The 60,948-nt window shown below is 40.9% G+C and overlaps 4 protein-coding genes across 8 annotated transcripts in view; all 4 read right to left on the bottom strand.

Annotated features, from left to right (window-relative positions):
- Positions 1 to 361: 361 nt before the first annotated feature.
- On the bottom strand, positions 362 to 19,780 carry LOC308082617 (metabotropic glutamate receptor 6-like). The gene is made up of 11 exons (XM_080424489.1): positions 19,343 to 19,780; positions 13,121 to 13,337; positions 12,866 to 13,001; positions 12,236 to 12,390; positions 9,128 to 9,259; positions 8,371 to 8,571; positions 5,546 to 5,685; positions 4,024 to 4,647; positions 3,420 to 3,731; positions 750 to 1,073; positions 362 to 594 (listed from the first exon to the last, which is right to left on the bottom strand). The coding sequence occupies exons 1-10, from the start codon at positions 19,625 to 19,627 to the stop codon at positions 801 to 803; spliced, it is 2,475 nt and encodes an 824-aa protein (XP_080280615.1). The 5' UTR covers positions 19,628 to 19,780; the 3' UTR covers positions 362 to 594; positions 750 to 800.
- A 3,149-nt stretch (positions 19,781 to 22,929) lies between these two features.
- On the bottom strand, positions 22,930 to 29,215 carry LOC308082631 (catechol O-methyltransferase B-like). 2 transcript variants are annotated; one of them, XM_080424511.1, is made up of 6 exons: positions 27,817 to 29,215; positions 27,591 to 27,762; positions 24,304 to 24,421; positions 24,002 to 24,195; positions 23,438 to 23,569; positions 22,930 to 23,354 (listed from the first exon to the last, which is right to left on the bottom strand). In XM_080424511.1, the coding sequence occupies exons 1-6, from the start codon at positions 27,921 to 27,923 to the stop codon at positions 23,175 to 23,177; spliced, it is 903 nt and encodes a 300-aa protein (XP_080280637.1). In that variant the 5' UTR covers positions 27,924 to 29,215; the 3' UTR covers positions 22,930 to 23,174. The 2 variants fall into 2 exon arrangements, with proteins under 2 accessions (XP_080280637.1, XP_080280636.1); XM_080424510.1 differs by having other exon boundaries at positions 27,591 to 29,213.
- Positions 29,216 to 32,604: 3,389 nt separating this feature from the next.
- Positions 32,605 to 43,911, bottom strand: LOC308082621 (SRSF protein kinase 3-like). The gene is made up of 14 exons (XM_080424498.1): positions 43,267 to 43,911; positions 42,710 to 42,818; positions 42,488 to 42,575; positions 41,318 to 41,405; positions 40,231 to 40,337; positions 39,846 to 40,011; positions 39,561 to 39,586; positions 39,344 to 39,400; positions 38,535 to 38,883; positions 36,970 to 37,067; positions 34,386 to 34,493; positions 33,793 to 33,862; positions 33,597 to 33,689; positions 32,605 to 33,435 (listed from the first exon to the last, which is right to left on the bottom strand). Exons 1-14 carry the CDS (start codon positions 43,499 to 43,501, stop codon positions 33,251 to 33,253), a joined length of 1,779 nt encoding a protein of 592 aa, XP_080280624.1. The 5' UTR covers positions 43,502 to 43,911; the 3' UTR covers positions 32,605 to 33,250.
- Positions 43,912 to 46,692: 2,781 nt separating this feature from the next.
- Positions 46,693 to 60,948, bottom strand: part of ccdc120b (coiled-coil domain containing 120b) — a 17,267-nt gene continuing 3,011 nt past the window's right edge. Inside the window, exons 1-11 of one of the 4 annotated variants that reach the window (XM_080424496.1) lie at positions 59,083 to 59,185; positions 57,382 to 57,531; positions 57,191 to 57,292; positions 56,506 to 56,636; positions 55,758 to 55,859; positions 55,232 to 55,352; positions 52,902 to 52,961; positions 52,263 to 52,419; positions 51,931 to 52,032; positions 49,632 to 50,669; positions 46,693 to 49,446 (exon numbers count right to left, since the gene is read on the bottom strand). In XM_080424496.1, the coding sequence (XP_080280622.1) occupies positions 49,350 to 49,446; positions 49,632 to 50,669; positions 51,931 to 52,032; positions 52,263 to 52,419; positions 52,902 to 52,961; positions 55,232 to 55,352; positions 55,758 to 55,859; positions 56,506 to 56,636; positions 57,191 to 57,239 (1,857 nt within the window). In that variant the 5' untranslated portion in view covers positions 57,240 to 57,292; positions 57,382 to 57,531; positions 59,083 to 59,185 and the 3' untranslated portion in view covers positions 46,693 to 49,349. Of the gene's footprint in view, positions 49,447 to 49,631; positions 50,670 to 51,930; positions 52,033 to 52,262; positions 52,420 to 52,901; positions 52,962 to 55,231; positions 55,353 to 55,757; positions 55,860 to 56,505; positions 56,637 to 57,190; positions 57,293 to 57,381; positions 57,532 to 59,082; positions 59,186 to 60,948 lie in introns of those variants that run through there. The other 3 variants (XM_080424494.1, XM_080424497.1, XM_080424495.1) reach the window with 3 other exon arrangements.

The raw sequence follows: 60,948 nt of genomic DNA, 5'->3' as shown, positions 1-60,948 counted from the left end.
AGTCAGTTCCTTCCACAGTAATCAGCAGAAATAGGTCTCAATCACAACAACCCATACAAACAATACAGTAGAAACATTCATGTACACAAACAACACAATCCATGCAGTGCCGTTGAACCCATTAAACAACAAAGCTTCACTGATCCCAATTAGAGGTTCCACTATACAGTACATGAAGTTCCTGGAGGGGAAAGGCTACCATTTCAACTTGTTTTTAAATCAAGTACTGTAGGAAATGAAGCAGACTGTTTCCGTGTTCATTTGAGATATTTAATGACTTGACATTATCTAAAAACAGTCAAATATGTCCCTTCTAGTCCCCTCAGGAGAACTTGGCATCCTTCAGGTTCCCTGTGCGACGGAGAAGTTGTCAGTTTACAAATTGCCCAACTCTTGTCTGTTATGGACACATAATGAGTTCAGTTGACAGGCAGGTGGGCAGTACAGTCTGTGTTCCATTCCATATTTGACAGCCCAGCTGGGATGAGAGTTGATCTTGTGAGCATTCTCCCTGTGCTTACAAAGAACGATCCTCCCAGAAGAATCACAATTCTCTGAACTTATGTGGTTTCATGATCCATGTTTCTTGTTTATCTGCAATTGTGGAGAAGAAAAGCAGTCAGTGCCTTAAAAGTCTCTGTTTACTTACACTGGGCCATTGTTTCGACCATTGGACAAAAACAACAAAAATAAAACATGTAATGAACGTTTCTCCCATGAAAATAAACAGAAACCGTGATCTTACTCACTGTGATCTGTCCGGCATTATTGAACTCGGTTTGGACTCTCCATTCGGTTTGTCATTGGCATTTACGGACACAGTGGCTGCTGTGGCTGCTGTGGCTGGCGGAGCCTTGCCTCCACGTTTCTGGACATTCTGCTCTGGGTGTAATATAATGATATATACCTTGGGAATGTAGAGCATTCCAAGAGAAACCGTGGCACTCAGACTCATGGACACGGTCAGCGTCATGGTTTGAATGAACATCTGCAACAAAGAACAGGATGGCGGTGTTCTCAGTTACCTGTGTGTCAGTGGATATTGATTTATTGATATGTCTTCTTCCCCAAGCCTACATTGGAATACGGGTCTTGATTAATATCCGTCATTGTACAAGTACATTACATCTGTGCAGTGGCGCCGGCGCCTGTTTAATTAAAAGACGCTGTGTCCCCCCACAATTCAGCCCAGTCGGGAAAGAATGTTTTGAAAAAAAGATTAAAAATAATAATAAATCAGTCCCCCGCACCTCTGTGCCGAATTGTACCGAATTAACCGAAATAAAGTAACAAAAAATAATAATAATAATAACAAACCCACCCGAAAAAAACGTCCCCCGATGTACCCCCCCATGTAATTTTCCATTCCAGCGCCCCTGCATCTGTGGTATTCGTCTATTTCTTCATGCTTTCATTATGCACAGGTTAAAGAAAATCCTCACAGGTACTCAGAATGCATTTTTTACATGTTCATTTGAAAGCACAGAAGGTAGTGTTTGTTGCCTAGAGTGAATGATTTATGACATGGTATGTGCACTCAGGAGTGGGGTCTATTTTTGGACTTTGACAATCTCCACCATTCACTGCTCTTCCTGTCCTTTAAGCCCTGCAATAATAATAATAATAATAATAATGATAATAATCATGAATGACTTATCCACTGACTTATCTGATGAATTATAAACGTATTAGCTAAGCAAACTTGTGTATTACATGAATAAATAAAGGCACAAGCCTCATGAATAAGTCAAGACATGCTTGCCATGAATAAACTATTGAATGTACACAAGCATAGATCCTCTGCACCAGAGTCAATGAGTAGCCTACCCATCTCACCAACTACTCATCTACATATTTGTCTTCATCATGTTTGTCAGTGTTTCTACTGGACATCCTGATTGACCTCTCCATTTATAAAAGGAGATACAGTGATGCATGTGCAAATGGTCCATATTCATGTCTGGCCCCATGCTAGTGATGATGTAGTCTAGATCTTTGGTTCTCAAACATTTTCATATCAAGGACATCGTTTTTTATTCAAAACATTTCACTTCAGCCATTTTTGAATAGCTGAAGTTTAAATTGAGTTAAAGTGGTTAAACTGACTTTGATGCTATGTAAACAAATTTTGCCTCTGACCCCCTGGAGCCCCCCTCAAGAACCCCTGGGGGTCCCCTGACCCCACTTTGAGAATAATCGCTCCTCGCCCCCAAGAGAACTAACCCTAACCATGATACTGACCATGAAACTGACATGATACTGACCATGATACTGCCCATGATACTGACCATGATACTGACATGATACTGACCATGATACTGACCATGATACTGACATGATACTGACCATGATACTGACCATGATACTCACCATGATACTGACATGATACTGACCATGATACTGACATGATACTGACATGATACTGACATGATACTGACATGATACTGACATGATACTGACCATGATACAGACCATGATACAGACCATGATACTGACCATGATACTGACATGATACTGACCATGATACAGACCATGATACTGACTTGATACTGACATGATACTGACATGATACTGACCATGATACTGACCATGATACTGACCATGATACTGACTATGATACTGACATGATACTGACCATGATACTGACCATGATACTGACCATGATACTGACATGATACTGACCATGATACTGACCATGATACTGACATGATACTGACCATGATACTGACCATGATACTGTCATGATCAGGGCAGGAATTTTAGCATTCACTTCTCCCTTCAATGGCACAAGAGATTATCATGTGAACCCTTTTCATTGTTTTCTTTTTTTCACACAAAAAAAACATTTTCAGTTCCGCCTGGTAGTATGTTCCAAAACCTTCACTGGTTTCATTAGACCCATAGAAGTTACTGTTACTATATTTAAGTCTTTTCTAAGTTGTGTTTGATTTAACAGAATGAGGACTCTGAGAGGCCTTGCTCATCTGACCTTAATTCTCTTCATTTCCATTAGGAGGGAAGTGAAAAGAAGTTAAAGCACTTCAGGGTTTGATCATTTCAGCATGACTGATTCTTAATACAGCTCTCTATTAGTCCTAACACACATCTATTTTTCAACTCCTTCCCATTGTCCTAGCGCTTTGTGACTGCCCAGAGAGCCTGTAAGCCAATTTGCCCTCTGTCAGAGGGGACAACAGATATCAGATGTACTAGTGTGTACCGGCTGAACATAAAGGCAACATACATTACTCTAGATCCAAGATTCATCATCAGCTCTATGAACTCTCGTCTCTCTTATGTGTCACATTGTTAGCTTGAAAATCATTTATGTTTGCATTTGCATTACATAATCATCATGTGGCAGTTACGTTATTCAAGAGAATACACATTTAATTTATAGCTTGAAAAAACGTTCTCACCTTCTCTGTAGACTGGGCTGTGCCGAAGAAAATGGGAACAAATGCCAACCAGACGATGCAAGTAGTGTACATGGCGAAACCAATGGGTTTGGCCTCATTGAAGTTCTCCGGCACTCCCCTGCTCTTGATGGCAAACGTCGTGCATGTGATCATCAGTATCAGAGCGTAACTCAGACACGCGATGAGGGACAGGTCTGACATGTCACATTTGAGGACGCCGCGGGCGAACTCTGGGTTGGGCGGTTTCTGCTCCTCATAGTCTATGAGGGCATGGGGGGGCATCACGCCGCACCAGATGAACACGCCAAGAAGCTGCAGCGCAGGAAGAAACACAGAGTTACTTTAATTGTAAATGTACTAACCAGTAATCAACAACACACGCACACGCACACACATTTTAATTAGTTATTTGAATCCACAAATTACAATTAACTTACACGCACGCATGCACGCGCACACACACACACACACACACACACACACACACACACACACACACACACACACACACACACACACACACACACACACACACACACACACACACACACACACACACACACACACACACACACACACACACACACACACACACAGTATGTACCTGGACTGAAATGAGTATGAAGGTGATGATCAACTGAGACGTGGGGCTGATGAACTTGGGGGGTGTGACAGCCTTCTTGCCCTGTTCAAAAATGCGATAAATGCGATTGGTCTTGGTGAGCATGGCGGAGTAGCTGATGGCCATGCCCAGCCCCAGCAGCAGCCTGCGCATGGCACACACGCCGATGCTGGGCTCTGCGATCATGAGGAAGGTGATGAAGTAGATGAGGAAGAGGCCCGTCAGCAGCACGTAGCTGAGCTCCCGGCCGGAGGCGCGCACGATGGGCGTGTCGTTGAAGCGGATGAAGGTGATGATGCATCCGGTGGTGGCCAGGATGCCCAGGATGGCGAGGAAGAGGGGGATGATGGCCCAGGGAGAGCTCCACTCCAGCTTGACGATGGGCGTCAGCCGGCAGCCTGTGCGGTTCGTGAAGGGTCTCATGTCAAAGGGGCAGGTGTCACAATTGTGCTCGTCCAGCTGGTACTGGTAGCCGTCACACAGCTCGCAGTGCCAGCAGCAGGGCACGCCCTTCACCATCTTCTTCCTCTCTCCCGGATCGCAGGGGAAGCTACACACCGAGTCAGGGACCCTATGTTCACCACCTGACCACTGCATGTCCTCAGGCTGGATGGACAAAGGTACACACACACACACACACACACACACACACACACACACACACACACACACACACACACACACACACACACACACACACACACACACACACACACACACACACACACACACACACACACACACACACACACACACACACACACACACACACAGATGAATATGAGCTCACTGGAGACTCTTCAAAGCCACAATATGGAAATTAAACATCGTTAGGATATATTGATATATCAGGTGGCCCGGGCCATTAGCTTAGTGGTATTCATAAGGTTAATGGTTCGCCCACCCCAGCCCGCCCAGTACAATATGTACCCCCCGAGCCCTCATCCTGACCAATTCTGAGCAGCCATCTGCTGGGTGAAGCTGAAACAGAATTTGCCCAGTGGGATTAATAAAGGTCTACCGTACCACTACACAGCTTACCTTAAAGATTTCATGATGTTCAGTTTTACCACACATTAAAAGTCTTTGTCATGGTCCTTCAAACGTGTATAAAAAGTTTTAACAAAACATTCCACTCCATTGATCTATGGCAGGTGTTTTTCTCTCACATTTCTAAAGCCTTTTCAACTGCAATGAAAAAAGAAATCTTTGCCTGCGGGTGTCGCTGTTGAGGCATTTTGCCTGTCAATCATCGCCCCGAAGGGCCAAGCTCAGATTACTTTTCAGCCTAATTATTCAGAAAACCCCAGACCACAGAAATTCCACTGAATGTTCAAAGTTCAGATTTTGTGGGTGTAATTGAGGTCATAAAACCCTCCAAAAAACATAAAAAAATAAAAAAAAAAGTGAAAATGAATGTCATAGAACCTTTAAATGCAAAGGCTGAAAAAAGGCAATTTAAAGTGCAAGTTATGCATCAAATAAACAAAGGAAAGATAATTACATTTAGTCGTAGGTGGTTTGTCCACTGGCCAATGACTTTGTAGCCAGGGTTGCTCACATTAGACAGTTGGTACTGGAAGATGTCATATCGACCGGGAGCATCTCCATTCTCGTTGAACATCACACCAGTTCCAGCACTGCCTGTTTGATGAAGACACAACAGGGATTTAACGACAAGAACTCAATCAAATATTTGTACAATATAGTTAAAAGGAATAAAAGTATTGTACTCTAATTCATACTTTATCACACAAAGGTGTTGCTTTGCCGAATGTCAGTTATTTTTGGTGAGGGACACCATTAAGCCAGAAGTTTGTGTCCTACTCCCCATCTTATGGAGAAAACACCCACACACCATCAAACCCATCCTGTATTTACTTCACAGTCTTACACAACCATGTCGAAGCTGAGTGCAAGATGTTTTCCCGTGAAGGCGTACAGTCTTTTCAGTGCTCTCTGGTCTGTTGCCCTAACGTGATTGAATGTTCCTCCCAGCTCCCTTCAGGCATTCAATTACAAAAGCTTCCCATACAAGCCAAGGTCAGCCAGCAAAAAGGGAGATGTGAATAGGAATACTTTCATAGAAATCCTCTTCCATTCCAAACAGAGACTTAAAAAAAAAAGAAGGCCAAGGACGAAAAGAGGAGCACTGTGTATGGTAGAGAGCAGAGACGAAGCCCTAGGGAGAATGCGTCGGTACATTAGCAGCAGAGAGTGCCATCATAAAAACTGACCTCTCTTCCACCGTTTACTCTTTAAACACAGAAATGTGATGGAGAACGGCAGTGCAAAACCAACGGGGTTTCGATAAATCTATATCGTAAACTTCAACTGTCAACTGCAGCTACAGTACTGTTATTTTCAGCTAGTCTGATTGCTGCATTATACTGTATACTGTACTGTACTGTGCGGTACATTCTATATAGTATAGTATAGTGTGTGTGTGTGTGTGTGTGTGTGTGTGTGTGTGTGTGTGTGTGTGTGTGTGTGTGTGTGTGTGTGTGTGTGTGTGTGTGTGTGTGTGTGTATTTACAAACCATTGATTATACTATATACACTGTATATATATATATATATATATATATATATATATATATATATATATATATATATATATATATATATATATATATATATATATTATTATTTTTTACATCTTTTTTTTTATATGGCCAAAAATGTTTTCAATAGTTTTTTGGCCAAGTCTACACCTGCAACCACACGTAACTTCCACTTTATTCTTCTTATTCCTCGTCTTTGTATTGGTATTGTTTGTGTTGGAGCGCCTCAGTGCGGCTGCAGAGTTAATGTGCAACCTCTTCCAGAGAGAGATAGAGACACTAGAAACTCTGTTGGAGACACAAAACAAACTGTGTAGACTTGGCCCTTTGAAATAAAATGTATTTTGGCCCTTAAAAAATATATATATATATATATATATTAGTCGACTGCCAGTCGACTATTGGCAATTAGTCGCCAATTAGATTCGACTAAACAAATCCTTAGTCGGGGACAGGCCTACAGGCTACATTGAGCCTAAGTGCCCAGACCGCTAAGCCAGCGGTCCAGGCCCAAAATAATTTAAAGGGATATTTCACTTTCAAAAAAACTTTGGGTCATTTTATCGTCTACTCAGGCTTTTGTGAGCCCCCCAGACAGTTTTTAAGTTGCTTGATTTAGTATTTAGATATTTGATAATCATTTTATCAGACACGCCTCCTTCCTATACAAACCCATTATAACTTCAAACTCCATTTTTAACCCGTTAGATTCATCAAAAACACCCGTCCTTGGTTCTGCTGACTCACCCTGCCCTCCTAATACGTGAGGGGGCTGTGTTTTTTCGATTACTTTTTTCATTTATTTTATTTCCATTTTTTATTGTATTTAATTGTTTTCATTTTCCAAAAAAATATTAAAAATAAATGAAAAACATTATCGAAAAAACACTGCCCCTCGCGTATTAGGAGGGCAGGGTGAGTCACCAGAATCAAGGACGGGTGTTTTTGATGAATCTAACATGTTAAAAATGGAGTTTGAAGTTATAATGGGTTTGTATAGGAAGGGGGCGTGTCTGATAAAATGAATATCAAATAACTAATTGCTGAATCAAGCAACTTAAAAACGGTCTGGGGGGCTCACAAAAGCCTGAGTAGACGATAAAATTATCAAAAGTTTTTTTGAAAGTGAAATATCCCTTTAACTACTATAACCTTATATACATCATCTATTTGAAAATAGGCGATTGTGAGCTTGTAGATCTGCTATATTCACCAAACCACCCCCTCAGGTCTTCTAGTGCTGACCTGCTCGAGGTGCCTACAATGACATGGAATAAACTCCCATTACACCTAAGACAGGCAGCCTCTGTGGATAGCTTTAAAGCACAGCTCAAGACCTATTTCTTCACTCTTGCTTTTAGTTGATTTTTAATTCTCTGTGTTGTTATTCATGTCCTCACGGTTTTGCCTGATTCACTGCCTTTTTGCTATTATTTTAACGTTGTTTTATGCGTTCGCTTTATTGTACTTTTTCTGTAATTGTATTCTTGCTCTGTAAAGCGCTTTTAGCTGCATTTCATGTCATGAAAGGTGCTATACAAATAAAGTTTATTATTATTATTATTATTATTATTAAGAAATCTTGAAGAAAATGTGAAAGTAAAAGTACAAAATAAATCTTGCATGGGGTCCCAGGAACAAAGTATTTTCAGATGGGGGTCTGCAGCCAAATACATATTAATGTAGGGGTCCTTGACATGAAGTTGTTTGAGAACCACTGGCATAATGGAACCAGGAGCGTTGTTACTCCACCTTGTCAGCTCACCATTGAAATTGACAGAGTGAATGTAGTGGAGTAAATTCTTTCCTTCCACAGGATTCATCTTGTCACAGACACCCATGTAGCCAGGACACAGGTCTATGTGCATGCTGTGCAAAGCATGGGCCATGGCATACACTGCATCGATTACAAACTGCACTTTCCCCTCTTGTTCGTACTGGGATTCTTGACTGATTCGTTCCTCACCTGAAGGACAAATGGATTGATTGGTAAATATGAAAGATTAAAAACTATGAACATTGTACATTATCCCATTAAGACCGGCGACGCATCTGTGTATTTTTTATTTTATTTCTTTGGCTATTAAAAAATAGCAGATATACCAGCTCATAGCGCGGCACTGAGTGCCGCGCTATGAGCTGGTAGATCTGCTATTTTTGGAAAACAAAACATGAAAATGTGTGCAAATCTTTGAATAAATAGTTTTTAAAGCGAACTTTTTGCCAAATATTTTGTTCCAGGGACCTCCAGAAGTAAAGATTTTAGTTATAAATGTTGTTTAAAAAAATATATGTATTCAAAGATTTGCACAAATGTTCAAGATTTTTCAAAAATAGCAGATCTACAAGCTCGTATGAGCTTGTAGATCTGCTATTTTTAAATAGCCAAAGTATAAAACAATATAGCTCAAATCTAAAATGACACAGACACGTTCCCGTATTGAATGGGTTATATACTGAAGGATAATGTCTAGTGTATTTAGTAGATTTTTCTGAGGTACAGGTTAATAACCAGCACTGACCTGTACATTTTCTTCTACCAGCGTCATCAGGCCGAGTTAATTTACACTTGAAGTCGTCCTCCCAGAACTCCCCAAACCAGATATTTCTTCTGTTGTTTTCCAGAGACCTTGAAGTGAAATACTGGTCGAAGCCTGAATCAATGCATCGAACAAAACATGTCACAAAGGCAAGGCAAGGCAGGTGTATCTGTATAGCACATTTCATACACAAAGGCAGTGCTTTACATAAGGTATAAAAAGGCATCTCTTTATGAACGTGAAGAGAAATAAAGAATAGAAGTAAGTCACAAAATAGAAATAAAAGAGGCACAAAGAATAATGGTCAAAGCACATTTATAGTTGTAGATTTTGTACTCTACAACTTTTTTTGTGAATAAAACATTATTTTGACCAATCAGTATGGTAGAGTATGTTAATACAATATATCTAACAACTGCGGTGGTTGTAGTTAGTACGTGCTCTTCTACTGACAAGTGGTGGCGTTTTGACCTTCCATGAAGCTCAAAACGCAATCTATTTCTCTCCCCAAATAGGCTTTCCATTAAAGCTAAAGAGTAGATCTAGGGTTTGACTCCTGGGTAGCACATACAAGTTACGCGTTATTGCAGCTTATACATTTTTGCATCCCATGATCACAAATGATCTATTTCTAATTCAGCTACCCTATAGTAACCCTTTTAGAGGATAATAATGTAGCGTCCCTCGTGTGCATTGGATGAGAGAGGGACTTCCCAGCATGCCTTCAGGTAGCGCATAAATGTTTAGTGTTTTATTGTTATTGTCTTATTATTTGCTATGGGGAATGCATTGGGAGATCTATATGTTGTTTGTGATTGACTTTGCCATTGGCTTGACTTTATTTAATCATTTATGTTGTGTATTCATTTGAGGAAAATACGTAAGTGAAGGGTTAATTGCAGGGAGCATCCCCGCACCGCCATGATCAATAACTGAGTTGGTTTGGTGTTTATGTGTGTGATGCGAGGGTGCGGACTAGCCAACACCAACTCGGGAGTCCTGGATCGCCCGCCCTCCATTCCCCCTATCCAGCATCAGGGTCCAGAGCTCGGCAGTGTTGCTGGCTCCGCTGTCACCCCTCCAGACTGTCCAGTCTGTGACCCGCGGGAGGCCTGCGTAGAGGCCCACATTTCTGATGCGGTCCTCCCATGTGACATCAAGTGCCATTCGTAGCATTCTTGTGCAGACACCCTTTCCTGCTGTACTGTGAGCATACTGTGAGCATCCCAGTACAGCAGTACTAATTCTAACCATCTCTTGAGCTTATCTCCCATCTCAGATTTCCATACTCTCCTCATCCCATACAAGGCATTCCAGGCACGTGCCCTCCCGACCTTCAGGTCCTGTCCAGGCACCAAGATTTGTCAAGTCCTCAAATACCTCAAGTTGGCAGTAGCAATGGTTCTGTCCTCCGTGTTGAATGCCATTCCTTTTGTTTTCTTGGCATTGAGCTTGAGGCCGATCTTAGTTCTCTTCCTTTCTCTGCTGTGTTCGAGACATTAGGCAATGTCATCTGCATAGTCGAGGTCAGTAATTGTGACAGGAACCAGTATCTCCTCCCTGCCATTGATTGCAAGTCTCAGGGCATGGTCTGTCACCACAATACACAGGAAGGGGACCACCCTGTAGGAATGCCGTGAATATCTTAAAGTCTTAAGTCTCCATCATGGGTCAGAACCTTAGCTCGAGTCTGACTATAGCTTGCCACAATCATCTACCATCTTCTCGGGAACACCAGAATATCCCAAACAAAAGCTTTTTTGAAGTCTATGAAGGTGATCACCGCTGACAGGTTCCGCTCCCCGATGCCAGAGATAATGGTGAATGGTCTATCAGGTACTCCCCGGATCTTGGCAGACTGAGAAAGGTTTCTGCCGGAGATGTCATCGATGAGCTTCCAGCTCTGGCCATGCCTGGGATGCATTACGCCACGCCGACCTCGTGTAGAGGTCGTATACCTCATGCTGCCAGCTGTGTAGTGTTATTTCTTGTTATTTCTTGTTATTTCTACACATGCCTGTGCTTCTGTAGACCAGTGGTTCTCAACCTTTTCAGGCCGTGACCCCCCAAAATAATCATAATTTGAACTGGGGACCCTCCATTTTGTTTGACTCTGTTCCACAGATAAATATTGTGAAAATAGCAGATCTACAAGCTCACAACGCCTCAAGTTGCGAGGCGTTGTGAGCTGGTAGATCGGCTATTTTCAAAAATTGTGCCTCTTTCTTATATTATTTGACAACTTGGCCAATGTTTTATAGTATAGTTTGTTGATTACTTTTGATGCAGTAATGGTCTTTTTTTTAAGGTATTAAAAAGGTCTTAAAAGTCCTTAAATTGTCACTTCACTATCATCTGGGGACCCCCCCCCCCCCCCCCAAATCATGTGGGGACCCCCCCGGGGGACCCGACCCACAGGTTGAGAACCACTGCTGTAGACCACCATGTTTCCCCCTTGCCAGCACAGAAGAGGACCAGGTGGAGGTAGAGTGCCCCATCACACCATACGTCCCTCCTCTGGGGACCCCAGAGCCTCAGAGCGCTGGGAAGAGAAGGAGGCGTCTGCATTTACACCTTTGTGCTGTGCTTAAGGATGGTTACTGGGACAGTAAAACCCATTAGGTGGAGGCTGTGTCGCACCCCCTGCCCCTGGGGTGCATAGGATGAGAGAGGAACTTCCAAGCATGCCTTGGGGCACACACACACACACACACACATATGATGTTGTATTGTTCTGTTATTGTATTCTTATTTGCTACAGTATGGGGAACGCATTGCAGGGATTTACGTGTTGTTTGCGATATGGTGTCGTTGGTTTTATTTAATTGTTTGTGATGTGTTGAGTTGAGATGGTTTGTTGTTGTTTTTTTTCGTGTGTATGACTGCCACAAAATAAAAGTGTATTCCTGTGAAGGAAAGCATGCTTGATCATTACAACAATGATCAGAAATTATGCTACTAGTGTAATAAAGGGTAATTATATGAGTACCAGAAATACACCCCAAAATAAATAATTTGTGAGCTTTTTTTGTTGCCTCCTAAATATGAATTAGATTTTATATTGTCCTACAAACATATAGTTAGTCTTACCATCGATGGAGGCTCTTTTAGGTAGAATTGTGACGGCACCCTCTGCCACGTCTTCCTGGTCTAGAATGGGAGAACTTTTGGCCCCCCAGCTGTCAGAGCCCACAAATAGGAAGTGGCCTGTTAGGTTGGCCTTCTTCGCTGCCTCCAACACCCGTCTGGAAGAAGACAGGATACGGCTTATACAGTAAACAAGGTCCGGTTTGTTCTTCAGCATAACAATAACAGCTGAATGTACAGATGAGAAATCCAGGTGGTTCAGTACTTAATTAAGTTGAGGAAATAATGCTTAATTTATACTCCGCCGTACGATGACGATTCTGTTCTGGAAATAGCAGATCTACGACACCATCATAAGACAAAGTATTATGTAATTCAGGCTTCTGGAAATGCTATATTCACTGGCTGTATATCATAGAAGCTTACAATAAAACAAATTTTGTATATTGTAAAAGAGGCACATTTCAATATATGTGACCTGCTCTGCTAAAAGCATATTTATACGTTTTTAACTCCCACTTAATTATTTAGATATATTACAGCATATCGTCTGTCTTTGCTTTTTAAGATTTTTTTAAAAAATCTGGGTGATGTCTGTTCTCTGGCGCTAAAGTGAAACAGAGTGTGACTCACTTGATGTCATCCTCGTTGGCAAATATTATAACCCCACGAGCATTGGAAGTCTCCATCAGTCTCTTAATGATCTTATCAAATTCTCCAAATTTGGGCTCTCTGGGAATCTTTATGGACTGTGCTATACACAGCCCTCCTGTGGAGCACACATAGGAAACCAGTCATCACTCAAATTCTTACATCTGCATCATAACTGAGGGAATGTCATATTCACAAATATTCAGAAGTAAACTTGTTTCATAGTGAGAGACCTACCTGCTTCTCTGGATATCTGCTGGAAGGCATCAACACCACTCTCTCCATAGTTACCCTCAGAAGCTATGGTGGAAACATAGTTCCAGTCCATGGCCTTGACGATGTCATACATGGCTTGGGCCTGGTAGGAGTCAGGAGGCACTACCCTGGTGAAGAACTCATAGCGGCTTTTGTCACTCAGCTCTGGAGCCGTGGAAGCATAGCTGATTTGGGGGATCTACAGAGGCAGACAGAGGTGGGCCACTGGTGACAAGAGGCTCAAGTCAAGTGGAAAATCTGTCAATGGGTGATTATGAGGTCAATAATGGAATACAACATAAGAGAACATCAACAACAAGGACACGCATTGAAGCATGTGGGTGGGTTCCGGGTGCCAGTGTAGCAGACAGTGTTGATTTTGTCGACTAAAACTCTGACAAAAAATATTCGTTCACTACCTTTTTTCACTGATGAAAATGAAATAAAAGCTAAGCTATGATGACTGAAACTAAGACTAAATATATTGACAATTTTGTAAAATAAACAAATAAAAACTAGACTAAAATGTCAGGGAGGGACTAGTGTAGAAGATATCCAGTAGAACTAAGACAAGTCATTTTATGTTTGGTTGCGCTAGGGTGTTGCGCTCTGAAAATAGCAGATCTACAAGCTCACAACGTGTCGCTTGTACTGTAGATCGGCTATTTTCAGCATGCAACCAAGTGTAAACTCAGGCATTACGACGCCATCAAGGCCCGCCAAAATACATTTTAGTTGACAAAATCAACTGTAGATTTAGTCGACTAAAACTAGACAAAAACTAAAACTTTTCAGATGTCTAAAACATGACTAAAATTAAATGGAATTTTATTCAAAAGACTGTGACTGAAAATAAATCAAAATTTGCTGTCAAAATCAACACTGGTAGCAGAGTAGGGGAGATTGGTCTTTGGATGAGTGGGAGCTAGGAGATGGGTTTGAATCCAGGTGGTTACATTAAACATGCAGCACCAGGCTTCATTTATTCATTGCATTGTCTAGACAAAGAAACAAGTGTGTGAACATAATGCTCCCACATAATACCTTTTAATACCTTTCAAGTTGCCAGACATTAATATATTTTAAAAAAACTGCACTATCATGAGGGAATGCTCATCTCTTGCATGACCACTGTTCTGTATAATCCACACAGGATTGAGGCAACTTTGCAGCGTGATCTCACCCGAGCTGGTTTGTACTGAGGATGCAACATCATAGTGAAATACAGATGGTACAGGCCACTGCCGTAAAAGCATTTGTTTAAAAAAATGGATGAGAAGATTAATTTAGTGGTGCGTTACTTCCTTAATGACACAGTTTATGTCGACAGGCTCAACCCTGACCCTGTTAATGCCAGGACTCGTGGCTTAACGGTGGGTCCTCTGGTGAGACGAGGAGAGAAAGGTAGACACAAGGGGTTGTGGGAGAAGGGGAGAAGGAGAGAGGAGCGAGAGAACCATTTCGCAGATTATCTGGAAGGATTATGGGGTTTTTAGTCAAATTACGTTAAGCACAGTGGGAGAGAAACAGAGATCAGGAGACTAGAGAAAGGTTAGCATTTCTCAGCTGTAAGCCATACAATATATTTAATTCTGATGGCCACGTGCAGCTTAATTTTGCCTCTCTGCGTCAACCCTGTCCTGTCGAGCTCAAATATCCAGGCCGGCCTACACATTATGAACCATTACGATGTTCTAGTAGCGAGGAAAGTCCATGTCAGATGGCCCTCCCTCTTTGTGAAACCCACATACATTTAAAGTGTAATGACGTCATCTACAGTATGTCAAGCGGCGTCATCACACCATTCAAATGTATGCAGACGAAATAGTGACAAGACAACTCATCCTCCCAAAATTAATCCTACAGAAAGCAGCTTTTCTCATTTATGTTCAGAAATCAACGAGCCAAAATTATATCGGCGACACAAGCCTCCTTTGCCTATACAATCTTACCAATTAAGAATAAATTAATAATTTAAGCCCTATTTAAAATAATTATAAAAATATCATATCTACAAGCACTGCATTGCACTGTGAGTTTGTAGATCTGCTATTTTCACTATTTCATATAGGTTTTTTTTAAGGGACATTTCTTTATTAAAAAGGAAAAAAATAATTTTATTAAAAGATAATATTCTTTAATTATTTTGAATATGTTTTATTTTGGAAAAAAAATAATCTTTTGAAATAATTATTTATTTTATATAGGAATAAATATATATATTTACTCGCAACCCACAAAAATTGTTCCGGGAAACACTGCCCTACTGTCAAATATGGTGGCGCAAGCATTATGTCATGCAGTTTTCTTTTTTAATTCTTCAGTTATCTCCTTATATCAAACAATGCCAAACAAAGGGCATAAACTAAAAAAAACACTTTCAGGGGAGTGTTGATGGTTGATGGTTCACTTTTAAGGGAGGGAGTTTGAATCCATGGGTTTGGTGTTGCAAGTGACACTAAATAGTTTTGAATATTTGATAGTAAACTTATCACGACATAGTTCAAGCTGCACTTACTATGTAACTTTCCTCTTCTACCCCGGATTTGAACACGGTTCTGACATTTTTACCATTGAGCCTGCCTGCTTGCTCAGGGGATAAATTGAATCTTTACCATCAGGTCAAAATTCGTGTCAGATCCTGTGTCTAGGTGAGACATGACCTTTGACACAATCTAAATGTCTCTCAATAGACACAGGGAGACAAAATACAACCACCCGAATTGTTTAAGTTATATTGTATTAACATACTCTACCATACAGATTGGACAAAATAACATTTTATTCATTAAAAAAAAGTTACATAGTGTCGCTTTAATCCGTCATGCCAGAATCATATAATTAAAGACCCCAGTGTTTTGGGGTTCCAATCCATTAAATATGGACTAAAGAAAGTGAATGAATATAGATGAATATAGCAGCAGGGGCCATGCACAGTTTCCTGGCACAAGATGAACAAAGCCATCAAAGCATGTGATGCTTGCTCTTTTTTTTACTGCATACAGTAATAAATAAATATCTGAGTATTGCATTGGGAGAGAATAAAATGTCTAATTCTTTATGAAAGCTTGTAGAAAATATATACTGTGCCTATGCACGCTGTGCAGTTGAATACAATCGAAGCTGCACATTTTTCAAAAGATTATGTTTCCAAATTCTCCAAGTTATAATCCAATAATGTCGTATCAGTAGACTGATCATTTTGAAGGTGTGGCTGCAGTAAATTGAGCTTGTGCTCTCTAGTAGCAGTGATCCACCTTAAAGACAACATTGCACTAAATTACAAACTGGTTCTTAGAGTAATTCAATCCAATCTTAAGTTGTTCAAATCCATCTATCTCCACACAAGTCATTGTGTAAAACTTAAATATTTAAATCTCATAAATGAGTCAATTGGGAAAACATTACTAATTACATAAGCATTAATAAAATAAGCATTACAGTGGTGTGGATTCCCTTAAGTGCATTATCTGACACAAATAAACTGTCGGAAATGCTCTTCACAGAGGTAAACACGCTGTGTAACAGTACATGGGTCAACATTTTGTGTTCAGCGAAGGCTGATTAAAAAAGCTACAGTTGAGTATGGTACTGTGTAGATATTGCTGTTTGCTCTACAATGACAAACAGCAGTGTGAATGGTGATATTTAGAACATTTATTTCAAATCTCCTGTCACACCAAAAGTACGGTTGCTGACAGTTTTATGCTAGTCATGTTTGTTGATATGAACTCTAAGTCAGTCATAACTAGTTCAAGTTGGAGTCAGATGCAAATGCTCTGCACACAGTCAATATGAGGCTGAGGAATCGCCATTCTAGAATCATCCACAGTCCAGAGTAGCACATATGGACCCAGGGACCCTACCATTTAGTATAAATCTGCTCCACACCAGCTAGCCTACAAGTTACTGATATCCTCTAACTGATGTCATTCCTCTGCTCTGATGCTCTATTTTCAGCCCTGTGTCCTGAGCTGCTGAGAGGGGCTTAATGGAGGATGGTAACTCTAATTCTGTAGTTAACATCTGCCCCATGTGCAAGCTGCCTCCTTCTCAACTAATAGCCACACCATAAAGAATATTGCAACAACTACAGCCCTGGAACGTAGGAAAGGGGGATGACCAGTTCGACCCACTTTGGACCATTCATTTTTCCAACCAGAAACATTATACACAACTATTAGGCTATGTCGTTAATTTATTGATAACATAACATCATGTGGGATAGATTTACACAGATTCAGTGTCCTATCACTGAATGAGCCGCGCAAACAATTATCACAGGTCAATCATCTCTCCAACAGAACACTGAATACATGATGGATGTTGTTACGGACTGTGAAACCATTATCAACAGTATCAACATCCATCAACGTCACTGAAGTGTTGCTGTTAATAAACAAAGGATTTCAGTATATATTTTGTTCTATGCTAAATAATTGTAGAGGTACTTTCCTTTCCTCTTATTTGTTTAAATAAACAGCATTGTCTAACGGTCTAACAAATATACCCATACAAAGCTGTTTCTTGCAAAATGCAAAATATGCAGTTGCATACAATGTCCATTATGTGTAAATCTAAAGGTAAGGTACATAAGGCATATTATGCATTTATTGTATGTGGTTGTCTACAGTGGAGGTTAGCAGGACTGTGTTGTGTAGTTCATTGTTCATACTTTTCTATATGAATCATTATCAACCACTTAGCCTACACTATACATGTCGTTGTAAGTCAAATTGTGGAAATAGCCGATCTACAAGCTCATAACGTATTGCTACGCAATGCATTGTGAGCTATAGATTGCCTATTGTCACCAAATGTTTGCCTATTTTCGCCGAATATTCTGGGCATACTGACATGCACAGAATAAGGATACTAGGATTCATATGGTTAAGAAAGGTGAATGGATAGGAGAGCAGGGCAGCTTGCAAGCAAAGTCATCATCAAACCACAAGGCTGTTTAACCCATTCAATCCAGGATCTGTGTCATTTTAAGATTTATTTGGCTATTCAAAAATAGCAGATATACAAGCTCATAGCGTGGCACATAGCTTGTAGATTTATAATTTTTGAAAAACAATCGTGAAAATGTGAAAAACGTTTGAGAACCACTGATATTATAGCAGTATAAGTAAAAAAAAAAAACTGTTGAGATTTAGAAGACATTTGTAGAATCCCGAGAAGCAAACATTTTAGTTAAAAATGTTCGCTTTAAAAAATATATAAGATTTGCGAAAAAGAATTACGATTTGAAAAAATAAATAGCAGATCTACAAGCTCGTAGCACGGTGCCGCGCGCTATGAGCTTGTATATCTGCTATTTTTGAATAGCCCAAAGCATAAAATAATGGTTTATAGCTAAAATGACACAGTATGCGTTCCCGGATTGAATGGGTTAATATCTGGTGATTTATTGTGACCAGAGATGATCAAGTTTGATCGCTGGTCTTGAACCCTACACAACACAACTCTGTTCTTACATTTTGTGGAGCATGTAGCGTTGTTAATGCATATATTTGCACACAGATCTGGTATATTTTATACCTGCCGTACCTGTAGGATAGCTTCATGTGAAATGTTCTATTTATAAAGCCTTAAAGCTGATGTTTTGGGGGCATTTTTGTAAATAAAAACATTTGCTAGACTTGCAGTATGTACATAACACCTATAATGTTGTCCATGTGTTTGCTTGTGGATTTATTGTATTTGGTCTGTTTTGGGTTTCTCTGTTTTTGCACAACAAATTTCCACATGTTTGAACAAGACTGGTTCTATTCTATGTGACCAGGTGGTAAAAGTGCACAATGAATCAAATCTGCAAAATCCATTCACTAAATTCTTATTTGTTGACTCTGTATGAGTGGCTGTCCAGTATCCATTCATTTGAGTGAGTAGTAGCTTTCCCAAGAAAATGTACTGAAGGTCCACATACACTTAATAGATTGAAGTAGAATCATTGCTTCCATATCTATCTATCTATTCTAGTGCTACTAAACAAATGTGCGATGATTTGAACACCTGTTACTGTTGAAACATACAAAACAAATGTCTATGACAAAAGCGTGTGTGTGTGTGTGTGTGTGTGTGTGTGTGTGTGTGTGTGTGTGTGTGTGTGTGTGTGTGTGTGTGTGTGTGTGTGTGTGTGTGTGTGCACACACGCGCGTGTGAATGCTTGCGTGTGCGTGTGTGTAAAAGGTTTCTCACCGCAAACAGTCGGAGGACATTGGCCACCATGATGGACACAGAGCTGCCAGACGCCCCAATTACCCCAACCACCCTCTCTGGCGGTTTCATGATGGGGGGCTCTCCATTGGAGCAGCGTACATCAGAGTTGTCCTTCTGGATGAGGGCCTGGACAAAGGTGAGAGACTGCTCCAGGGCATAGGTATCTCTAGAGCAGGTGTCCAGGATGCGGGCCCCCAGAGTAATATTGGGCAACAGGTCAGGGTCACTGTTGATCTGGTCCAGGGCATACAGCATGGCCTCCATACGGTGAACTCCCTTCTCCCTCTTGATCTCTCCACAGGGCACACCGGCCGGCCCCCGAGAGTGCACGGGGAACAGGCCGCCCACTATGATGTCTCCCTCGATCTTGATGGAGTGAGGCTGGGTGCCCTGACTGGCCGCTGAGCAGGTGCCCAGACCCAGGAGCAGCATCCACAGAAGCCAAAGCCACGTCTTCAAATGAAACGGTGCACCATGCCGGCAGCACGGCATGGGCAACTGGGTCTGTAGGGTTGTCATGGCAATATTCACCAGAGGTAACTGCGTTACGGCACCAGGCTTCCCCCTCATTTACCTTGGACCCCTAGGGACAATCACATAGTGGCAGAATATTATGTAAATACATGTTATTATAATCGTACATGAAATAATTGTTTACTTAAAGCACTTAAATGTAATGTTGTCCAATCTGTATAGTAGCGTATCATATGTTAATACAATATAACTTCTATTTAAGACACATCAGCTCTTACCCTTTCCTCCAGCCCTGCCCAAGTAAAAAAAAAAAAAAAAAACATTTAAAGAGAGAGATGGGGAGTGCCACGCAGCAAAGGTCGTCGGGATCGGGATTCGAACCCGCGACACGCTGTCAGGCTACATTGAGCCTAGGTGCCCGGACCGCTATGCCAGCCGTCCGGGCCGGGGTGATTGTATTTTGTCCCCCTTCTCTTCTATTGAGACATTTAGATCGTGTCAAAGGTCATGTCTCACCTAGACACAGGATCTGACACGAATCTTGACGGTGAATCTGATGATCAAGATTCAATTTATCCCCCGAGCAAGCAGCTCAATATTAGCTCAATGGTGAAAAAAGATTCAGCACTTAAGCAGGAAACCGGGTTCAAATCCAGGGTTGAAGAGGAAAGTCACATAGTGCTGCTTTAATAATTTAGCTAATTCAGTTTAATTAATATAATTAATTATTAATTATACATGAATCAATAAAGTATGTGATGACAGAGTGCATAAAATCACCAGTGCACTCTTTAATATGATTTCTTATTAAAGATTGTTTCTATATTGGGGAACAAAGTTTGTAAAACATTTTATACCCTTTATTATTAGTTATTAGACAGAAGTGCATTCATTTTGGAGCACCAGAAAGCACCAGCAAATGTAACATGAAATAAACGATAAATGAGATAAAACAAAAATATTAAATATTAAATAGAGCTGTCCAGCTGAGGCTAAAGGGAATATTTCACACAGCATGCAGGATGACAGAGAATAAATATTTCAAAACAGACATCAAGTGATGAGACACATTTCTTGATTTAAAAAAAGGACTTATATCAGCTACAAATACATAATTAAGAGTAACAATCTCTTTGCGAAATAATTTTTTTGTTGTTACAGCACCAGCTCATTACAGTCTAATAGTGGGTTTTGCAGAGATTAAATAATGTGTGGAAAGACCGAATTAGTCAAACTCCATGCAGTATTAGTAAATGATACATGTAAATTCCATGCAGTATTAGTAAATGATACATGTATGTGTGGATGTGTGCGTGTTAGATTAAAACTCAGGATACTGTGTAAGATAATACATTTTTGTAGTGGTTCCTGGTAGAGATAATTGATAAAACAAATGTTCTTACCGTCCCATCCCACACTTACTGGTCCTGATTTCATCCATGTGATGAGCACTCGCTCCCATGCAGGCCTTTTTCCACGGTCCAATAGTTGAACACATTTAGAGGCAATGCTTTCCTCTCCTTTGGAATAGTAAATCCTCTGTCATGTCAGGGCGGCTATGTGCTTTCCCAAAATAAGTCAAATTATCTAAAAAAGTATGCAAGTGTAATTAAAACATGTTTGGTTAAGTTTAATTCATAAAAACGAAATTAAAATGCTGAGGTATAGCATCATGGCAGATTCACGGACAAGTGGAAGAAAAGCACAACATTGCAGCAGTGAGATTCTACAAATCGCTGCCAAATCCCTTAAAAGCCCCCCCCCCCCCTCACTCCCTCACTCTCTCTCTCTCTCTCTCTGACACTCCCCCCTCTCTCTTTCTATCTAGTGGAACCTCTCTCTCTCGCTCCCTCTCAGTGCACTAATGGCCACAGATTGGGATTATCATGTGGCTGTCTGTGAAGAAAGCTCTAGGTGGACTAGCCCATATTTTTCTCATACAGTGAAATCAAACACAGCCCCCCCCCCCCAACATATATATATATATATATATATATATATACACACACACACACACACACACACACACACACACAAGCAGTGATTTGATTCACACCGTAACACACACAAACTGAACAAACTGTACACTATCAGAGCAGCAGAAATGTCTCAGTACCAAACAACAAACTTCCACTTAAATGTGTTATTGATTTCAGTCTCTGGTGAGGGTATGTTTTTTTTAACTCTTGGCTCAGCAAATTATTCAGAAATGTGTACATGCACTGCAAAATCCTGTCTGTTCATCTAACTCTGGATCAGAGAATTTAAACAATTTATTAAGTGGATAAAATAAACCAACATTTATTACTTTATCAATATGAATTATTCAAATCAAATAGAAATTGAGGCAAATAAAGGAAAGGCTTCTTTGTTTTCAGTCAGAATGTTGAGCAATCGTCTGCTACTGACACCCACTGGATGAATGTAGAAATCACATCACAGCTCCCTCAATCGGAAGTGATACCACCAGACACATTGTAGTGATTGTATAAATATAAATTATTGTCAATTATACAAACATATAAAGACCAATTATGTAATAATATATTCACCAATTTAACTAAGTACTGTTTTCTTGCCATAAATCATGGGATTCATGTAAGTGATAATCTCAAAAGAATGAACAAAACAGAATTCACATTACAAAGCTATTGTATTGATAAATCCTGTTAAGAACTGTGTGTGCCATAATGCTGATTTTGTTTTCTATAATGTTTGTTAAATATTTTAATAATCTGGCATTCTATCATAAACAAATAGCTTAGTTGTGGGACTTATGTCATAGAGTTTCTATGACACATAAGTCCCACAACTAAGCTATTTGTTTTTGGCATTTTTGCCCCAAGAAGACCTTTATGGCGGATAACAAGTGGGCTTAAATCTACGCTTTAGTTTCTTCCATATCCTGGTTCTTACAGAAAATAAGCTTTCATTCCTGTTTTCCAAGCGCACCAAAACACTGTGGACCCTATTTCCACCTCTGTCAGCATCTCACCAGCTCTTGTTCATCCAGTGTGACATGACATCATGAGATTTCTGTGCAATTTATTGAGCCAATAGGGTGAAATTCAGTTGTTACAGTTCCCTCTGGCTCCAGAAAGTCATTTTATTTATTAATAAAGTGAATTGCCTTCTAAATAAAGCACACACAAGTGACGTGGGTTCATTTTTTTCAAGAAATGTTTTTACTGTCCGGGTTATGCTTTATACAAAATGCAAAAAAGGGAATTTCCCCATACAAATTGGTCTATATTACCCTGTTTAATAACCAGATAGAAAATGCAATGTTCACTTTCAATGAGTTGTCATAAACTGAGGAGTGACAATATTTCTTTAGCTACCCTAAGAAAACAGACTTCTCCAAGCCATCCTCTACTTTGGTGTACTCCAGGTGAGATTTGAAGTAGTGGCTTTCATAGCGTGGGGATCCTCGGACGTATTCCAGATAGTCAGGTGTTCCTGGGCAAATGACGTTGTCTGCCAACAGCACACTACCCACCCTGAGTAGACCAGACTCCTGAGGTAAAGGAAAGTAGGTGTCACAAAATGTATGTGGATGAAGAGTGAAGAGTTCAATATAATATAAGCTTTTAGACTTGCCTCCAGCAATTTTGTGTCAGGAAGGTAGCGATCCTTCCAGTGATCGAGGAAAACCAAGTCAAACGTATCAACTCCAAAGTGTTCCTTCATCCTAGGGATCCAATCCCCAGATGCCCCTTCAATCAAATGGACCTGTAGTGTAAACAAATTGGTAGGTTTACTTTACAGCAGTGGTATGATAAAGTCAACTTAGCTTGAGTCACAAGTCAGTCTCTAGTCTTGAGGCACAAATCTCAAAGTCAAATCCAGAGTCTATGGAATATAAAGACATGTGGACTCTTCAGCGCTGTGCATGCAAGAATTTTGTCCTGTCAAGAAGTTCTGAACATTTTCATGTAATCAAAGTAAAGTCCAAATCAAGTCACAAGCCATTAAATCCAAATCAAGTATCAAATAATTACTGTATCTTGATTTCAAATAGTTTCAAATATTGTGACTTGAGTCCAAGTAATTTGACTCCCGACCTTTCTCTGCATTGCAAATGCATTACAGTAGGCTGTAGGCAGTAGCCTACTTTTACTTCATTCACAATTGATTTAGTAACTAAGCCAAATCAGCTCTCACCCTTTCCTCCAGCCCTGCCCAAGCAATGACTTGACGAGCAACAGCAGCGTAGTTGGGGTTAAATTCAAGAGTCAACAGCCTGGCATCAGGGGGAAGCAGGCTGGCTATACGCACTGTCGAGTAGCCACAGTAGGTTCCCAGTTCCAACACTGTGTTAGGAGCCACCTCGCACACCACAGAGTCTAGAATGGACCCTGTGCCAAAAAACACACACAAAACAGTTAAGGGTTAGGATATTAAAACATGAAAATGACTGAGGAAAAAAAAGAAAAACTTGGGAGGCAAATAGTAAACATCAATACCTTTCTCATCCCCCACGTTCATGGCCCATTCTGTATGTTTGCAGTAATCGTCAATGGTTTTTACTACACTCCGAGGGTCACCTCTAGTGGCATTCTTCTGTACTGCATGTAGGATCCTCTGAATGAAGCACATGTGGAAAGAATACATAAAAAGTGTGTTTTACACCATAGTTTGTGCCCTACCCCACCTGAACAATAAATCACATAAGTTAACCTATGAACCAGAATTCTTTACTAGTAGTAGTAGTAGTAGTAGTTTTAGTAGTTTTGCACATACAAGAAATTAGATGGTGAACAGCAACAAATATTAGTGATATTTGCAGTGTATATAGACAAACAAGACTAAGGGCACTATTTAGAATAGATGATCTACGGCACAGGGCGCAAACACGAATGAATTCCCCTTCAATTTTGCTAGTTAGACAAATAGACTTCACTTATCTGGGTGCTAAAGGTCGGTGCACGGCGCAAGGGGTTGTATTTACAGTAGACTGAATTACTCATGGGTGTGTTTTGGGTGTTACATTAATTAAACCAATTAGAGGGTGTCTCCCATTACCTTTAAAAAGCCGCTGCGCCTTCATCATAGTGTACTGTTAATTAAATGACGGATTTAGGATAGACCTGGTCCGGTCGCCTAATTAGACAACGTGGGCATTGGGCCTGAAAACGACATCTGCGTCGGACGTCAGTGGAAATTAGCAATGACAGTTGCGCTGCACCCAGTGCTGCTTTGCACCTGGCAGAAGATAGGTCTCCAAAAGAGGTGGTGCTAGAAAAAAAGCCATAAGGCCACCAAAATCAATAGGTTTTATCCAGTGAGCCCATTAAAATATGCAATATCTTGTGTGCAAACTTGAAAGTTGATTTGGCCTGAGGGGCACACAAGAAGAAAGGTCAGGGGATCATGCAAATAGTTCCTTCAGGAAGCTTGGATGCACTCAGCAAGTTTCATGGCAATCCACCTCTAAGAATCCGAGATATCTTCTCTCTATCTGTGCAAGTGGAAGGTTTGGTGGAATTAGTAGGGTTCATCCCTGCTGAGCGCATTAAGTTTCATTAGCATTCTACCCATTTTGAGATTTGGCCTGATGTTGGCACTAAAGCAAAGGCCACCGTGTCACCAAAATCAGTAGAGTTTATCCTCTGAGGTTCATGACGCTGCACAGAAGATTTCATGGGAATCCCGCCAGTAGTTTTCAAGAAACGTTGTTTGGGACCAAAGTGTTGGATTTAGGGACTAACCGACTGACATACAATAGGCTCGCGACTAGCAGGGCTAAAAATAAAGGATACAGAAACAAAGCCGAAAAGAGGAAATGAGACACAACTGCTGGGTGGATTTCCATTTGAGCTACCCATATTAAAAAAACATCTGCACTCACAATAATGAAAGTGTTCACCTAATGTAAATTACATGTTTTTCATCTGGTTTCCTCTGAACTGGTCTTGTGACAGCTTACAGAGCTAATTTGAAGCATCCATGGCAGCATTCTTCTTTCAAAATGTCAAAATCAAATTACGCAGTTCTCTAAAATGTCTCTTAATATACCCCAACAAGGAACACATATAAAATGACTTAGTAAATCAAATTCTGGATTATAATTAACTACACAAAATGTTTAATTTCAAGATGAAGAAAATATTGTCTTTCAACAAAGTAAAGGAAAATCTTCTGCACAGTTCTCTATGTGTGTACATTTCTATAAAGATTTTAAAACAGTCAGGATACTAACTTAAGAGGTCAGCAGTAGAGACACCAGCACATCAATGTCAAAATGCTAAATATGTTTTACTTTAGCATCAAAACAGTATTTATGTTATAATTTGGCATTCTCATAAACAATAAATGTTATATACATTTTGGAAAGCAGTGTTTGAACAGCTTTATCTGCCCCACCCCCAACATTCATAAAACATTTTGTGATCAGGAGTGAGTCAGGAGTAAGTCCACCATGCTAAACAAATACAAATATACTTATATATTCAATATACATTTAACAGTAGAAAGGCTTCCAGAGCATTGCAAATACACCTAGTAGTGTTTGAACAGCTCAATCTGCCCCACCCCCAACATTCATGTGATCAGGAGTGGAATAAGTCCACCATGGTAAACTCAACCAAGCTCCCTTTAAACAAAGATACTTATATAATCAATATACATTTAATTTCACATTCAACAGTAGAAAGGCTTCCAGAGCATTCCAAATACACCTAGTTTTGAATGCTAGACATTTACAATGTACATTTATAGGCCCAAGTACATTATACAACTAGCAATTATGGAGAACATAGCAATTATGGAGAACAGAGTAAGCTAATTAATAATTTTGTCTAGATATGGACTAGTATTTAAATATCTGAAGGTGCCCCTTAACTGTTGATCTACCTTTAATGTAAGTGATTTTAAAAAGTATTTAAAAAAAATAGTCACTGTCATTAGTGCTACTGGCATAAAATAATAATAACACATATTGTATAAAGTATTATAGGCATACTATTGCACTGTGTAAGGAATTTGACAGAAAATTAGACATCAATGTTGACAATTGGTCCATCAATAGTGATATCAATGGTCCATAAATATTGTGATATCACTGGCCCATAAATATTGTGATATCACTGGACCATAAATATTGTGATATCACCTTTAAGTAATATAGCGGCATATTGCCCAACATCCTTTTAAAACGGTGTGATTTACAGTCTGCAGCCACTGCTCCATTTAAGCTTGTTCCATGTGTACAGTATGGACGCATATTACTACATTGGTGAAACACTATCTGCAGTTTACTATGTCACGTTTGCTTCTGTTAAGGCCCACCAGCATGCTCAACAATATTTTTATGTCTCGTGTTACATACTATATGAACAACAAAGGGTATACACAGTAAATCCTCAGTGTTACATTCATTCTCATTGTAAAAATAGACCCAAATGTTACATGTATGTTATGCACTCTCACAGCTAAATGAACACTGAAGATTTTATTTTATGTTACTGAATGTTCAGCCCTAGTAGTTTTTGAAGTCTGGCTAAGCCCAAACAAGCCAATAAATAACATGATTTAATAGGAACTTTAATCTACACTAGGAAGGTAGTGGGAGTTGTACAGTAAAACGTACTTGCTGCGTTTCATCAACTGCTCTTTCCATGATCGAAAATACGACTCACTTCTTTTTGCATAATAGCCATTGGTGCTTTCCTATAGTGTTTGTCTGAACCTCACACTTTGAGGTGTGCGCTTCTTGAATTGTATTTTCTTTTTAAGTATTTTCAAAGCCCACCTGTGGACGTGTCGTTCGGGTCACTGTGTCCAGCAGTCGTTCCACGATGCCATCGTGCCACCAGAGTGCTAATCCTGCATGATGCTGTACAGCGGTGGGAATCACCCAGCGGTAGAGCGCATACAGCACGACCGCCCCTCCAGTACAGCTATAAAGAAGAGTCAGCCACATCCTAGAGCGTACAGGACAGAGTAAACAACCAACATTCATTATAAGATGAACATACAGGTATACGCTGTCATTTTCTTCCAAGAACGCCCCTCCAGTACAGCTATAAGAGTCAGCCACATCCGACCTAGGGCATACAGGACAGAGTAAACAACAAACATTCATTATGACATGAACATACAGGTATACGCTGTCATTTTCTTCCAAGATGCATCAATGCAGGAAATAGGAACAGTGACAAGGGAATCTACATAAAGAGAAAACAGCTCTCATCGCTACCTTCATTGCTCCTTTTGTGCAGAGATAATGAGATGGGTGTTTACTATGCAGCATGACACTCATAGTGCTCTCCTGGTCATTATCATTCATCTGCCACTGCCAAACCACACACACACACCCCAACCGCCAACTCATCAATATCACATCATATCAACCAAAACAGAATGCCATTTGTCAGCAAGAAATACAAAAATGTTTAGACAAACAGCAGATTGTTATCAGTAGATTTCTATTAACTGTGCCCCAAATAGACTGTATGCCATTTTTAGAATTTAGCATGCATGGTTTGAGAGGAGGGAGGGGGCAACAAAAGGGAAAAGTGAGGAAGAAAAGAGGAATAAACAAGGAATGGTTTTCTGAGGGATCCTCTGAGGTAATAATGCCTCTTTAGTTGGACTTTGAGTTGTGTGTTTCCACAGGTGTTACCAATGATACTAATGAAGGCTCCGTTCCATTCTTGTCAAACGGAGTCAGGGTGCTGATATCGTGCATGTTGGCTCACTAGAAATACTAGTGGGTCTAAAAGTGTGGTCCAGAGACCCTCATGGTTCCTTGAGAGGGTGTAACTCTGAGAGTGTACAAATGGAACCAAATGGACCCGGGAGGGTCCATTTGGTTCCATTTGTACACTCTCAGAGTTATGGGGGTCCTTGAAATTAAAAAGTTTGAGAACCACTGTGCTACACTAAATGGAACAGAGCCTTCATTAGTGTCATTGGTAACACCTGTGAAGGAAGCAAGGAAGGGGCCCAATTTCTGTCCAATATGGCTGCTGTGCATAGAGCCTAACATAATCTTACGTGTCTTCAAAAAAGCACTATGTACACAAAGTCACCATCTGAATTAATCTCAAGTCCAACATCAAGCCACACAGTAAAATCCTCTGTCTTAACTAAAAGTTGCTAAATGAGCACAGAGGATTTTACCATGCAGACATGCCCATGTCCACTTTTGGCAGCTGCGACATGGTCAAGTGAGCACTTATTAAGCAGCTCAAGAGAGTCTTGTCTGTCTAGGATGTGATCCAGGGATGCTTCAGGCACTGGGCCGCTGTGGCTCGCTTCCCTGGGAGTAGCTCCAGCATTGTCTGGAGGAAAGAGCTAAACTGGGCAGCCTGTTCGCGTGGCCACTCGTACTTATCCAGCAGAATCTCACACAAACTCCATGGCTTTAGCTTTGCGATGTGCCGCAATTCTCCTGAAGAAAGTCATAAGCAGATACAGTATGATAAGCTAATGCTATCAAACTTTAGGTAAACTGATTCATGAATTAAAATTGTTCAGAGCTATTAAAGAGCTGCTACCCCCCCCCCCCCCCACACACACACATTATTGTGTCATTCAGCAGTCGTTCCACGATGCCATCGTGCCACCAGAGTGCTAATCCTGCATGATGCTGTACAGCGGTGGGAATCACCCAGCGGTAGAGCGCATACAGCACGACCGCCCCTCCAGTACAGCTATAAAGAAGAGTCAGCCACATCCTAGAGCGTACAGGACAGAGTAAACAACCAACATTCATTATAAGATGAACATACAGGTATACGCTGTCATTTTCTTCCAAGAACGCCCCTCCAGTACAGCTATAAGAGTCAGCCACATCCGACCTAGGGCATACAGGACAGAGTAAACAACAAACATTCATTATGACATGAACATACAGGTATACGCTGTCATTTTCTTCCAAGATGCATCAATGCAGGAAATAGGAACAGTGACAAGGGAATCTACATAAAGAGAAAACAGCTCTCATCGCTACCTTCATTGCTCCTTTTGTGCAGAGATAATGAGATGGGTGTTTACTATGCAGCATGACACTCATAGTGCTCTCCTGGTCATTATCATTCATCTGCCACTGCCAAACCACACACACACACCCCAACCGCCAACTCATCAATATCACATCATATCAACCAAAACAGAATGCCATTTGTCAGCAAGAAATACAAAAATGTTTAGACAAACAGCAGATTGTTATCAGTAGATTTCTATTAACTGTGCCCCAAATAGACTGTATGCCATTTTTAGAATTTAGCATGCATGGTTTGAGAGGAGGGAGGGGGCAACAAAAGGGAAAAGTGAGGAAGAAAAGAGGAATAAACAAGGAATGGTTTTCTGAGGGATCCTCTGAGGTAATAATGCCTCTTTAGTTGGACTTTGAGTTGTGTGGCAAATGCCTGAGGGTTAAAGGGCAAGACCACTTTGGTACAGGTGATGTTCTATATTGTTTGAATCAGCTTTGTTTGTGTTCGTTTATGTGCTAAAAGAGTGACTTTGAGAGCCATTTCACCATACAATGTAAGTCAATGAGGAGTATATTTAGAATTATCAATTTCTAATCAATGGAGCAATTATTTTTGAATTCTTGTCCACCTTTGGAGTTACATCATGGCAAGGTAACTACGCAACCCAAACCTCTACCAAAGTGGTCTTGCCCTTTAAGAGCTGTGAGGTAAAAGCCAGTGGGCAATACTTTAGTCTCTACAGGAAATGTGAGACATAACTTGTTGCCAAGACCACATTCTTTATGAAGTTTGTTAAAATTAAGCTGCTTAACAGAACTGTGGTTATTTAACTAAAGAGTCATATTTACAACTTCCATAACTGCGTTCTTTTAACCCTTCGTCATAAAGAAAGGGGGATGCAGGATGGCCTAGAGGTAAAGAGGCTGGCCATGTAACCGAAAGGTCACTGGTTCAATCCCCAGCACTGACATTCCAGTTGTGTATTCCAGTTGTGAGCTGGTGGCTGAAAAGTTGCATCTACTGTACCCACCATGCCCTTGAGCAAGACACTGAACCCCCAAAATGCTCCAGGGGCACTGAAATGCAACCGACACTACGCTCTGAACTCTCTCCTCACACATAGTTACTGTATGTGTAAGTGTAACTAGGAGGGATTTCAATGACCTTGTGTACATAGACAATACAATAAAGAGAAGTATCGTTATTCCCAACATCATGCCTCATACTTTCTTCATGACCAAGGGGAACATGAAATAACAGAGACTAACATTTAATAGAATTAGAAGTTTGCATGATCGCTAACTCAATGTCACATGATGTGCATCTGAATTTAGACTGCATCACCACCAGCTCAGTGGCCTTGTGGTTTGAGTGTCCGCCCTGAGACGGCTGGGAGGTCCGCGGTTTGATTCCCTGGTCAGGTCATACCAAAGATTATAAAAATGGGACCCAATGCTTCCCTGCTTGGCACTCAGCATCAACGGTCGGATTGGGGTAAGTCCCTGTGGACATACTAGCGTCATGTCCAGGGGGTGTACTTGTACATCAAGCTGCTTAACGCTACAGAAACAACAGACAGGCTCCTGCCCTATGGGCCACATGGCTCGGCAAGGCTTACTACTTACCACAGTAGAAAGACAATCAAACAAATAAAAAAGTAGGGTGAAAGAAAAGAGCATGCATGGTCAAACAAAACACCCAAAGGGAGGTTTCATGTATAACTGTGGGGAAAAGTGAAGGAATGCAAAAGCTAACACACTCGCTCGTGAAGAAAATAAATACAAGAATCATTTGTGAAATTTCACAGAACCACTTTTGTGAAACTGAACAGAAAGAGAAGTTAAAGGGAAAAGCCTTTAGCCTATTCCCAACATGAGACCATGTTGTCAATACTTTTAGTTATAACCAGATTTGCACTTTGGATTCTTTGCACAAAGGATATGTTATGAAACGTTTTCACAGAATTATTAAACAGGGCTTACATGTATAGGGAGGTGGCTGTCTGTCCTGTTCACACCCTCCGCTTGTTGCTGGTAGCCGTTTCCCCAAAACAGGCAGTCAGGCACTGAGTTCCTAACACACCAACATATGCTCCTATTTGCATGGCACTGACTCCTCCTTCATCCCTCCCCCTCTCTCTCTGTCTGTCTGCACTGCTGGTTTAATGTGAGAATGGAAGGAATGCGTAACAAACCAGATCTGACTGGTGTAACAAGTGATCAAGATACACACCGTCAAAAGACACAAAATCTCTCTCTCTCTCTCACACACACACACACAGTTAAGTTAAATCACATGGGGCTGCAAAGTAGGCGGGAGTACATTTTAGATGTTTGCCTAGACCAACTGGTTTTTGGTGCTTTTTGCCATTTTGTTTTTCCTGGGTTATTCAACTTAACTGACCTGAGGCCATGTACTGCAATTTTTGTGCAATGTTACTGTTGCTGACTGTCATCACAATTTTGTTCATATCATCATCTCCAACACTGTTCATTTTCAAATTAGTTTTGTTTCTAAAAGGCATCTGAAATCAGATTACTGTCATGGATAACAGTTACCTTGCATTGTGAATAGATCATGATGTTAATAACCCCCTTTTAATCAAATCTTTGATTTCTAGACAAAATGTAGAGGTACAATGCCTCAACCTTCTCAAGCCCTGGTCTCTACCTTTTCCAGAAATGTTAAAGGATAAAAGCACTGAAAAAAGAAATCACATGTTGATTTATTGAGATTCAAGAAACAATTATTTGTGACAATATCAATGGACGTGTTCCAATAATGTTTACCTTTGTTTTTGGTCATTGGCGTACTTCGGCTCTATGCACAGCAGCCATTTTGGAGAGAAATTGGGCCTCTTTTTATTTCCTTCACAGGTGTTACCAATGATACTAATGAAGGCTCCGTTCCATTCTTGTCAAACGGAGTCAGGGTGCTGATATCGTGCATGTTGGCTCACTAGAAATACTAGTGGGTCTAAAAGTGTGGTCCAGAGACCCTCATGGTTCCTTGAGAGGGTGTAACTCTGAGAGTGTACAAATGGAACCAAATGGACCCGGGAGGGTCCATTTGGTTCCATTTGTACACTCTCAGAGTTATGGGGGTCCTTGAAATTAAAAAGTTTGAGAACCACTGTGCTACACTAAATGGAACAGAGCCTTCATTAGTGTCATTGGTAACACCTGTGAAGGAAGCAAGGAAGGGGCCCAATTTCTGTCCAATATGGCTGCTGTGCATAGAGCCTAACATAATCTTACGTGTCTTCAAAAAAGCACTATGTACACAAAGTCACCATCTGAATTAATCTCAAGTCCAACATCAAGCCACACAGTAAAATCCTCTGTCTTAACTAAAAGTTGCTAAATGAGCACAGAGGATTTTACCATGCAGACATGCCCATGTCCACTTTTGGCAGCTGCGACATGGTCAAGTGAGCACTTATTAAGCAGCTCAAGAGAGTCTTGTCTGTCTAGGATGTGATCCAGGGATGCTTCAGGCACTGGGCCGCTGTGGCTCGCTTCCCTGGGAGTAGCTCCAGCATTGTCTGGAGGAAAGAGCTAAACTGGGCAGCCTGTTCGCGTGGCCACTCGTACTTATCCAGCAGAATCTCACACAAACTCCATGGCTTTAGCTTTGCGATGTGCCGCAATTCTCCTGAAGAAAGTCATAAGCAGATACAGTATGATAAGCTAATGCTATCAAACTTTAGGTAAACTGATTCATGAATTAAAATTGTTCAGAGCTATTAAAGAGCTGCTACCCCCCCCCCCCCCACACACACACATTATTGTGTCATTTTGAAGAAATGACCTTACCTTTACGGTTGAAATATAATTTGGAATTTCTTCCTGAGAGTGCAAACTGGGTTGGAAGGTGTCCCAGCAGCTCAATAATGTGGGCAATGTGATCTGGTGAGACACAGATCAGAGATATGTGTGTTAAGTGCATTTAGTTCAGTCAGAGAGGGAGGAGAACACAAAAGCAGAAAGGTAGGAAACATCATTGACAAACCTTCCTCTCTGGAGAAGTTGTCCCCTGATTGGGGGTCAAATAGATACTCCCCTGTGGCTAGCTCAAAAGCCTAAATAAATGAAACCAAAACACAAATTGTAGTAATGTATCTTCACACTGCAGAATACAAACACAAGTCATTAAAAACGTTTTATTCCTTTATTATCTTTTCCCCCTTTTTCTTCCAATTTAGTCACTGTCAATTCCCAGATCCCGTACTGTAGTCCCTAGTCGCTGCTGACCCCTACAGGTGATCTTAGGGAAGGTGTAGACAAGCACATCAACTTCGATATACGAGATTCAAGTGACAGTGAGGAGGTTCACTGGGAAGACCTAACTCATGCAAAGGAACACGCTATTCTTCCAAGTTCAGCTCCCCACTGAACAGGTACCCAGACCAACCTGTAGGAGTAGGTAATGCAGCGAGAGAGATCGTCAAAGGTATTCGTATGGACGCTCGGCCAAGCCAGAGAATTCTAACCCGTCTCCTAACCTAGTCTCAGCAGTAGTGGGCAGGAACTTTACCCCAGTGCCACAAATGCATATGTCCATTTGTCAATGAACTAGTAGGTGAACAGCACGCTCCTCCTTACCATGCAGGCAGTGCTCCAGATGTCAGCAGGTGTGCCATAGTCAGCGCCAATAAGGACCTCCACAGAGCGGTACTGACAAGTCTGGATGTCTTCAGTAAAATGCTTGTGCTAATGGGAGAACAGCAACCACTGCTTCATAACAGCATCAAAAACATCCACAACAAATCCCAAAGTGGGAAATTAAAATAGCAAAAGCTAGGGGCAGTGAATTTATCTTCATGCATGTATCAAGCAAATGACTTAAAGGAGGAGTTCACAATTGCACACCCCATGAAGCCTTGAATACATAGATTTATTTTGTTTTTGTCACATTCCTAAGCCAATAATTTGATGCCCGGGTGTATTTCCGGTAGGAGACACAAAGAATCTACTTTGTGTCTCCTACCGGATACATTAGCCGGTAGGAGACGGGAATCAAATTATTAGCTTAGGAATGTGACAAAAACACAAATAAATCCATGGATTCAAGGCTTCATGGGGTGTGCAATTGATAGAAAATGAGTCATTTTTTGGGTGAACTACTCCTTTAAAGGGGTATTTTACGCCAAAACATATACAACGTTTATATAGATATTCGCCTGGGCAACAATGAATGCCCAAGTTTGTTTATTTTATGTTGATCAAGTATTTATTTTTTACAGATTCATATATTTATTTGTGAGAAATGAGAAAATTGTGTTTTCAATGTGGCATGCTTGAAATGCTCCTCCACAGTACTGCCATACCAGAGCTAGGGCTGATAATTGTTATCAGATCTAGGTCTGATATCAGTTATTACCTTTTCTGTCTATATATTACTCCCCTCGCCCTGGGGAGTAATATAAATGAAGGCAGAGTGTATGATAAAAGGAAAAAAGAGTAGCTGGAGATGTAGTGACCAATGTCAGTCAACATTCAGCTAGCAAAACTCTCTCATGGTGATCTCATCATGGATTCGGGATATTCCTAGTGAAACCAGAATGGGGTTTCATAGGAAAAATAGAATTGCTGAGCTTTCATGTAAATTTGAATTTAAATATTTCAGTGAAAACCAGAAAGGAAGATTAAAGGTAGTCTAAGTGTTTTTTTTGTTTGTTAAAAGGTTATATCATTATATTCTGACAGTAGTCATTGCTAGTGTTCGTTCAGTAACAGGGGTCTCCCTGTCTCTCCAGTTCTTTAGAACAGAAAATACATTTTCACGTGGGTTGCCAATTTCAGCCAATCAGGAGTACCCATTTATCAGCTTTAAATGTATAGTGTTCCAGCTACAATTTTGTCTACTCAATTTTTTTGTGTCTTCACTTCCAATTTCACTTGTTTAATCTGTATCCTGTGTGAGTTCTCTATCCTGATTGGTTACAATTGGTATCCCAACCTGGAAATGCATTCTCTATTTAACAAAGAGCTGGAGAGACATGGAGACTCATGTTACTGAACAAACACTCTATGGCAATGAGTACTATCAGAATAAAGAGCACTTATTTTAACAAAATAAATATCACTTACCCTACCTTTCATGGTATGTTTTTTCTTTTATTCTCCAATTTTTACCTGCACTCAGTGACCAAGACATTTCCGAAAAATATAGCATTAAGTAGATGTTCAAATTTTCTCAGTGACAATAGTCTCAATGGTCCATAACACACTGCAGCTGACAGACACGTTAAGTGATGGGATCTGTCAAAAGTGCTTATGGAAAATGTAGTAATTCACATACTGAAACAAATTCAGATGCTGTAAGAACATTTAAGGCTAGAAGTGCGGTTCTCTTAAGGCATTGTAGGGTTAGAATATCTTAAATTCACTTTTCAAGGCATTCAATCATCCCAAGCGTGTTGGAATGACAAAGTAGAAATATATTATAAAACATATTTTGGATGGGGCTACAGCTTGCCCATGCAGAGAACCATACAATGGTGCCATGGGCGGACTGGTAACCTGGCAGTGGATCGGCCCAGGTGCTGCAATAATGGTAACAGTGCAAAGCTATAAAGTCAGCTAAAGCCAGTGGCGTGTGTGAGTGATTTTTTTTTTGTCAGTATGTTTTAATGTATTATTTAATCATGATAACCTGTAATTGTGCTGATGCCGATGTGCTGAAGGTTTACCCTATTGATGTCACTGGAGTAAAATCTGTGAATGTGAAAACTACAACACATTATTCCTGTTTTTTAGCTGCTGCCCATGGTGGCCGTGACATTGTAATTGTTTGCTGTGTTTAGGCAAAATAGCGATTGTGACTTCAAAGAATATTATTATGAATTGATGCAATTGCAGTGGCGTGCCAGGTTGGTGCTTGCCTGTGAAAGGCATCATCCGAGTTGTAGGAACACCATGAACAGCCGATATAGACAGAAAGTTGAATTTTTGTAAAAAGTATATAAAGTGTCAATATATATTGCATCATAAATACTGTTCCTTTAGACTATAATAGTAGTCATCAATAATTAACTGAAAAGAAAGCACATATAAAAAATATATGCTGGCCAATTATAGTTTGATTTGTCATGCTTTTTTCAAATAGAGGATCTGTCCTTTTGGTAGTAAACTAATTAAATTGTAGTTTCATTACTCAGAGCTCAGTTACTAAATGGTCACTCACCACCCAGCAGGCATTTCCCAGGTCAGCGATCTTTATGAAGATGTTATCTGCATCCTGAGGATTCAGTAGGTCCACTTGTACATCCAAGTCTCTTGTGCCTACAATGTAAAAAAAAAGGATCATATTAGTAAATCTCCTTAACATAACCTCCCTAAATATATTGCCCTAAAAGATAAGCCTTGAGGTTTATGAAGAACCTATTGGCTCTTCATCAGACGTCTGATGAAGAGCCGGCTCGAAACGTCACGTCTAATAATGATGTAAAAAGAACCAAAATAAAACTTTTAAGCTTTGGAGCATTATCCAGTGTGCAGACCTTATTTTTATTTATTTATTGTAGGCTCACGCATTTCAACAAGGCAATTCAAAATGCTTAAGCATTAACACACAGAGGAGCATTAAGAAACACATTTCAATACAATTAAAACAGAAACATAAGTTAATATAACTACAGTGCAGAAGATATGGTTGGGGAAAAGAAAAACTCAGTAAAGGCAGTGCACCTACCGTATATGTTTTAAGGACTTATATAGCAGACCTACAGCTTTCTGGGAGTTTGTTCCATACTTGTGGTGCATAAAAAAGACTGCTTCTCCACATTTAGTTCTGATTCTGGGTTCAGAAAGCAGACCTGTCCCAGATAACTGAGACGTCTGGATGAAGAAGACCAGAAATGCATTTTGGCCATTAACCATTCAATGCTTTATAAACCAGTAGTGTTTCTTTGACAGACAGGGAGCCAGTGTAAAGATCTGAGAACTGGAGTGATATGATACACTTTCTTGGGGGTGATAAAAGGATCAAGAGGGTGATAAGCTGGTGCTAATTGGTCAGCTGCTGTACTTTCCCTTGGCAAAATATGACAGAGTACCAATTAGCACATGCCAAAGTGCCACTGCCGTTAACTGTTAAAACGCTTTAGCAGGAACTTGGCACGTCAACATGGATTATCTCAACCACCAAACGTGGTTGCTGCAGATGGTTTTGTAAAATTCATAGCTGAAGAGACACTGGAGTTTATCTGGGTGCTTAGGAAACAAAACATAGGGCAGAAACAAAGAATGCGGCAGTGATCATTACAAACTATCAAGTCACAAAACTGTATTAACGGACTGACATAGGAACCTTTAACAAGTTCACAGGGGACTTAAAGGAGAATTTTGCCTTTGGCAATGTGCAATGTAGTCAACTGAAGCAACATATTCCTATACTTATGGAAACATCAGAGTTATATTGCTCACAGAGCTTTACCAACAGTGCCTACAATATACCAGCATGCACTGCGTCCTAGCTTCTCACTACCCCTGATGGAAACGGGTGGAGACAGCAAATCCAAGTTAAACTAGCCTGCAGTTTGTCCGTCCGCCACAATCCTCCAAATACCTCATTTGGTGGATGGAAGAAAAACAGATGTTGCATTGCCGCCCAGAGATACATAGAAGATGAGCAATGACATGTGTTTTTCACATTATCCCTATTGCAGATACATAGAGATACGATTGAATATTTGCTTTGTTCTCATACTGCATGCAACAATGGAAAACACAAAGTGACATGAAACTGACCATGTAGAGGGGACGGAGGTTGAATATCTGCAGTCGGATGTAATAATAGTGATCTAGACCCAAGGTCTGGTCGTGGGTGGATGGTGCGTTGTTGGCTGCGTTCCATGTGTGGCGCCGAGCCCAGCCCATCTTCCTGCAGCAGGGTCTGTCTCCTTGCAGGATGGCCTGGCCCTGGAGGCTTAGAGGAACAGGGGGAGCTAGAGGTATTAGAGGGAGCAGGAACATCATCAGAGAATGACACATGAGGTTTGCGTCTCTGATTGTTGCCAACTACACCCTCCTCTCCTCTTCGTCGACTCTTCTCCTTCCTTGACAACCTGTTCATCTGGATCCTGGAGACTTTGCCCGTCTATGAGAGGGGGACAGTCAGTTTGACGGGAAACAGTCAGAAACGAACGTCATGTGGTAGAAATCAATCCTTAGCATTCCAAGAATGTTCACTGCAACTTCATGCCAGTTTCGAGAGTGCAGTATATCATGTGTGTTAAGACTGTCTTGCAACAACATTTGTTGTAGGACACAGTTGTGCAACAAAGTATATATTAAGTCTACTGTTGCAAGACAAACATGAGACAGCAACTCAAGGGAATGCCAACAAATCACCAAGTTTCATCCTAAAAGCACGACCGCCCACATCAGTCATTCCTTTTGTCACAAATTATGGCAAACCTAGTTTGCTATTACAGCAATAGTGATGATGCACCATGGTTAACTGTTGACTATCCCATTCCTGCAATAAAGTTTGAAGTAAACAGTAAAATCAAGATGCTTTGAGAGACACATGTCAAAAAAGACAAAAGCTGTCTTACCCACACACCCAGTGTCTGGAAAACCCCAGTCAACTTCCCTAGCAAGTTGGGCAAAATCTAGAGAAGTCATTATGACAGAGATTACGGGGAAAAAAACAGATTTAAAAGCTCATCCAAACATTGCAAATAGTTTGATGAAATTATTGAGATAATGGTGATTAGCAGAGGCAACCAGACTCTCATATATGTTTTTGTTCAGTGTGTTGTGGTTCCACACCTGTTTCTCTCTCGGGCTGTTGTCCCCTGACATTGGTAAGAGGTCAAGAGTTCATAAGGGGGTCAAAAAGAGGCAACAAAATACAAGCACAACAATGAAACAAATCTAACACATTTCAGTAATGTTCAGCAACAAACATTCACTTGGAAATACCATTCCTCCATCAGCCTGTTCAAATTAATTTACACATTTCACAGGTACATTTCAAACAGACATACAGAGGACCAATATAAAAGTGACATCAAAGAATACATGCTGTGTTATTGCTACTAGAGCATAGCTAACCTGAGGGACCAGTGGGAGCAGGGGAATCTGGGAGTTGCCACAACTTGGTGTCAGCTGCCTGCTCCTGGATATAACGCTCATCCACCCTCAACAGGATGTTCTCTGGCTTGATGTCTGTGTGGATAATCTTGCATTTGGTGTGCAAGTAGTCTAAGCCCTGGAGAACCTGCGGTGTTGAATACAAACCGAGTTACTGTTACTACACTGTATGTCACTGCACAGTAAAACCCCAGAGTTCGTTTAACTCTCAGAGTGTTCAAATGAACCCAAATGGACACGTAAGTGGGGAGCAGGAAAAGAGGCTTATCCGGTCATTAAAAAAGCCGCTTTTGAACAGCGAAAATTGCAGAGTAGAGGATTTCAGACAGCATGGGGTGGGGTGCACCTGTCTGGCGATGCTCTTGACACAAGCCAACGGTAGGCCGGTGTAGTTGGACTTGATTATCCACTTCAGCAGCTGGTGGCCAAGTACTTCCAGCACCATGCACACGTCTGGGAAGCAGTCAAGTCAAGGACTCCTGTTTGTTTGATTGTTAGTTTTTTTTGATTGATTGATTGATTGACTGAATACTTTATTAGTCAGTCAGAAATGTTAACATCATGTAGTACAGTAAGTACATTAAGGCTGAAAAGGATAACACTTCTACTATATGAATGATCATTTTGTTCTAAATTTGGGTGGTACCAGATCGTCGTTGCTCCCTCTAGTGTTGTGGCTGTGGGTGTCACTAAGAGGGTAATGAGGTCACCGTCCCTTTGAGTATCGTAAATACCAATCCCATTGATATTTGCTTAACCCATCCCAAAATAGCAAAGTGTGTTGGGATTAGGTGGGTCATGGGCTTAAGGCAGAGAAGTAGTCATTTCAGTACAGCTGATTTACACTTAATTGTGTGCTGGTATCGCTCATCAGAAATCAGCACATTCTGGCATAATTGTAGAGATCTACAAGCTCACAACGTGTCACAGCATGACACGTTTTAAGCTTATAGATCTGATATTTAAGTATAGATCAGGAATTAGACGGAGGTCTACAAGTCAACACACATGCAACGGGTCTCTACTGGCTTGATGATCATCAAACATAAATCTAGAACACTTTTACCAAATCAAATTAGGGGCAAATTACTTAACTTTATAACTGGTTAACTAAATTAGTTAACTGCACGCAGTGTAGTGAAAATCTGACAAAAATATGGTGAATCAATGGATGTTCTATGTATCTCTGACACACACACACACACACACACACACACACACACACACACACACACACACACACACACACACACACACACACACACACACACACACACACACACACACACACACACACACACACACACACACACACACACACACACACACACAGCTTTAGTGTCTGTGATGTAACATCTCCAAGCCATCTGTAATATTGATAATGTCAAACCCCTGACACGATCTGGTACAGTAGTCTGTTTTTTGAAGGATACGTTCTCCGTTCATTCCAGATATCTTGAAGTCATCAATGAGCTGCACAATTGTTTCTCGTTTAGGATCTTTGGGGTCACTGTCCCTGACCTGATAAACAGTATAGAAAGACTGTAAAGTACCAATTTTATAATATAGACTATAACTTCGCAACTACATTAATAACATTAGTTTTACATCTCTAAAATGGTGATTTCAATGTAACTCTATTAGAACTCCAAATGTGGAGATCTGAGAACAGGTACAATGGGTACTATGACAAGCCACCAGGAGGCAGATTTTTGCAAAACAATTTTTTTGACAGTAGTACTACAGATTTTGTCCAAACATCACTCAAATCGGTACACAGTATCTCTATAGTCATTAAACAAAACGGTCTTTCAGATTTTTCATATCCCATCCTGATTGACTAAGATTGGCTTCCAAAGTTTGCAGGAGTGCTCAGTTTTTAACAAAATGCCTCAAATCATGAACACAGCCTACAATTTCCTTAAAATTTTGCACGCATATTCCCACTAGGCCGAGAAAGAAATGCCACTTGAAAATTTTCAAATCAGCCTCATGATGGCGCTATAACAGGCCGATTTGTGTTTTTACCTATAACTGCACCAATCTGTGTAAAACTTTGTATGCCCACGCCCTAGAGGCCAAGGAAAAACCTGCCTTTTATAGCACCACCAGGAGGCCGGCTTATGTAAAACTCATTTTTGGATATTACGATTTTATTCAAATTTCACGCAAATCGGTACACATAATCTCTATGTGATCAAGACCGATCTGTTTGATTTTTCATATTCCATCCTGGTTGGCTAAGATTGACATCTAAAGTTTGCAGGAGTGGCCCGTTTATATCAAAATGGCGCAAATCATGAACACAGCGTCCGATTGCGGTGAAACTTTGCACACTAGCTTGAAATTTATCTAACACAATTATGACTGTAGGACATTACAGAACCATTCACCACTTAAGTTTCGAAGGCCTTACTGTAGATGTTGGACTCTTGTGTTGACCATTATGCCATTAAAACATTTCACACAATATTTTATATTTAGGTAATCATCAATTATATGACTGAACAAATTTGATTGAAATACTAACATAACATAATAATAAATATCAAGATGGAATTACAGATTAAGTAAGGTAAGGGAAAATGTAGACTCAGACTCACACATTTCAAAAGTTTGATTTCATCTAGTGCAGTTTCTGTGAAGGTTGGTGCGCTCTTCACTACCTTCAGCGCCACAAAACGTCTCTTCCTGCACAAAAAAACGTCATTGCGACAGGCAATTTGTGATTTCAATGCGTACTATATATATATATATATATATATATAATTGGACCATGCAATAATTATGAAAATACCAATGCTGATTGCTGATGCTGCACTTACTCTATATCCCAGCAGAGCCACACAGTAGAGAAATGGCCCCATCCCAACTTCTTAACCACTTGGTAACGATCAATGAAAATCTCTCCTATTTCCACAGGGCAGTACCCACCTTTAGGACAAAGAGAAGCCCAATGACAAAGTGCACGTTTAAACCTGTGTGATGATATTTGGAATGGTAACAGGATAGGTGGGCACCAAGGAAGAGTCGGCACTTCGGTGTTAAATTATTTCCAAAATGTAAAAAAATATATATATTTGGGGAACAATATTAAGTAAAGTCAAGTATACATGATTAGAACGTGCTTATTACAATTAAGGTCTAATATTTCAACATATTGCTACAAAACCTGTATATCCAGTCATTTTGAGGCATAAACAAGAAGTTGATGGATACATTTAGGTCTGATAACGATGTACTGTACATGTTCACATCATGCATACTTTACATTACTTAATTTCTTTACATTTTGGACAAAATAGACAATTTTACATCGAGGTGCCCAGATGTCCCTCGTGTCCACCAGTCCTGTATTCTTTGGAATTGCAGCACTGCTTACCCACACAGTATTCCGCATCATTTTCTTGCTGCTCATCATCAGCAAATGACAAAAGCTCAGGCGTAGAAAGTGGCTGATCAGCAGCTGGTGGCGGGATACAGCCGGGTGTGATTGGGGCGAGACATGGTTTGGGAGTGGGACTACCATCGGAGGTAGAGGGAGGGTCGGACTTCACAGGTGAATTAGGAGCACTTGCTGTATTAAGGGCTGATATAGCAGCAGCATAGGAAGACATATTCTAATGGACCCTGTACACTTGAAGAGGGGTCCTGATGATGATTGTAACCACACTGAAACATGTGAAGAACATGTTTTAGTAGGCTAAAGCAATGAAATCATGACATTAAACTAAAGTATCCTAAATGGCACGTAGTCTACTCTTCACGATAACTGAGATCTAAAAAATATGACCAGATATAGGCAACCATAATTTCACCAGTTGTAAATTATTACAGCGAGCGGTTTGCTATGACATTTCAAAGGGGCCTGTTGATGTGTAGTGTAGGCCTGCGTTTATTTTTAGCTGGGTTTGAATGGCATGTCAACGTAAATAGAACCTGAGACCAGTCTTACTGGAGTGCAACTGCACTCGGCCTGAAAGTGGACATGGACAGCCCTACAATATGTGCCATTATTGTAGGCTAAAACAGTGGTTCTCAACCTTTTTAGGCTGTGACCCCACAAAATAATTATATTTGAACTGGGGACCCCCCCCCCCCCCCAACCTGATAAGCTCTTGGAATTGTAGGAGTTGAGTCATTCACTTTTGTTTGACTCGGTTCCACAGATAAATATTGTGAAAATAGCAGATCCACAAGCTCACAATGCCTCACAACGCAAGGCGTTGTGAGCTTGTAGATCGGCTATTCAGCTTGTACATTGGCTATTTTCACAATTTTGCCTCTTTCTTAAATTATTTGACACTTTGGCCAATGTTTGACCAGTTTTTATAGTTTGTTGATTACTTTGGATGCAGTAGGCTATTGGTCTTTTTTCTTTCTTGTTTTAAATATTAAAAAGGTCTAAATGGCCAAAATTTTTCACTTCATTGTCATCTGGGGACCCCCAAAAAAATCATATGGGGACCCCCCCCTGGGAGTCCCGACCCACAGGTTGAGAACCACTACATGATGTGCCCTGGCGCCTCGTTGTCGTACAAGAAGATCTGAAAGGAGCGATTATTTGTAAACAACATGAAAGACAATTAAAGCTTCATGTCTTGCGCTATGATTTACTGTTTGTGTCATATTCACTAAGTGAAGTTGTAACTGGCAACGTAATCTCAGTTCTCGTGTAATGCCAGCTCCAATCGGAACCTCTGAGATGTAGCTCCGAGATGAGGTTCCACAGCGTAGGGTGCTGGCAGATCACGACACCGGCGAACGGTGGCCAATATTGTTGATTCTTACCTTTTTCCGCACATCGTATCCAAAAAGTGAAGGTATTCCACCCTGCTTTCAGATGTTTAAAATTTTAGCGGTCAAGAAAATTTAACCAACGGGTTGAAACAAGCGTTTAAATCGCTTTTTAGTCAGCCTGTGGCCAGTCAACCCCCGTCCGCATGCGCAGTACTGCTCCCATTAAGGTTGCATAGGGAAAACATGGCACGGCTGACTAAAACAGCGATTTAAACGCTAGTTTCAAACCGTCGCTTACAGATTTTCTTGACCGCTAAAATTGAAAACATCCGAGAGCAGGGGCGGAATACCTTTACTTTTTGGATACGATGTGCGGAAAAAGGTAAGAATCAACTATATTGGCCACCGTTCGCTATCGTCACACTCTGCCGGCACCCTACGCTGTGGGACCTCATCTCGGAGCTATATAGCGGAGGGAGAGGTTCCAAATGGTTGGGTAGTAAACAACCCAACTTGAATTGAACAGCTACTTGTGGAGTTTGTTTGAGGTGCGTCAGTGTTTTTTAAAAGCCAACGGGCAGTAGATTCAAACAATAAACTTTAACACAATCATATTAGGTCTCGACTTACTTACCCTCGTGTAGCAACGATACTGAGTACCGTTCGACTCAGACTCGGATTTGACAGCAGCGCATTTCACTTCCCAGCTTGTCCTGTGAGCGCGTGGTGGAAAAAAGTACTACATTTTTTTACTTAAGTAAAAGTATAAATACTGCAATGTAGAAATACTCTGTTACAAGTAAAAGTCTGGAATTAAAAAATTACTTAAAAGTATAAAAGTATTGGTATCAATTATCAAAATATTGGTATCCACATTTTATTTCAGTCACACACAAATTCTAGATATATTCCCAAAGTTTATACATTTAGTTTTACTTCAATTCAGTGTTAATTTATTGGAATCAAACTAGATCTTTTCCCACTGTATCCAAACGTTGTTCCAAATTCTTTGCACAACTAAATACATTTGTGTGATGAGGATCTACAAATATTATAGGCTTTACTCTTTAGTTTTTTGTAAACTTCACATTATTAAAATTGGCTAATGAGAGGGCGGGCCGGCTGGCGGGTGGGCGGACCACGGCCACGTGACTCTGACTCAGACATAACCATAAACAAACCTGATACGCCCATATAGGCATGTCACTATGTCTCAGACATAACCATAAACAAACGGTTGTCCAGAAATACCGATCTGACCTACATGTCCATATGGGCATATATGGATATCCATACCAATATCTATATATGGGCATAACAGGGACTCAGATACATATTTGGGGATGTAGATGTGAGGGCCGCATAGCGCCTCTATTGTTTATGTATTGTACAAAATAAACAACTATGGTCCCAAAACAGAGCCCAGGGGAACCCCACAAGTAGCCTTCAGAAGTTGTGATTTGAAGTTATTCATTTAGACAGAATGGTACCTATCAGGAGAGTGCTACCGCCCTTTAAGCTTCTGTACTCCTTTCCTTTAACATTTTAGTCTTCACATCTCTTGATTATTATAAAAAAAATCACACCCTGTGTGAAGTGGGCGGTGTCTTGCTAGCTAATCACAATACTGAATGGAGTCAACCAATCATGTACAAAAGATAAATACATTTATTGAAACACTCTTTATGATGGACGAAACCATAACTTGAAAAAAACCAAATTATGGTTTTTTTCAAGTTATGGTTGCTTATATAGGGCTATGCACATGTGTCATGTGACACTGGCCAATCACAGTCCTGAATAGACTGTGATTGGCCAATCACAGCGCAGGATAATTGTACAAATTTCCTGGGCCCAGATCACAGCGCAGGAAAATGTACATTTTTCCAAATCTCACTTATAGGGGCGGTTTCACCGCCCAAAAACAGAGGGGGGGGGGGTTGATACATTCTGTGTATGAATTAATTACAGCTCAATTTCTATTATTTCAACATGACACTTTATTTAATAAAATGAATGCACCATCTCATACATATAGGGCAGCCCTATTACAGCCTATTGACTCTCATTTCATAGGCTTAATGTTGAAGGAAAAAAAGGAACAAAAGGAGGCACATGAGAAAACAGCTGCAGGCTCGAATAACTAAAAAGAACAACAATTAATACAATGCATACTTTGAAATGAAATGCAAATTACCACATGGTACCAACTTTCTTGCTGGTTGGAATGAGCTACATAGCTAAAAAACTTTATAGGTTTCATAAATATACAATATAGTTTGAATAGATTTGCTTTAGAGCTAAATTTATACTATTTATTTTCAACGTACAGAGTACATTTTATGAAAAATACATTTACTGTAAGACCCCCCCAGTGCACAGCAGTTTGGTCATTGATTTCAGGTTTCACCAGCTGGAAGAACCACACTATGATGCTGAAAGAATGTGAAAACAATATGTAGTAGAACAGTGGTTCTCAAAGTGGGGTCCAGGGACCCTCAGGGTTCCTTGAGGGGTTTCCAAATGGACCCTTACAGGTCTGTAACTCTGAGTTTCATAACTGTACAAATGGAACCATTTGTACAATGGTTCCATTTGTACAGCTATGAAATGAAAACCACTGTAGTAGAAGATCCACCACACTATGATAGAATGTGAAACAATATGTGGTTGAAGAAACACTCATGGTGTGCTACAATTAATCCATAAAAAAAAAAAAAAAAATAATAATAATAATATTTAAGACCTAAAAATGACATTCACTTCAGTCCAAGACAAAGTAAGTTAAATGGACAAAACAAGTCTGAAGAAATATCAATGCTTCATTCGGTTTTCAAACTGACAAAACAAGGCTGAAGAAATATTAATGCTTCATTCGGTTTTCACAACAATTCATGTAGTACACACTGTTATTTTCAGTATTCTATTCTTGTTACCTTCCTTACTGTAGATTTGATCAGTGTTTATAATTCAGAATTATCAAAACCCTGCTCACAAATTCCAAAATATTTGTACACATACAGTGGCTGTTGTGAAAAAGAAAAAATACAGAGACACAACAACCTAGCTCATAAAATGTCTTAAAGGATAAATCCATAAAATGTCAAAATCAGACAGGATGAACTTCTTCTCAATGGTCAGGCATGAGACCTGCTCATACCATCAATCAGTCAGCCCTCCCGTAGCCCTATTCTATTCACAATTTTTCCAATTTAAAACAATTAAATAGTCGTTGCACTTTATACTTCAGGGGATTATGACTACATATTTCCTATTTTGGTTAGTGTATATGGTTCATTATTATTATGGCAATGCAATATTAGCTTGAAACTCATCAAAGCAATCTATATACACATAATCAGTCAGGTAGACTATCAGCAGTCATTACCAAGACACAGCTACCCTTTCCTTATTCAAAGTCGTTACCCTGTCTAACCCTTCCATGTCCAAATCCTCCCGCTAGGTGACAATTTCCTGGGGTATTAAGGCTTTAGATGTTCATAAAGTGCTCTGTATGACGCTGACAAATTCTCCACAACCGAATGTGGAGCAACTGAGTTGAAGCTACTCAAGGTGTCATACAGTAATGAGCTGCTGCCATACTGTAGGTCTCATAACAGCCATCAAGTATTCTTTAAAACGGGTCTAATTACTCTTTCGTGTCGAACATGGACATTTTGTCCATGGACAGGACATTTTGACTCCAAAAAAGGGGAATTTGCAATAAATGACATCATACCAACTACCCTCATTTTGTGACATCATGACCTGTTTTTATCTTTTGATTGAAGGGTAAGCTTAAAAAGGCTTAATGCTAGCATCACAAGTGATTAGAAAGCACTTAAATTGTTTTGTTTTTTTCTAACAAAGGTTTAGTTTTTGTTTATTCAAACACGTAGGCACTCCCATCCGCTACTCCAAAAACTAAAGTTCATGGCCCCTTTTGTATAACAAACATGGAAAGTACATATCACTGGCAAATTAATGGCAGATGAAGACTAAAACATACAGTATATTTGCGGTCTATATATTAGTTTACAAACACACATTCACTGGCATGTCTAAATAGTTTTTAAATGACATATGAGTTCAAATAACATTTTTGTATATCACAAGACTAATGAGCAATAAATTACCTCTTTTATATATAATTCTTCTTTATATCTCAGAAGATACAAAATAGTAATTTAGAGCTTTATATATTCTGTAAAAAAGTATACCTTGGGAGATTTGTCAGGAGTAACGAGGGGGAGGTTTTTCTTTTCTTCTGTTTTTTTTTTTACAATAATACGATATGGTATATGAAGTTACAGTAGAGCTGTAATGCTATTAGATTCTCCAAGAAGAGTTAGCCATAAATCCAGCATAAATCCTCATAAACGTATTGTGTCTATGTTCATAATCAATCAAATCAAGGGAATTCACAGAGGCTTTTCAGAATGTACAGCTACAGTTTATTCATTTCAGTCTTCTCTCTCTTCTGAGGTTTCAATGTTTTGTTTTGTTTTTGAGGTCACGTTATATCAGTGTGTGTGTGTGTGTGTGTGTGTGTGTGTGTGTGTGTGTGTGTGTGTGTGTGTGTGTGTGTGTGTGTGTGTGTGTGTGTGTGTGTGTGTGTGTGTGTGTGTGTGTGTGTGTGTGTGTGTGTGTGTGTGTGTGTGTGTGTGTGTGCGCGTGTGTGTGCCTGTGTGTGCGTGTCTGTCTGTGTGCATGTGAACTGCTACTTCAGACCAGAGTGCCAGGGTCTGCACTAGGTTCCTTTGGGGTCACATCTTGATTCTGGGTATGAGGAGGCTCCTGGTAGAGAGAGAACTCCATTGACCTGTTATAGAGAAAGACACAACATTATCCAAGCTGCCCCAATACAGTGGATAGAAAACAAATAAACTCAATACCTTTAAATAATATGTTTTGGTTACAATGTTTTGGTTATGGTGATCTTTATTTACTGTGCCCTTCTCAGGCAAACAGGTGATGGATAATCAATTAAAGCAGAGAAATGCTCACCTTCCATGCAGTGGGTGACCATGGAAGCTGGCTGATTGGGGAATCTGAGATCTGTGGAGGTTCAGTGGTTCACCCTGGACAGACTGAGACTGGTGCACCAGGGGATAGGGATGCGAGAGGCGAGAGATCCCTGCTTCCTGGCCCTTTGCGGCAGCAGGAGGGTAACCCAAGGCGTTCCTCAAATACCAGTCCCTCAGACCCTCCAGTGCCAGGGCTTTGTGCAGGCTCCGTGTGGAGTCTTCTGGGGTGGGGAGAGAAAACTGCGGGGGCCTGCGGTTGAAAGAAGTACCAGTACCGTCGGTCTGGTACGGGTGCAAGTTCGGTATGGAGGACGTGGTGGTGTCTGAAGCCGGGAGGGGAGACTCGTAGGCTGACAGCAAGATAGTGTCCTGCTGTTGTTGCTGCTGCAAGGGAATGAACGGCCCACAGGATTTGGTTCTGGTGACTTTCACCCTCCGTGGCTCGGCCTGCGACCCTCTGATCACCATGGGGCTGTAAGGGGGTGCAGCGCTGGGGAGGTGCACCTGGGAGTGAGAGAAGCCGTTAGCGTGTGGTGGCACCACTGCGGTGGCATGAGGAGAGGAGACCTCCTGCCAGATCCTGCCTGTGGACTGGTACAGCTGATGCTGCACTTGGATCCTCTGTTGTTTTCCCCAGATATAATCCATCAGCATTTCATTGTAGCCTCCCCCTGCCCCTCTGCCACCCACAGACAGACGCATTTTGCCCTGTTCCACTGAGCCATCCATGTGTCTCTCGGGGCTCCCCAGGTGAATGTGCCGCAGTTTGCCATCTGTCAGAGTCTCTGAGCTCTTGTAGGGACCGCCCCTCGAGGGCATCCCGTTTCTGGGGGCTGGATCATCAGGTAGGCTAGAGCGATCCAGCAGGGCCTCCGAACTATTGCTGCGCCTGGCGCGGGAGCTGTAAGGGCAGCTTCGTCTATCAGAGGAGGAGCCCTCCTGTGCCAAGGGGATCATGTGGGGTACATCCAGGCTTCCGGACCACTGCTTCAGCACGTTACCCCCCGATGGGTCCGATCTGAGAGAGAGATTGAACACAAAGACTTCTCAGTAGGAGAAAAACCACGGCAACCATCAATAAAGCCAGACATTGTATTCACTGAAGGATTAACACATATTGTAAATAGCAGCAGAGGGGGGAATATACCAATTATATTATGAAAAACTTGGCACTAGAGGAAAGGTCATCAGAATCACTAGGGTTCATCCTCCGGGGAGCATGGCAGTTTCATGGCACTCTGCCCACAAGACTTTGAGATATCTTGTGTGCAATTTAAAACATTTGTCTACAATTTACAATTACAATTTTGGCATTTAGCAGATGCTCTTTATTCAAAGCGACTTAAGTTAGAAACTGCAATATCGGAGTAAGTGACATGAACACTAGTCAACAAATAACAGGGTAATTGGTCACATAAATAGAGGGCAAATAAATCAATGAAGTGCTACAAAGTATCTAGGGTAACAGGTAGACATAGAACCTGCATCTGTCTAAACAACATGCCACAAGGCAACAAGTGATAAAGGGAAATGAGTGCTGGGTGGGGTGATGTGGAGTCTGAAGAGGTGAGTTTTCAGACAGTGGCGGAAAATGGGAAGTGCAGTCCTGACTTATAGGGGGGAGCCTGGAGCGTTTGCCTGGGTGTCATATGGAAGGGAGGGACAGACATCCTGTGTTACCTGATCTAAGTGTGCGGGAAAGGGTGTATGGGTGGATCATGTCCTGGAGGTAAGGGGTGCCATGCCCTTGATTACCTTGTAGGTCATCACCAGTCTAAGAGTGGCGCTATAGCAGAAAGGTCATTGGGTCACCAAAATCAGTAGGGTTCATCCTGCACAGCAAATTCCATGACAATCCAGCCAGTAGTTTTCAAGATGCCTTGTTTGGGACCAAAGTGTTCAACATTGCCATCCGCGAGCCCCGCCACTAGCGGGGCTAAAAACACAAAACTATATTTCACAGAAAATCAACTGGACTGACTGTACATCACGTTGTTTGTATGATCGATGATGATAAATGCCAAAAAATAATTTCAAAATACCACAATGATCTTTGTTACATACAGTAAAATAATGCATCCATTCTGCACAGAAAGAATCCTCAGCGTAAACTTATATACTGTATTTGTAACTCAGAGAGAGTATAAATGTAATGGTTACATTTGTACACTCTCGAGAGTTAAATAATCACTGAGGATTTTACTGTGTGCTAGCCTCCACCACAGCTACAGTTGTGTTCTGTAGCTGTGGGAGTGTTACATGAGTCAGAGGCAGATTACCTGACAAGAACGCTGATGGGGGCAGTTCGGGCCAGCATAGGAGTGGCAGGAACACTTCTGCCTTCAACGTTAGATGCACTCCTTGGTAAAGAATGACTCGGGCTATAAAAAAATGGAGTTCAATATGTCAGACATGACAGGACAAGGTTGTATTTATCATTTGTCACACACAGACACACACACACACACACACACACACACACACACACACACACACACACACACACACACACACACACACACACACACACACACACACACACACACACACACACACACACACACACACACACACACACAAACACCAAATTGTGTGACAAGACGAACAGCACCTAACAGAGCTGGTGACAGAGTTGCGGCGTGTCCTCATCTCATAGTAGATCTCTACCGGTGAGAGCTTCCTGCTGATCCTGTGGTCAGGACTACCAAGGGTGAGGCGAGGTTGAGACAGAGAGCGCTGATCACCAGCCACACTGGGAGAGGACTCTTCTGGGAGAACACAAAAGAAGAGATGCAGAGTGCACACACAAGAAGATGACACATCAATCAGAATGAGAATACATTTTATTGCCAGGTTTGCTTGCACATACAAGCAGTTTATCTCTGTGAGGTTTGTGCACTAGTTTAGTGCACAAACCTCACAGAGATAAACTGCACGCAGTACAGAAATATTTGAATGATTTAATTAGTAATATAAAGAGAAGCAGAACATGGTAGAAACTATTCACAATTAGTCTGTATGTACACTGTAACTACGTTAACTAGAGGTTGGTAAAACAGCATAGATAGATAAATAAATAGTAATTACTGCAAATATTGAAATAGTACGAAGCAAATTAGCATATGCATTCCACTATGCACTTGTATGATAACATAAATGAGTGAGAGTGATGAAATATTAATTATGAAGACCAAGATATTATGAAATATGTGAAGCTTCTTTGATTGGGTTCAGTCAAGGCTTTACTCACCATTTTCATGTGATGTTGAATCAGATATGGAGCTCGTACTTTCTGACATTACAGTGTCCTCTAGAAGACAACAGAAAACTCAGTGAGGTAACATACAGGTGGGATCAGAAAAATGTACGGTGAAACCGGCATGTATCAGCCCGCCCAATCCAATTCCCTTTCACAATCACACTTCTAGATTTTAGCCCATGGTTAAGGTAATGTTCACACAACCATACTTAGAATTGGTCTAGCACAGAGTTTAGCTTAGCTGAGTGGTTAGTGAGCTGGCCTGGGAAGCCAGAGTCCCTGGTTGTACCAGATTCGATTCTAGGCCAGGCCAGCAATGTGTCAGCAATGCAAGACACTTAACCCCTAATAGCTCCCCGAGTGCCGAAGAATGATGCTCTCTGCTCCTAGTAGTTATAGGATGGGTAAATGTAGGGGACAAATTTCACGTATGTGCAAATATACAGTGACAAAAAAACACCTCAAGGAGTGAGGACTATTCTATTCTATTCAGCCCTGTGCTTTCCTTAGCTTGGGGCTTATAGTATGTTAGCCCAGTGCTAAGCGCAGAAAAGTGAGAAAGCACCTAAATTGCTGTCACTGTCACTGCCAACTACCACACTCAGCCACAGTCAGCAGGTGCTACTTTTCACCAGACAGCTTTTCACTAGGAGAGCGTAATACATGTGGAGGTTCATGCTGTTTCCCCCACGTCCCCTCCCTGCTAAACAGGCTCCCAACCACCTAGCAGGGCTTGCAAAGAAGGGCATGATCCCTTAACAGCTTCCCACCCAAAAACACTGCCAATTGTGTTCGTTGGAGCTGTTGGGAGTAATGCTGCCAGGAATTTAACATTGGCCTACGATGGTGGACAGGTTTTTTTCTTCTATAGAACCATTTATGCTCGATGTAAAATACGCATACGGATACAAGGGAGTCTTCTCTCCATCAGCTGGAAGAAGACCCAGAGCTTAGGGATACGCATGTACAGAGCAATACCGGAGGAAACTATAGAGGGTAGTGTTATGGGGGGGGGGGGATTATTTATATTTACAACCACGAACAGCAGCTAACTAAAGTTCTTGTTCCTTCTGTCTGTCTGTCTGTCTGTCCTGTCTGCCTTGTCTGTCATTAGTCTCTGTTCCCTCAGTGTTGTTGTTTTTAACGTGGTGCGTGGCCGCATGCACCTGGTACACAACTCCACACTGACTCGGGACTGACTGCTTTCTTTTTCTCCCAAATGAAGTCAGTGTGTGGTGCAGGTCCCAGCTAGCGTTCCCTAACACTCCCGGGTCATAGCTCCTTGCTGTAGGCTTGCAGGTAGCAGGTGATTCGGTGTAAGTAGAGAGAAAGTCACGGCCGAGCTACTGCACATTGGACGCGACAATGCACGTCTGTGCGTGGAATTTACTGCGAGCGTATGCGTTTGGAAAGCTCCAGCCACCAGCCGCACGGATCGCGTGAGCCCCGCGCGCAATATTGTGGTGGCTAGCTACAGTGACAATGACACACCATAATCCAGACATTATAAACAGTAGGCCTACTCAAGTTTTCAAGCATTCAGCACTGATGACTTTTGAGGCAAATTTAACCACTTGAACCCCAGCATCCATATTCTGGGAGAAACATTAACCAAATATAACCGATCTACAAGCCCACAACGTGTCGCAACGCGACACGTTGTGTGAGCTTGTAGATCGGCTGTTTTTGGCAAAGAGATTTGGTGTAGACAGAAAAAAAGTAGTCCAAGCACAGAGACAATTCAGGTCCAGTTTAATCTCTCAAGAACAGATTCTGCTCTCCGCTTGAATCTGTCGGGGGGGTTCGTCATATCGCGTACGCACTGGCCTACAAGTGGGCGTGCCTTCAGATCAGGAAGCAGGCCGCCCTTTACCCAATCAAATGTAGTGGGCGGGATTTACGTGTGTACCGATCCTTCCCCACTAGAAGCAAACCGAAACTAATTTAACAATAGCGTCCTCGGAGCAGACAAAACCACGGAAAGATATTCACATTTCAACTTGCTCTTTCATCATAGAAACAAGTGGGCTTATAACCAAAACGATCCATGTTCTCTGGGAGAAGTGGTGTTAGTGTTCCGTGTAGAAATATTGTTAGTGGGAATGAAAACATAGTCGCACCACTGGAAGTGAAAGGGTGAAGGCAGACCAAAACCCCGGTTTCCTTGCGTACGTGTGCTACGTCGACTTACTCCCAGAGCCAAGTGAGATAGTAAAAAACAGCAGAGGGCGCTGTTTTTCCTTTTCATTTGGCGATGGGTTCCCAGATTGGGTCCAGTTCAACAAGTCTAGAGGGTTTAAGTGGTCAACATGTGGTCTTACCTGTATGGCACCCCCGATGTACTGTCCTCTTGCTGTTTGGCAAGTATCGGTCTGATTCAGCATGTCTGTATAAAGCACCAGTGAAGAGGCCTTTCATCTGTCTTCTCTGGCCAGATTCATCCTGTGCAGAACAGCAAGCCATGTTACTGCATACCTCAGTACACATGTTATGCATAGTGAGGAAGAATTATACATTATACTATATTGATATTGTTGTTTATATCTAACCTTTATATTTTACCATCGCTTATAGTACTTATATAATACATTATGATATGACATGATATTTGGTAGGGGCCAAGATGTCTCCGCTAGGCCTGATAGCCTTTGTTATTGGTACCGCCTGTCTGTTATGGTTCAGCTTGTCCTTGTAGCAGCTAGTATAACTATGGTCTGAGCCCTATGCTCGTTCTCAGACTGAATCTGTATCAGACTGTGTGTCTAACGTAGTCGTCCCCATGATATCATGTACATTAAAGCATATCCATCACCACCTAGAATATTGTCTCATTTAGTGAACTCTTACCTCTGCCCTGGTGTTGGGTGACAGGCAAGCCCTGCGCTGCACCACTGGGGGTCTCTCTCCTGTTTCCAGAGGGAAAGCACGAGGTAGCTTTCCTGTCAGCTCCTGTCGAGGACATCCATTTACATATTCACAAGGTGGACATTTTGCTTCTACGTCATACCCGGCAAGGGGGGGGGGGGGTATTGGTACCATGTGAATATGGTCATATCTTCCTATAATTGAGATTCCTTCATGCATTGCAAGACGCTACATGATACATTAATTATACCCGTAAACAGGTTACTAAAAGTCTCAAACACGTGTTTGCAATTTACTGTACAGCAGGGAACAGTTAAATACATGCAGACTTTGCAGCGACAGACTGAGAGGGACCATACAGTAGAAAATAGGGATGTGTGACACAGCTGTCAATGAAAAGCTGAGGCAGCTGCAGCCTTGTACGTATTACTGGCATGGCCTCTAGAGAAATCACGCAAACACTGACATTCAGCACATTTCTTTTGACTGATGAAGCACTAGACAATAACTTTGCTCCAACAAGTTGCTACATACTGTATTTCTATGGTAATATGAGCAGCCAAGCTCAGCGTCTCAGATTACTTTGTTTGTCTACACTGCAAAGAAAGCAATCACAATACAAAACAAAACACACAAATGTCAATAAGCACGTCAAGTTGGGTTTGTCACTGATATACATGAGGTGTGTGTAGTCCTTGCCCTGTAGACAGATTAACAGACAAATACTGACCGCCTCGTGCAAGCAAACTTGTTTGAGCTCTCCCACTCGGCTGTTGAGGAGTGCTTCCAGGGCCTGCTTTCTCTCCTGCAGCGCTGCAACACGTTCTGTCTGCAGCTTGCTGTCATGGCAGCCTTGAACATCTGCACAAGAAAAGACATCCATGAATCATCTCTAGAAAGACATTGTTTGAAAATGTAGTCCAGATCACTGGATCTCACATTTGAATACCGTAATAATGGAAATGTTTGTTTGTTTGTTTGTTTCACTGTGTTTGGTAAAAAAAAAAGAAGAAGTTGTGACCTCTTATTAATGTAATTTACATATATATTTCAGCTTCATGAGTTCCTCTTCAATGAATGTGATTCAGTATTCAACTGCATCATCTGCATGATGTCTGTTCACACTAGTCACTCACTCATCTGATAAGATTATCTGTCAGCTGTGGCTGCATGAGTTGAGAACAAGCACTCCTCACACATACGTTATTTATTTCAGCTGGATGCTCCCTAAAGTTTTTTCATCATCTAAACTGCCAGGAAACTCAAACTGATTCTTTGTCCAGGCCATCTCGGGCTTGTCCAGGCAAAACCACTAACGACAGTGTCTGTCCACAGGGCGTTGGTGCAAACTATATCAAGATGTTCATATTGGAGCATTGACAATACTTCAGAAAAAAAGAAGCAATATTGCTCACCTGGAGCCCCCAAGCCCATGGATGTGATCAGGTGTCCTTTGACCTCCATGTGATGTAATTCGGGGGATTTTACAACTCACCGCTCCCAGCACAAACCCTCACCTGATGAGATAGATGCAGAGCTTTAGCGTTGCAGCTGGGACAGATCAGCAAAAAACACATTAAAGTTTAAGTGTGTGTGTTCCCCTAACCTTGCAGTCTCAGCCATGTGTTTTGTTGTGGTGTAGACTGTAGACTGACCATTTCATTTCCAGCAAGTCAGCAGATGATATGGGTGTCTCCCAGCACAGATTATCCCAGATACCACTAGGAGGAGCCACTGCACTCCTCTTCAGATGATACTGAAAACAATATTGTTGAATATAGATATAGATATCATTCAGTAACTGCAAGGATATTCATAAAGATATTCATAAGAACAACCAAGTGATAGATACTCTATACATGTAGGAAAAATGTTGATCAAAATATGGAAATAATAATTGTTATTAATAGCATTACATATATTCTTTGAACTCAGAACAAAAATTAAAAAAACTTTTCATTCTGTTTAAATATTAACTTTCTTTATTTTCTTCTTTTTGTTTACAATAAATGTATTTGATAAATTATAACAGCATAAAATATGGGAGAGCTGCCTACTTACATATTTTAAAATACATTCTAATGTATACACATGTCTTTTTTGTGTGAAAATAAATAATAAAAATAAAGCATTCTTTAAAATGTACAGTCAACCAGTCTCTCAGAACAGGAAATTACTGTTCATCCAATGGTTGAATCTAATAATAATTTACATTCTAAAATTAGCATCCTATGCAATTAGCAACCAGTTCATTTGGGAAATGGAAGAGAAAAGAGGAAGAGACAGGCAGAATGAATAATTTATAGAAAAAGAAAGCCTAAACCATGTGTTGCGTCTCAATAGCTCAAGGGTTACAAGAACAAAAGATGCAATTGAGCCACAGGATGACTAGCAGTAAAGAGAAGGAATTTACAGTGACAACAATATATTAATAAATAACATGGACGGTTTATCCTCTGATTTTCTGGTGTCATATAGATATCAGGATTGTCTTGTCATACTGTAATGTACTGTATATGGGCTGGCTGAAGGCAGGGTATAAAACAACGTCTATGTCTGTATTCTATTGACTCAATTTCTGCTAATCATGATTCATGTCCACTTATCTGTGATATTTATATTGACCAGGGAAATCAAATTACTGTCTAGGTTGAACAAACAGAACAACATCCCCATGATGGAAATATAAAATATAAGAAAGATTCAACTATTTGACTCAATTAGGAATGCTTTGTCACAAACTCTGACGACAAAACGCCAATCTATCTTAACTCCTCTGTGTTAACTGAGCAATGTTGTTTTTGTTTCACACACGCTTTTCCCCACATTGACAGAGGTTCATTTACAACTACACTCTTCCACTATCACACTATAGAAACACAAGATCCAAAAATAGCAATGCTGTTTGATTTTCTCTCAGCACTACAAATCGTTGCCGCAAGGAAGTATCACGTTCTCTTCTTGCTTGTCTAGTACATAATAAAACAATTCCATCTAAACCACAAATCCATAAATGGAAAGCCTCAATGGGCTAAATCTAAGCAGACCATATAAAGATACCATAAGTCCTGGCACCATCATATAATTGAAAATAAAAACATTTAACTACCACTTGTCTTAGAATAAAGAAATATAATTTTGAGACACCAGAGTAACTGTCTGAACTGAACAGGTGCCATGACTAACGTTCACTGACTAATGTCTGCGTCAATAAAAGGGGGCCTTCTGTTTTCTTATCTTAAGCCATAACACTAAAAGATGTGGAAAAAAAGAAAAGATGAGGATGGCTTTGTATGTGTAAACATACTTGAAAGTCAGCAGTTCTGCTCCGTTTGCATTTGGGTCCTGTCTTGGAACTGAACCAGTAGCTGCTGTTTGCCCGTGTTGCCTGTGAAAACCCCCAGTGCGTGTGACCTCCCATTGACAGACAAGTAGGAGCCCTTTAAGCAAACAACTGCCGGTATGGTGGCTCAATGCAAGCAACTGCTAGTCAGACAAAGTCAGTCACATAAACCTCACCACACAGGAGTCTCAAGTCAGTGATCAAAATTCTTGATTTAACTTAATCTAATATGCCAAGAATTACTGTGTTTACTGTAAACAATGTTCTATTCAGCAGTAGAGGGCCAAGAAGCAGGCCTGGCCACTGAGCAGGGCAGTCATGACAAGACAAACAGAGACATTTGGTTGACTTCTAGGGTGCTAGTCACCTGATTGCTACATGGGGCCAAAAGGCAGCCATGCCTGAGCTAGGTTCCAACCACAACAACAACCATTTGCGTGGCAAAGTAGTGCTTCTTTAGTCACTCGCTGAAACCCACATGGGCTTTGTGCCTCCAATTGCATTGAATAACAAATAGCATCTGTGCGCTAGTGAAGGTGAGAAAAGACCAATTGTGCCTGTTTTCACATACTCAAGCAAACTACACACCTGAGAAGATGACTGATGTGACCAGTCAATGTTAGCTAAAACATCTGGTGTCCAGATGTGCGATTTACTACAGGTAGAACAACACAGAGCTGCATCACATTCCAGAGAGCAGCTTCTGGGAAAGAAGGCGGGACAATGAGGAATCTGATGAACAGAATCACAGAGCACAACATCAAAGACATGATTATGGGGTGAAAGTGCCAGGATAAATGGTTTAAGTAACGTGTAAGAAAGCAGTAGAATCAAACATGTGTTGACTTAACATGTGTAGGGAATGAGAGTGGATGGTGATATAGATAGCACTTTCGAGAGGCATGCTGATTAAAACATGAGCTGTGCAGTGAGAGCGGGCTGCCCCTGTGCAGATCGCATCACACGAATGCAAATGAGGGAGCGGTTTAATATTCAAGTCCGGCGGGCTAAACACCCACGCCTTTAAGGTACTGTAGGTCCTTTCCCTACCATGTTTTCATAAGGAACCTAAATACTCCCCTGGTTTAATAGATTGGGATATTATCCTGCCAAGATAAACCCCTGTAGGCAATACAGTTCTAGTTTTCAAAGGGAGAGAATATCACTCAGGCCAATAGGCCTTCCAGCACTTCAAGAGACACAGCTTGTCTTTTGTATTCCTTTATCTGGCCCTCTCATCCTATGAATAGCTTAATTTATCCAACCTGTTGGAGTGGGTAGTGGATCAATTCCTGACTTCCACATCATACTTCTTTATGTGTCACATTGTACGGTATTATCTATTAATCGCTTACAACAGGCAGGAGAGCAGACTGATTGGAACAGGCTGTAGACCATTTGACACATTGAAAGAGCAGCTGAAATATCACCACTACCTTGGCATAGACAGGTGAGACTGCAGCCCTCTTGTTGACTGCTGGGTGTTGACACAGCTGTCTCTGTTGTGAACTTACACATGGCAACTACATCAAGCCTTCAACGATACAGATTAAGTTGGAGACACATGAGGGTTCAATAACCATTTCAAGTCAAAAGCTGTACTGTGTACAAAAGCATGTACACAGTGATGTAATCCTTATTTCACACCACCACAAACTACAAACAACTTTTCAATATACTCTACTATACTCCTCTGTAGTGTATCTTTTCTCATTTTCTGATTACAAAGACAAGAAAACAATGGGGCTTGAGAAACCACAAACAAATGTTTCTTTTTCTTTCTTTTTTTTTTCCTTTAAAAAAGAACCCCCCCCCAAAAATGCTATTGAG

The sequence above is a fragment of the Gymnoscopelus braueri genome (genome assembly GCF_963280865.1).
Source record: "Gymnoscopelus braueri genome assembly, chromosome: 3".
Classification (NCBI taxonomy): Eukaryota; Metazoa; Chordata; class Actinopteri; order Myctophiformes; family Myctophidae; genus Gymnoscopelus; species Gymnoscopelus braueri.
Note: the sequence above shows the minus strand (reverse complement) of the source record. Positions and strands in the feature narration are given on the sequence as shown.

Excerpts from the sequence above, each read along its gene's own strand:
- LOC308082617 (XM_080424489.1), bottom strand. The coding sequence starts at position 19,627 with ATGGAGGCCATGCTGTATGCCCTGGACCAGATCAACAGTGACCCTGAC. Across the intron at positions 12,391-12,865 it reads GCCAACGAGGATGACATCAA|ACGGGTGTTGGAGGCAGCGA; the intron begins GTGAGTCACACT and ends GTCTTCTTCCAG. Across the intron at positions 4,648-5,545 it reads CAAACCACCTACGACTAAAT|CCTGAGGACATGCAGTGGTC; the intron begins GTAATTATCTTT and ends TTGTCCATCCAG.
- LOC308082631 (XM_080424510.1), bottom strand. The coding sequence starts at position 27,923 with ATGAATGTTTGTTGTTTACTCTGTCCTGTATGCCCTAGGTCGGATGTG. Across the intron at positions 24,422-27,590 it reads CCCGAACGACACGTCCACAG|AGGATCCTACATGCAGTACA; the intron begins GTGGGCTTTGAA and ends TGCTTCATTCAG. Across the intron at positions 23,355-23,437 it reads CTGACACAAAATTGCTGGAG|GAGTCTGGTCTACTCAGGGT; the intron begins GCAAGTCTAAAA and ends CCTTTACCTCAG.
- LOC308082621 (XM_080424498.1), bottom strand. The coding sequence starts at position 43,501 with ATGTCTTCCTATGCTGCTGCTATATCAGCCCTTAATACAGCAAGTGCT. Across the intron at positions 37,068-38,534 it reads ACCTCCGTCCCCTCTACATG|GCACAAGAGACTTGGATGTA; the intron begins GTCAGTTTCATG and ends TTTACATTGTAG. Across the intron at positions 33,436-33,596 it reads ATTATATTTCAACCGTAAAG|GAGAATTGCGGCACATCGCA; the intron begins GTAAGGTCATTT and ends GACTTTCTTCAG.